Source organism: Sinohyriopsis cumingii, chromosome 6, assembly GCF_028554795.1.
Source record: "Sinohyriopsis cumingii isolate HCF-2022 chromosome 6, ASM2855479v2, whole genome shotgun sequence".
NCBI lineage: Eukaryota > Metazoa > Mollusca > Bivalvia > Unionida > Unionidae > Sinohyriopsis > Sinohyriopsis cumingii.
In genome coordinates this window covers 14,620,686-14,692,774 of record NC_142966.1, presented here as the reverse complement: position 1 = coordinate 14,692,774, position 72,089 = coordinate 14,620,686, and the positions used below count along the sequence as shown (strand labels likewise).

Sequence of the window (72,089 nt, the reverse complement as noted above, 5' to 3'; positions counted from 1 at the left end):
TAAGTATTAGTAATCTGTAAATATGTACGTATTGGTAATCTGTAAATATGTAAGGATTGGTAATCTGTAACTATGTAAGTATTGGTAATCTGTAACTATGTAAGTATTGGTAATCTGTAACTATGTAAGTATTGGTAATCTGTAACTATGTAAGTATTGGTAATCTGTAACTATGTAAGTATTGGTAATCTGTAAATATGTAAGTATTAGTAATCTGTAACTATGTAAGGATTGGTAATCTGTAAATATGTAAGTATTGGTAATCTGTAACTATGTAAGTATTGGTAATCTGTAACTATGTAAGTATTGGTAATCTGTAAATATGTAAGTATTAGTAATCTGTAACTATGTAAGGATTGGTAATCTGTAAATATGTAAGTATTGGTAATCTGTAACTATGTAAGGATTGGTAATCTGTAAATATGTAAGTATTGGTAATCTGTAAATATGTAAGTATTGGTAATCTGTAAATATGTAAGTATTAGTAATCTGTAAATATGTACGTATTGGTAATCTGTAAATATGTAAGGATTGGTAATCTGTAAATATGTAAGTATTGGTAATCTGTAAATATGTAAGTATTGGTAATCTGTAACTATGTAAGGATTGGTAATCTGTAACTATGTAAGTATTGGTAATCTGTAACTATGTAAGTATTGGTAATCTGTAACTATGTAAGTATTGGTAATCTGTAACTATGTAAGTATTGGTAATCTGTAAATATGTAAGTATTAGTAATCTGTAAATATGTAAGTATTGGTAATCTGTAAATATGTACGTATTGGTAATCTGTAAATATGTAAGTATTGGTAATCTGTAACTATGTAAGTATTGGTAATCTGTAAATATGTAAGTATTGGTAATCTGTAACTATGTAAGTATTGGTAATCTGTAACTATGTAAGTATTGGTAATCTGTAACTATGTAAGTATTGGTAATCTGTAAATATATAAGTATTGGTAATCTGTAAATATGCAAGTATTGGTAATCTGTAACTATGTAAGTATTGGTAATCTGTAAATATGTAAGTATTGGTAATCTGTAAATATGCAAGTATTGGTAATCTGTAAATATGTAAGTATTGGTAATCTGTAAATATGTAAGTATTGGTAATCTGTAACTATGTAAGTATTGGTAATCTGTAACTATGTAAGCATTGGTAATCTGTAAATATGTAAGTATTGGTAATCTGTAACTATGTAAGTATTGGTAATCTGTAACTATGTAAGTATTGGTAATCTGTAACTATGTAAGGATTGGTAATCTGTAACTATGTAAGTATTGGTAATCTGTAACTATGTAAGTATTGGTAATCTGTAACTATGTAAGTATTGGTAATCTGTAACTATGTAAGTATTGGTAATCTGTAAATATGTAAGTATTAGTAATCTGTAACTATGTAAGGATTGGTAATCTGTAAATATGCAAGTATTGGTAATCTGTAACTATGTAAGGATTGGTAATCTGTAACTATGTAAGTATTGGTAATCTGTAACTATGTAAGTATTGGTAATCTGTAAATATGTAAGTATTGGTAATCTGTAACTATGTAAGTATTGGTAATCTGTAAATATGTAAGTATTGGTAATCTGTAACTATGTAAGTATTGGTAATCTGTAACTATGTAAGTATTGGTAATCTGTAACTATGTAAGTATTGGTAATCTGTAAATATGGAACTATTGGTAATCTGTAACTATGTAAGGATTGGTAATCTGTAACTATGTAAGTATTGGTAATCTGTAACTATGTAAGTATTGGTAATCTGTAAATATGTAAGTATTGGTAATCTGTAAATATGTAAGTATTGGTAATCTGTAAATATGTACGTATTGGTAATCTGTAAATATGTAAGTATTGGTAATCTGTAACTATGTAAGTATTGGTAATCTGTAAATATGTAAGTATTGGCAATCTGTAAATATGTAAGTATTAGTAATCTGTAACTATGTAAGTATTGGTAATCTGTAAATATGTAAGTATTGGTAATCTGTAAATATGTAAGTATTAGTAATCTGTAACTATGTAAGTATTGGTAATCTGTAACTATGTAAGTATTGGTAATCTGTAAATATGTACGTATTGGTAATCTGTAACTATGTAAGTATTGGTAAACTGTAACTATGTAAGTATTGGTAATCTGTAACTATGTAAGTATTGGTAATCTGTAACTATGTAAGTATTGGTAATCTGTAAATATGTACGTATTGGTAATCTGTAAATATGTAAGTATTGGTAATCTGTAACTATGTAAGTATTGGTAATCTGTAAATATGTAAGTATTGGTAATCTGTAAATATGTAAGTATTAGTAATCTGTAAATATGTAAGTATTGGTAATCTGTAAATATGTAAGTATTGGTAATCTGTAACTATGTAAGTATTGGTAATCTGTAACTATGTAAGTATTGGTAATCTGTAACTATGTACGTATTGGTAATCTGTAAATATGTACGTATTGGTAATCTGTAAATATGTAAGTATTGGTAATCTGTAACTATGTAAGTATTGGTAATCTGTAAATATGTAAGGATTGGTAATCTGTAAATATGTAAGTATTGGTAATCTGTAAATATGTAAGTATTGGTAATCTGTAAATATGTAAGTATTGGTAATCTGTAACTATGTAAGGATTGGTAATCTGTAACTATGTAAGGATTGGTAATCTGTAACTATGTAAGGATTGGTAATCTGTAACTATGTAAGTATTGGTAATCTGTAACTATGTAAGTATTGGTAATCTGTAACTATGTAAGTATTGGTAATCTGTAACTATGTAAGTATTGGTAATCTGTAACTATGTAAGTATTGGTAATCTGTAACTATGTAAGTATTGGTAATCTGTAACTATGTAAGTATTGGTAATCTGTAACTATGTAAGTATTGGTAATCTGTAACTATGTAAGTATTGGTAATCTGTAACTATGTAAGTATTGGTAATCTGTAAATATGTAAGTATTGGTAATCTGTAAATATGTACGTATTGGTAATCTGTAAATATGTAAGTATTGGTAATCTGTAACTATGTAAGTATTGGTATTCTGTAACTATGTAAGGATTGGTAATCTGTAACTATGTAAGTATTGGTAATCTGTAACTATGTAAGTATTGGTAATCTGTAACTATGTAAGTATTGGTAATCTGTAAATATGTAAGTATTAGTAATCTGTAAATATGTAAGTATTAGTAATCTGTAAATATGTACGTATTGGTAATCTGTAAATATGTAAGTTTTGGTAATCTGTAACTATGTAAGTTTTGGTAATCTGTAACTATGTAAGTATTGGTAATCTGTAACTATGTAAGTATTGGTAATCTGTAAATATGTAAGTATTAGTAATCTGTAACTATGTAAGTATTAGTAATCTGTAACTATGTAAGTATTGGTAATCTGTAACTATGTAAGTATTGGTAATCTGTAACTATGTAAGTATTGGTAATCTGTAACTATGTAAGTATTGGTAATCTGTAACTATGTAAGTATTGGTAATCTGTAAATATGTAAGTATTAGTAATCTGTAAATATGTACGTATTGGTAATCTGTAAATATGTAAGGATTGGTAATCTGTAACTATGTAAGTATTGGTAATCTGTAACTATGTAAGTATTGGTAATCTGTAACTATGTAAGTATTGGTAATCTGTAACTATGTAAGTATTGGTAATCTGTAACTATGTAAGTATTGGTAATCTGTAAATATGTAAGTATTAGTAATCTGTAACTATGTAAGGATTGGTAATCTGTAAATATGTAAGTATTGGTAATCTGTAAATATGTAAGTATTGGTAATCTGTAACTATGTAAGTATTGGTAATCTGTAAATATGTAAGTATTAGTAATCTGTAACTATGTAAGGATTGGTAATCTGTAAATATGTAAGGATTGGTAATCTGTAAATATGTAAGTATTGGTAATCTGTAACTATGTAAGTATTGGTAATCTGTAAATATGTAAGTATTAGTAATCTGTAAATATGTACGTATTGGTAATCTGTAAATATGTAAGGATTGGTAATCTGTAAATATGTAAGGATTGGTAATCTGTAAATATGTAAGTATTGGTAATCTGTAACTATGTAAGGATTGGTAATCTGTAACTATGTAAGGATTGGTAATCTGTAACTATGTAAGTATTGGTAATCTGTAACTATGTAAGTATTGGTAATCTGTAACTATGTAAGTATTGGTAATCTGTAAATATGTAAGTATTAGTAATCTGTAAATATGTAAGTATTGGTAATCTGTAAATATGTACGTATTGGTAATCTGTAAATATGTAAGTATTGGTAATCTGTAAATATGTAAGTATTGGTAATCTGTAAATATGTAAGTATTGGTAATCTGTAACTATGTAAGTATTGGTAATCTGTAACTATGTAAGTATTGGTAATCTGTAACTATGTAAGTATTGGTAATCTGTAACTATGTAAGTATTGGTAATCTGTAACTATGTAAGTATTGGTAATCTGTAACTATGTAAGTATTGGTAATCTGTAAATATGTAAGTATTGGTAATCTGTAAATATGCAAGTATTGGTAATCTGTAAATATGTAAGTATTGGTAATCTGTAAATATGTAAGTATTGGTAATCTGTAACTATGTGAGTATTGGTAATCTGTAACTATGTAAGTATTGGTAATCTGTAAATATGTAAGTATTGGTAATCTGTAACTATGTAAGTATTGGTAATCTGTAACTATGTAAGTATTGGTAATCTGTAACTATGTAAGGATTGGTAATCTGTAACTATGTAAGTATTGGTAATCTGTAACTATGTAAGTATTGGTAATCTGTAACTATGTAAGTATTGGTAATCTGTAACTATGTAAGTATTGGTAATCTGTAAATATGTAAGTATTAGTAATCTGTAACTATGTAAGGATTGGTAATCTGTAAATATGTAAGTATTGGTAATCTGTAACTATGTAAGGATTGGTAATCTGTAACTATGTAAGTATTGGTAATCTGTAACTATGTAAGTATTGGTAATCTGTAACTATGTAAGTATTGGTAATCTGTAAATATGTAAGTATTGGTAATCTGTAACTATGTAAGTATTGGTAATCTGTAAATATGTAAGTATTCGTAATCTGTAAATATGTAAGTATTGGTAATCTGTAACTATGTAAGTATTGGTAATCTGTAACTATGTAAGTATTGGTAATCTGTAAATATGTAAGTATTGGTAATCTGTAACTATGTAAGGATTGGTAATCTGTAAATATGTAAGTATTGGTAATCTGTAACTATGTAAGTATTGGTAATCTGTAACTATGTAAGTATTGGTAATCTGTAAATATGTAAGTATTGGTAATCTGTAAATATGTAAGTATTGGTAATCTGTAACTATGTAAGGATTGGTAATCTGTAACTATGTAAGTATTGGTAATCTGTAACTATGTAAGTATTGGTAATCTGTAACTATGTAAGTATTGGTAATCTGTAACTATGTAAGTATTGGTAATCTGTAAATATGTAAGTATTAGTAATCTGTAAATATGTAAGTATTGGTAATCTGTAAATATGTACGTATTGGTAATCTGTAAATATGTAAGTATTGGTAATCTGTAACTATGTAAGTATTGGTAATCTGTAAATATGTAAGTATTGGTAATCTGTAACTATGTAAGTATTGGTAATCTGTAACTATGTAAGTATTGGTAATCTGTAACTATGTAAGTATTAGTAATCTTTAAACACGAAATAAGTTTGGCAATACTGAGAATCCATTTAGCGGTATTGATTTAAACCATAGTAGAAATGTAACATTTTGGATCTGAGTTAGAGCTCTCAAGTTCTGAATTTACAGCTCTGGCACGAATATGTTGTAATTTTATATCACATGTTGTTCATGTCAGAAATGTGGCAATTTACTTGTAGTTAATGAGTCCCACCCATGTCTTTCTTCGAATGGCACTTGTGCTTTCAAAAATCTTGACTTGAGTTTAGGCTGTATAAATGAGGCATGCTTACACTGTGACATCACACGCAATGACGTGATTGGTTTACACATTTTTCTATTTTATCGGTGACTGGTAGACATATTTACTTTACATTCCGTCAAAACTATACTTGCAAAACCTGCATACATGTGAAAAAATGTGCGATCAGGTACAAAATGAGCCAAAATTCACATAGACTGCATATCTTTATCAGATGTCTTTAATCTTGAGAAAATATTATCCAGTATGTTCTATTAAAATTATGTATCTACGTGCTTCATATTAACATGTTTTCTTTTAGAGTTAACATGCCAGGAGAAATCTGATTTAATTTAGTGTGACAAAAATGCTGCTGTAATGAAGACGACTCTTTGAACTGTAATTCCACCTTTGTACAAAGGAAGTGCTTTCATTATAACATTTTTCGAGTGGAATGCAATGGGCTATGAACTTAAGTGTACTAGATTTTAAAATATATAAATTACATATGTTGACCTGTATCTAATGAGTTTATCCAAGGCAAATTCACCAACGCATTTAGCTTGAAATATTGCAGAATTTAGCTTGTAAGCAAACAAAAAACATTTTCTAAACATAAAACTGTAGCGATTTAATCATCGAAAACTAGAAACGATGACAGTTACAACATGAAAATTGTTTTCAACGTCTGTTCTTTTCATTGGATGTTTAAATTTAATATAATCTTTTTTGTGTGAGTTACTGCAGAAAAGGGGAGAAATATGAAGCATCAATGTACATATGAAATAACAGTTGAATACTGAATTGCCTATTTGAGCATAAAAAATATTATCATTGACATCATCGATGGGATAAACCCATCAGGAGTGGTATTGTTCCGTATCCCAATCCAACCCAAAAGTTTGTCAAGAAAAGAACGCAAATATTTATTTATCCGATTATGTGCACTTTATATAAAAAAAAAACGAAGAAGACTATAGTGTGCCGAATTTTCGTAACAGACTAATTAAGGTCCGAGCAAACCGAATGAGTTCACCTATTAGAAATGGTTCTAAGACCGATATGGTAAATTTTGGATTATACTAGAAACGGTTCTAAGACCGATATGGTGCAATTTTGGGTTATGCTAGAAACGGTTCTAAGACCGATATGGTGCAATTTTGGATTATGCTAGAAACGGTTCTAAGACCGATATGGTAAATTTTGGATTATGCTACGGTAGATCTGGGTTAAGCTGAATGCGTGTTTACAACGAGCATGAACGTTATTTGTTCTATTTGATGACTTGATTTGATAAAGTCCGAGCAAACCGAATGAGTTCACCTATTAGAAATGGTTCTAAGACCGATATGGTAAATTTTGGATTATGCTAGAAACTGTTCTAAGACCGATATGGTAAAATTCTGGATTATGCTAGAAACGGTTCAAAGACCGATATGGTAAAATTTTGGATTATGCTAGAAACGGTTCTAAGACCGATATGGTAAATTTTGGATTATGCTACGGTAGATCTGGGTTAAGCTGAATCCGTGTTTACAACGAGCATGAACGTTATTTGTCCTATTTGATGACTTGTCCTATTTATGAATTGTCCTACTGAAGACGAATATTACGTGGAATATACGTATATCAAGAGTACTCAACTTGCCAGGCCCAGCAAAGCATTTTGTAATCCTGAAATCTGGTCATTTTTCATGAAAAAGTGATACATACTTTTTATCAATGGCTTTGTGATTTGTTAGGCGACTCGTGTCATAAGCGAAATTTAAATAAATAAATACTGTTTCATTAGGTAACAGTGTCATGAGCACTCGGGCCATGAAGATCACCTTGAATGAGCATGCCTTGAGATAAGATGGTCACAGCTTACATAGTCCACATTAAGAGATAAACGTTAGTTTTCTTCCCCTTTTGTTCAAGACTACCGTATAATCCGGCTCCCTGTACCAAGGAAATAACGCATTGAGACCCGAGGCGATATATACGGAGATTCGAGATAACATACAACCAATCTGATTAAAATCAGATCTCCACTGTTTTACATGAAAATCTGACAGCGACCGCTTAGGGGTCATATTCTGGTAACCAAAGTTATTACCATTATCGCCAATTTTATCAACCAATTAAATGAAGTCTTATATCGTTGCGTTCGGAGACTGAGCAGTGTGGATGAAGACCATGAATGTGTACCGAATGATTTGATTTACTTTCAGATTTTTGAAAGCTGCATTTCAGTTGGCTTATTCAAAGTTCACCAGAACATGACCCTTAAGCGGTCGTCGTCAGATATTCGCATATGACAGGCTGAGACATGTATATATTCGCATAAATATCAGATCAAACTACAAACATCATGTAATGCGCCGGCAGATCTAGATCTATGCAGCTGGTAAGGACCAATAAGTAGAATGAACTTGTTTACTCTTATCTACTGGTGCATTACAAGACGCCAGTTTTCGGGTCTATTCTCTTTACAGTTAGAACTGAGTTTTCGCGAATATAAATCGTATTATTATAACAGCTAGCGTTGGTCGCTGATTTTCGTTGCAGTCCATTAGGCTGATCTCGATCTTGAAAGAATGAAAAAGGCTCGAAGCACCACGTTTTGATAACACCGAACTATCCTCGATATCAAACCTCTAACCTGTCATCTTCTGCTTAAACTTGTATCCCTGTATTTCCAAAAATGCTATTAACGTATTAACAGAGACGAAGGCTAGACTACCTAATCCTATTCACACACGTGGGGAAGAATCTTTTCTAGTTTTTCATTTAAAATACAGAATGTGAAATGCCTTTGCGTGATTTGAGCATGACATTATACATGTTGATGACGTCAAGTGAATGACATCACAGAAGCGCATAAACTTATCTACCTCATGTGTAAAACAATTTTAATATTTGGAGGAGAGTCCTGATAACAATCTGGTGGTGGGTAAGAAAAACACAAAGCAACCAACATCAGACATAGGCAAGGCTTTGTAAAATCACTTTGCAGTAAAGGCTCCAGTACAAACTGCACGTGTTTCGTGTTACATAAATCTTCTGAGTCAATTACTCATTGTGTTAACAGGGGTGGAGGTTGGCAGTTAAAATAGTCTACATGTCAAAACTGAATAGAGATAAGCTCAAGAAAGCCCACACATTATCGCAACATGTGTTCTTGTTTAGAGCACTTAGCTGACGCAGCTGACATTTTAAATTTGCCAATGATCTGTTTATAAATATGTGCCCATGATAATATTTACGTACAGGCTGAAAACGCCAACACGGCCACTTAGTGAGAGTGAAAAAATACAAAACATTCTGCTGCTAAGTATATAATTACTCGACTGGAGTTATTGGTAAAAACAATTTAGTCACTAGGATATAGAATTTACCAATTTTTGGTTATTTTTTTAAACCTAAAATTTGAACATTCTACGATCTATATAAATGTTCAAGTGTTTTTTTTATTTAAAAAAATTATTTGATAGTTTCATTTTTCATACCATTATTGCCGAGTCACAAATGAAAATCATATTTTGTACACATTACACGTGTAATACTCACAAATTACCTCACAAATGGAAATTTGGTTCTTTGCGTCATCCGATGAACTTGATCTTACATTCCTGCTCGATTCATAAAATAATGATTGAATTTCGTTGAATAATTTGAGACCTTTGCTTATTAAAGTTCTCTATCAGGTAGAAATGATTCAACTAATTTCATAAATTTTAATGTCAATGCTTTAATATACCCTCTCACGAATTACAGACCGCTCCGGTCGCTTAAGTGGTTAGAGCGTCCGCCTCGGATGCGGTACGTCGCGGGTTCGAAACCCCCGGCCAGGTCATGCCAAATACATAAAAATGGTACTAAAAGCTGCTTCACTAGGGGCTCAGCATTAAGAGGTTAGTGTTAGGACTCATCGACCTGGCGTCATGATAATGCGACTGGAGGGACAAGATGCTACATGTATCTGGCATGATGTCCCAGTGCTAGACATCACTACAAACTGCCATACTGCCGATATCGTAGCGATATGACTGAAATATTGTTAAGCTACGTTAAAAATCAAAATCACACACACGCACACACACACACACACACACACACACACACAGAGGAATTACTAGTAGCAAAGTTTTGAAAACCTAATAGCATCTGGATATGTATGTTAACTATAAGTACTGTTCTGTTACATATCGGTATTTAGTACTGTTCTGTTACATATCGGTATTTAGTGCTGTCCGATTACATATAGTTATTTAGTACTGTTCTGTTACATATCGGTATTTAGTGCTGTCCGATTACATATAGTTATTTAGTACTGTTCTGTTACATATCGGTATTTAGTGCTGTCCGATTACATATAGTTATTTAGTACTGTTCTGGTACATATCGTTATTTAATACTGTACTGATACATATCGGTATTTAGTAATGTGCTAGGACATATCGGTATTAAGTAATGTGCTAGGACATGTCGGTATTAAGTAATGTGCTAGGACATGTCGGTATTAAGTAATGTGCTAGGACATATCGGTAATAAGTAATGTGCTAGGACATATCGGTAATAAGTAATGTGCTAGGACATATCAGTATTAAGTAATGTGCTAGGACATGTCGGTATTAAGTAATGTGCTAGGACATATCGGTAATAAGTAATGTGCTAGGTCATATCGGTATTAAGTAATGTGCTAGGACATATCAGTATTAAGTAATGTGCTAGGACATATCAGTATTAAGTAATGTACTAAGACATGTCGGTATTAAGTAATGTGCTAGGACATATCGGTAATAAGTAATGTGCTAGGACATATCGGTAATAAGTAATGTGCTAGGACATATCGGTATTAAGTAATGTGCTAGGACATATCAGTATTAAGTAATGTGCTTGGACATATCGGTATTAAGTAATGTGCTAAGACATATCGGTATTAAGTAATATGCTAGGACATATCGATATTAAGTAATGTGCTAAGACATATCAGTATTAAGTAATGTGCTAAGACATCTCGGTATTAAGTAATGTGTTAAGACATATCGGTAATAAGTAATGTGCTAGGACATATCGGTATTAAGTAATGTGCTAAGACATATCAGGTTTAAGTAATGTGCTAGGACATGTCGGTATTAAGTAATGTGCTAGGACATGTCGGTATTAAGTAATGTGCTAGGACATATCGGTATTAAGTAATGTGCTAGGACATATCAGTATTAAGTAATGTGCTAGAACATGTCGGTATTAATTAATGTGCTAGGACATATCGGTATTAAGTAATGTGCTAAGACATCGGTATTAAAGTAATGTGCTAAGACATATCGGTAATAAGTAATGTGCTAGGACATATCAGTATTAAGTAATGTGCTAGGACATATCGGTATTAAGTAATGTGCTAGGACATGTCGGTATTAAGTAATGCGCTAGGACATGTCGGTATTAAGTAATGTGCTAGGACATGTCGGTATTAAGTAATGTGCTAGGACATATCGGTATTAAGTAATGTGCTAGGACATATCGGTATTAAGTAATGTGCTAGGACATATCAGTATTAAGTAATGTGCTAGGACATATCAGTATTAAGTAATGTGCTAGGACATATCAGTATTAAGTAATGTGCTAGAACATGTCGGTATTAATTAATGTGCTAGGACATATCGGTATTAAGTAATGTGCTAGAACATCAGTATTAAGTAATGTGCTAGGACATATCAGTATTAAGTAATGCGCTAGAACATGTCGGTATTAATTAATGTGCTAGGACATATCGGTATTAAGTAATGTGCTAGAACATCAGTATTAAGTAATGTGCTAGGACATATCAGTATTAAGTAATGTGCTAGGACATATCAGTATTAAGTAATGTGCTAGAACATGTCGGTATTAAGTAATGTGCTAGGACATATCAGTATTAAGTAATGTGCTAGGACATATCAGTATTAAGTAATGTGCTAGGACATATCAGTATTAAGTAATGTGCTAGGACATATCAGTATTAAGTAATGTGCTAGGACATATCAGCATTAAGTAATGTGCTAGAACATGTCGGTATTAATTAATGTGCTAGGACATATCGGTATTAAGTAATGTGCTAGGACATATCAGTATTAATTAATGTGCTAGGACATATCAGTATTAAGTAATGTGCTAGGACATATCAGTATTACGTAATGTGCTAGAACATGTCGGTATTAAGTAATGTGCTAGGACATATCGGTATTAAGTAATGTGCTAGGACATGTCGGTATTAAGTAATGTGCTAGGACATATCGGTATTAAGTAATGTGCTAGGACATATCAGTATTAAGTAATGTGCTAGGACATATCGGTATTAAGTAATGTGCTAGAACATGTCGATATTTAGTACTGTGCTGGTAGGTTCGTTATTTATGAAAATAGATTCACTTCAGTCTAGTGGTTGTGTTCATATGAGTGTCTGAATGCATTTGTCGTTAAACTAAACTGATGAGTTCCATTTATGTCAGGCACTGTCTTGGAACCGCAGAAGGGGGTGTACTTTGCATTGTGACCTAATGAGTTTTATTGGACTATGGTTTTATGACCAGAAACACGTTTGCGAACCAAAAATCTTTTATTCACAAGTAACAGAAACCATTTCTTCCTAAGTTATTGTTTGATTTTATTATTATTTCCTTTGAACTGATACAAGTTTTTTAATAAATGACATCATTCAGTTACTTAAAATTGTGAAATGTCTGTTCAGCAACATGGTTAACTTTTTGGGTCATAACAATGGCGTCATTATATTATAATCCATACAATGACGTAATTATATTATAATCCAGACAATGACGTAATTATATGATAATCCATTCAATAAAGTAATTATATTAGAAGTGATTTGTACTGCTGTGCCAGTGTAGGTCTCTCGAGTATGAACTTGATGCTTTCAGCTTATAATAGCTAGTTCTTGCTCTCTGAAAAGATGGTATCCACATGAAGCAATCTATGGTTTTATTTCGAGAAGACGGGTGTAGACAAAAGTCAATGGAAACATCAAAAGTCAACTTAGATTAGAATCTGCTCCTTGTGTTAGATACATGGCTGAGATCCTCGAGGTTGAATGTTGATGTTGGTACCATGGTCAGGCGAACGTGTTACCATCGGGTCAAACCTGGAAAAAGATTAATTACCAAAGACATAAGGATTTAGGATAAGTTCACTTAAATGAAATACAGTTTATTAGTATTGCAAATACGAAATACAATTTATCAATATTAACTAATGCAAATGTATGGAATGCTGTTTATGATTTTGAAATTGATGACATAGTACAACTTTATCACAAAATTACATTTACAGTCACTTGCTGCATCACTAAGTTTAAGTCTGTAAAATGTTCAGGAAACACGTGTCTGGAAAATATTAGACACGTGTCTGGAAAATATTAGACACTCGAACAAAATTACGAAATGACACACATACCGACGTGTACTAAGTCAACAGACAGTCGTACTTATGTATATAGGAGAGATCAAATGATGTGCAGGCAACAAAGTACATCAAGCTCAATAACAGTTCCTACATTTTGCCCAAATAAGTTCTCCGACAGGCCACATATCTAAATAAACGAAGGATGTATTTTTTTCACTAGAAATTATCCTTCTACATGAAAATAGTTTGGACACATAAGTCACATGACTAAAGCCACCTTAAAGTATTTAAACATATTATTACATCACACCATGGGGCAAAAATAAAAAGCTTTCTTTTGGTGATTCCTGCGTACGCCAAATGTATAATATCTGTGAAATGAGCAATCATCATGTCAATCAGTTTCTAGGTCTGTGGCATTTGTATCAGACTAGATAGAATACCACTGGTTTTCAAACTGTGTCATTTGTATTCGACTAAAAGACCATTGTGTCCCAAACTGTGTCATTTGTATCGGACTAAAAGACCATTGTGTCCCACACTGTGGCATTTCTATCGGACTAAAAGACCATTGCGTCCCAAACTGTGAAATTTGTATTCGACTAAAAAAACCATTGTGTCCCAAACTGTGGCATTTGTATCCGACTAAAAGACCATTGTGTCCCAAACTGTGGCATTTGTATCCGACTAAAGGACCATTGTGTCCCAAACTGTCATTTGTATCCGACTAAAAAAAACCATTGTGTCCCAAGCTGTGGCATTTGTATCAGACTAAAAGACCATTGTTTTTCAAACTGTCATTTGTATTCGACTAAAAAACCATTGTGTCCCGGACTGTGGCATTTGTATCGGACTAAAAGACCATTGTGTCCCAAACTGTGTCATTTGTATCGAACTAAAGGACCACTGTGTCCCAAACTGTCATTTGTATCAGACTAAAGGACCATTGTGTCCCAAACTGTGGCATTTCTATCGGACTAAAAGACCATTGTGTCCCAAACTGTGGCATTTGTATTCGACTAAAAGACCATTGTGTCCCAAACTGTGACATTTGTATTCGACTAAAAGACCATTGTGTCCCAAACTGTGTCATTTGTATCAAACTAAAAGACCATTGTGTCCCAAACTCTCATTTGTATCGGACTAAAAGACCATTGTGTCCCAAACTGTAGCATTTGTATCAGACTAAAAGACCATTGTGTCCCAAACTGTGGCATTTGTATCAGACTAAAAGACCATTGTGTCCCAAACTGTGGCATTTGTATTCGACTAAAAGACCATTGTGTCCCAAACTGTGGCATTTGTATTCGATTAAACGACCATTGTGTCCCAAACTGTGGCATTTGTATCGGACTAAAAGACCATTGTGTCCCAAACTGTGGCATTTGTTATAGACTAAAAGACCATTGTGTCGCAAACTGCTAACTTTTTACGAAGCTATAAACATGTATTACGGTGAACTTAGCGCTGTAAAATATGTTAATGAATTTGAATAAAATCCGAACTTACCACTTCTCGAAGTACTGCGTGGATTCATGGAATCTCGAATAACTGCATCACTACATTCTCTTCCGCAGTCACTCCTGAAACCTACAATCTCAGCACGCTTTTGTCCGGACCAACTGTGTGAACCATACATACGAATAAAGTCTCAGATTAATTAGGATTTTTCGTGAAAACCTTCCTTTAATATTTGAAATGTGTTATCGTTGCAAATGGAAATTGTATTTGGATACATTTTAGGTAATTCATAGACAAATTACATTCACACTTTATGACATACAGGTACACTGCATAAAATCAGTTGATACTATTCTTGAGAAGGAATAATAAATTAAAATATAAATTAAAATATCAATTAAAATATCATCATAAAAGATTAATTGGCCACTCTTTTGTTATTTTCAAAATTTGAACAAAATCTGAGTACAAAGTTTTCGTTCTGATTTGAAATTTGAGCAAGTCAATCATCCACAAAACAAAGCATTCAGACCAATATTCGCAGTGTCTCATGCGAGGTTTTAGACGTTTGAATCTTGTACGTAAATCTTGTCCTCATATCACTACTTATAATATTTAATTTCCTATCAAATTGTTCTCCACGTTTACCGAAAGTTACACTACTGAAAATACGTCTATGAAATGATCTGGTTTCAGTAATTAAAATACAACCAGCATCAGGTCTTTGCGTCGACTCTTTTCTGTCAATTAATCGTCCTTTCTCTTTAATTTTCGTGACAGGGGATGGATGGGTTACTCAGCGATGATTCATAAATCTGTGAGTAGCAGAAAATGTATTCTAAAAGGTCAATGTGTCCAAAGTAGTGAACTCCCATCAAAGGGTTCCTAACTTCACCATTGGTCTCCATATCAATGAATAATTTGATTGATTTTCTTCGAATTGCAAATATTGGCATAAAATCAAAGTGTGACACATCACAATACATGTGATGATCCAATGTAATATAATACAGTTTTTTCATGAGTTGCTTTTAAACCTATTGCCATTAAGTCCCCTTGTTAATTGTTCCATCTGAATCACCTTTCCATTGGAACTACCCGTATAATGGGATTTGACGACGTCACACAACAACATCTTTTGATACAGCTTCATGGCAATCACTTCCATCTGAGTTGCAGTCACTATGGACACCAGAGTCTTTTTGTAGAAGACCTATTTTATTTGGAAGTTTCGCCTCCTCGAATAGGTAACCAGGTGTATTTAAATTTCTTTTGAATGAGAATGGTATTATTTCTTGCCGTATCCTGACAGAATCCCCTGAAAGGAGAAATGATACAAGCTGAATCACTGGCATAAAACACGCTGAATCACTGGCATAAAATAAAATAAAAAAATAAGAATTACATTTTAAGAGTGCGACTGGAAGACAACGACTTAAAACTGCAATCAAGTGTAAGACGGAAAAATAAAATTTACAAAACACGACTTAAAAAATATTAACAATATACTTAATTTTATGTACTATGTTTTTAACGTATGGTATAATTAAGATAAAATTTCCAAACCAGTATTATTCTAAAACTTGTATTAGCCATTAATTAACCACGTGTTAATTTTAGTCATAGTGATATACACACTGTTGAGGCAGGTTTATCAATATGTTGTCCATGTGCAACAGGTATGAAGGTATACTTCCCATTTCTATTCACGAAGCTCTTTATATATTTTCTGAAAGAAGATCAACAAACATTACCCAAGGTTCAGAAAGTTCATGTGGGTCGGAATGAATGTATATCACACCAAATTCATTGAGTGGATTTGGGTCGGCATGAACAACTTTACCCCAAATTCAGAAAGCACGCGCGAGTCGACATATGGGTGTACATTTCCATTGTTTATTCAAGAAGAATCCATATATTACTAGTCAAATTTCTCATGTACTGGACTCAATAATTTGCAAATGTTAATTTTCACAATAAAATGTCGATGACGTATGTTTTAAAAACTGCATATATGAAGTTGTTGCACAGTACCTCTATATTTGTCTCTGGGAGATAAAACATTTGAAAAGCTGTGTAGGTGAATGTCTTCGTCACTTCCTCCACGACCGCTGTCATTGGTCCCTGTGTCTGCTGACGTCTCACTGTGGTTGTCATCTGTTTTCTTGATTGGAGTTAGGTACAGGGCCGGCTGAAAATAGAATTAGAATTGTTTCCATTCATGCTTTATAAAGAGTGATGCAGAGGAAACTAATGATACGTTTTGGGAGAATAAAGTATAGTGTTATACATGTATAAATCTATAGATTGTACTTCAAGATAATGGCCATTTGTAAATCGAATGTTTCATGACTATTCTTCGTGACTGCAAGTTATAAATAACATTCTGACAATTCTTTAGTTCAGAACATTCTAGAAACAGACTTGTTTACGTATCAAGAGTTCAAGGTCAGTCTTGTTTATAGTTAGACTATGTTTTTTTCCGCTACAAAATATAACAACAACTATTATATGCCATTTAGACAAATTTTCTCAGCATATTCACAATTGCTGCGGACCCAAGTTTATGTAATGTCCAACAAAATCGCTATTTAGGAAACTCAGTTACACAGCAAATAAAGGTAGCTGTCAACATCACTACACAAAAATATTCAACGGGAAAATACGTACTTTATTTTTGGGGTGTCCCCCCCCCCCCAACATGCGTACTCCGCTTATGTGGGTGTCCTCCCCCCCCCCCCCCAAGCCACTTAAGATCTCACTTAATTAAATCTGCAACCATTTTGAAATTCTCTGATTTAAAAGTTGTTTACAATAATTCCAACTTTCTTCTCGCTTGTTAGAGACGAGAAAATATTATTTGTGGCAAATTAAACCGCGAAAGCTGCTTTTCTGTAATCATATATTCTATTCAGCAGAATTCAAAGTCAGTTATTTTTTGGCAGGTGTCATTCAATGAATAATTTATGTACAAACAATCCCACAGCGTTCACACTCGGCGCATATAGAAAATGTCGTCTTTTATCATCCAGTGGTTCAGACAATATAAATAATTGAAATATAATGACACTATACATTATGGGGTGTGGGTGTGGGAGCATAAGTCATAAGAAAACAAAGAAACTGACAGTCGTACAATAACAAGGTTACTAGTTGGACACCCACCCATCCGACCCTGGCCCCACCTACGATGCTTCTATGCTTCATGTTAAAAGGTATACTTAAACACAAATCAGATATATAACTCTTAATGAAAGTGTAGCTATGGAAACTGCCTAATAGTCCTTAAATCTTGAATTCCTAAGTAATTAGGATAAATTTTTAAAAGGATAGTTGGAAATGGAAAGTCATCACTTGCACGCATTGCATGTGCGGGCTGACCCATATTTACATTTATCGGCTTGTTTTCAACTCATAATGCCTTCAAATTATGCAGCAAAGTTTTCGTGCTTCAAATGTTTTCATGCTTTTTCAGTGCGGAGTACATTCAGCACAAAGTGTTCATGCTTTTCAAAGCAGAGTACGATCAACAAATGCAGCAAAAAGAAAACAAAATGACCAGAAAGGTAATATAAGAACAAACCACACATTCTAAGCAATAAATGACACAAAACTATATACCATCTAAATACCAGATACAATTATTCAATTACTTAATTGGTGAATAAAAATAATATAGTTCTTGCAGATCCATAATTGGTTAATAACTGAACCAATATGGTTGGTCAATTACAAATCCAATATACGTAATCTGTGAAAATCTATGATCGGTCAATAACGAAAAGAAAAATAAGTATCCAAATTTTAGCACTTCCGGTCTAACTTCAAACAGAGAGGAACACGCCCTTACTTTAGATTAGATCTAAATGTTCAGCATAACTCGCGTGCCACTAAAAACTAAAATAGGCAATTTGACTGGAATTTAAACCAGGAAGCATGTTATTCAAATTGTTCAAGTGAATTTGATCAATCATATCAGCCATAGCTGACTCATTGTAACTACAATCTTCTGATGGTACTTATTGCATGGTTTTGAACAAAAGTAATCTCTGTATTTACATGGTACTTATTGCATAGTTTAAAATAAAGTCATCTCTGTATGTACATGGTACCTGTTGCATGGTTTAAATAAAGTCATCTCTGCATTTACATGGTACCTGTCGCATGGTTTAAATAAAGTCATCTCTGTATTTACATGGTAACTATTGCATGGATTAAAAAAGTCATCTCTGTATTTACATGGTGCCTATTGCATGGTTTAAATAAAGTCATCTCTGTATTTACATGGTACCTGTTGCGTGGTTTAAATAAAGTAATCTCTGTATTTACATGGTACCTGTCGCATGGTTTAAATAAAGTCATCTCTGTATTTACATGGTAACTATTGCATGGATTAAATAAAGTCATCTTTGTATTTACATGGTGTCTATTGCATGGTTTAAATAAAGTCATCTCTGTATTTACATGGCAACTATTGCATGGATTAAATAAAGTCATCTCTGTATTTACATGGTACCTGTCGCATGGTTTAAATAAAGTCATCTCTGTATATACATGGTAACTATTGCATGGGATAAATAAAGTCATCTCTGTATTTACATGGTGCCTATTGCATTGTTTAAATAAAGTCATCTCTGTATTTACATGACACCTGTTGCATGGTTTAAATAAAGTCATCTCTGTATTTACATGGTGCCTATTGCATGGTTTAAATAAAGTCGTCTCTGTGTTTACATAGTACCTGTTGCATGGTTTAAATAAAGTCATCTCTGCATTTAGATGGTACCTATTGCATGGTTTAAATAAAATCGTCTCTGTATTTAAGATTTAAAAATGTAGTCATCAGATTTATGGCTCAGCGGTGAATATCTCATCAAATATTTAGGGTGAATATGTCATCAAATATTTAGGGTAAATATTTGTTTCCTGGTCGGTCTTGAAAATAAATCATCCACCATCAGATTGTATTTTTACAATAAAATAACTTCATCCAATTTCAAGGGAAAATTTCCATTTTCTGTATAGTAGTTTTATTTTTAATCTCCAGTCTCAAACAAATTTATAAATGTACCAGTAAATTCACTTCTCTTGTTTGCAAAAAACCAATTTATTGCTTTTTCAAGTTGCTCTACCATCCAGAAAGCACCGTGTAGTTTCAGAGTTAAGGTCCTCGGAAAAACTGTCACTTTCGACATCCACGAATTTCATTTGTTAATTATCCAGTGGCAGCACGGGAACATTTTTTTTTTTTTTATATATAAGTTGCTGTGTCGACCGATGAAAACCCCATGAACGTTCATATTCAATTCCCAGTTTGATGTCAATCTCTAATTTACATTTAATTATGCCGAGTGGTCTAAAGCGCTCACCGTTACGGATCACTGCCATCTCACCTCTGTCTGCGTAGGTTCGAGTCTCTGATTCGGCTAATGTGGTTATGTGAGAAAGCTTGCCAGTAGCTTCTCGTGGGTCGGTGGTTCTTTCCGGGGGTTTTCCGGGTTCTTCCTCGACCATTAATACTGGCCGCCATGTATAGCCTATCTTGTGCTGAAAAATGGCGTTAAGCCCTACAACAACAACAACAACAACAACAACATTTAATTATTTCTTTCTATTTCTCTCCGCTGCATGTTCACTGTAATAGTCCATAGCATCTGTCTGGTATCGAACACCACATACAAGTCTCTTTCAAGCTAATGTTCATACTATCTGTCTGGGGACCCATCCTGTATATAGGCCTTGTTGAAACTTTTGTTAATATCAACCGTCTGAGATCCCATACTGTCTATAAGCCTTGTTTAAGCTTCTATTAATGTTAACCGTCTGTGATTCAATCATGCATATAGGCCTTGTTTAACAACCGTCTTGTAGCCCATCATGCATATAGGTCGTGTTTTAGATAATGTTATTGCCAATCGTCTTGCAGCCCATCATGCATAGAGGCCTTGTTTCAGCTATTGTTCATGTCAATCGTCTTGTAGCCGATCATGCATATAGGCCTTGTTTCAGCTATTGTTCACGTCAATCGTCTTGTAGCCCATCATGCATATTGACCTTGTTTCAGCTATTGTTCATGTCAATCGTCTTGTAGCCCATCATGCATAGAGGCATTGTTTAACAACCGTCTTGTAGCCCATCATGCAAATAGGCCTTGTTTCAGTTATTGTTCATGTCAATCGTCTTGTAGCCCATCATTCATATAGACCTTGTTTCAGCTATTGTTCATGTCAATCGTCTTGTAGCCCATCATGCATATAGGCCTTGTTTAACAACCGTCTTGTAGCCCATCATGCAAATAGGCCTTGTTTCAGCAATTGTTCATGTCAATCGTCTTGTAGCCCATCATGCATATAGACCTTGTTTCAGCTATTGTTCATGTCAATCGTCTTGTAGCCCATCATGCATAGAGGCATTGTTTCACTTATTAGTAATTTAGCAGCACAAAGAGTTTGATAATTAATTGGCTGATGTCATGAAGCTGAATTTAAATCAATTTCCGTAAATTTATTTATTGACCTGAAAATTAATGGATTTATGTTTGATCTACACAAAAATGGTTCGAAGTTTGCCATGTAAGATTAAGTAACCAGGATTATATTTTAGCAGGACAAAAGGGTTTAAAAAACACTTCAATAATGCAGTTCTACTCCACATTCCATTTATCAATTATTCAACCAAATGAGTCCTTATTTCCGTATATAAAAGATAATAACTTTTTTAAGAAAGTGTTTGGCATATTATTATACTGTCCGTTAAAAAGCATTAAGTATATTGCGATACTGTCCGTTTATTCGTCTGTCCATATCTTTATCCCCTAGCAAACAGTTTAGTGGAACTTCACCAAGTACAAAGGTTTTCAAAATGGTAATTATCTTCAAAACGGTCCAAATTTGGTATTTATTCTCATATAGAGCAAAAGATGTCACAGTATCATAACAATTCTATATATAACAAGAGATGCCATAGAGTCATAACAACCCTATATATAACAAGAGATGCCATGGAATCATAACAACCCTGTATATAACAAGAGATGCCATGGAATCATAATAACCCTGTATATAACAAGAGATGCCATGGAATCACAATAACCCTGTATATAACAAGAGATGCCATAGAATCATAACAACCCTATATATAACAAGAGATGCCATGGAATCGTAACAACTCTATATGTAACAAGAGATGCCATGGAATCATAACATCTCTATATATAACAAGAGATGCCATGGAATCATAACAACCCTATATATAACAAGAGATGCCATGGAATCATAACAACCCTATATATAACAAGAGATGCCATGGAATCATAATAACCCTGTATATAACAAGAGATGCCATGGAATCATAACAACCCTATATATAACAAGAGATGCCATGGAATCATAACAACCCTGTATATAACAAGAAACGCCATGGAATCATAACAACCCTATATATAACAAGAGAAGCCATGGAATCATAACAACTCTATATGTAACAAGAGATGCCATGGAATCATAACAACCCTGTATATAATAAGAGATGCCATGGAATCATAATAACCCTGTATATAACAAGAGATGCCATGGAATCATAACAACCCTGTATATAACAAGAGATGCCATGGAATCATAATAACCCTGTATATAACAAGAGACGCCATGGAATCATAACAACCCTATATATAACAAGAGAAGCCATGGAATCATAACAACCCTATATATAACAAGAGAAGCCATGGAATCATAACAACCCTGTATATAACAAGAGATGCCATGGAATCATAATAACCCTGTATATAACAAGAGATGCCATGGAATCATAACAACCCTGTATATAACAAGAGAAGCCATGGAATCATAACAACTCTATATGTAACAAGAGATGCCATGGAATCATAATAACCCTGTATATAACAAGAGATGCCATGGAATCATAATAACCCTGTATATAACAAGAGACGCCATGGAATCATAACAACCCTATATATAACAAGAGAAGCCATGGAATCATAACAACCCTGTATATAACAAGAGATGCCATGGAATCATAATAACCCTGTATATAACAAGAGATGCCATGGAATCATAACAACCCTGTATATAACAAGAAACGCCATGGAATCATAACAACCCTATATATAACAAGAGAAGCCATGGAATCATAACAACTCTATATGTAACAAGAGATGCCATGGAATCATAATAACCCTGTATATAACAAGAGATGCCATGGAATCATAATAACCCTGTATATAACAAGAGACGCCATGGAATAATAACAACCCTATATATAACAAGAGAAGCCATGGAATCATAACAACTCTATATGTAACAAGAGATGCCATGGAATCATAATAACCCTGTATATAACAAGAGATGCCATGGAATCATAACAACCCTGTATATAACAAGAGATGCCATGGAATCATAATAACCCTGTATATAACAAGAGACGCCATGGAATCATAACAACCCTATATATAACAAGAGAAGCCATGGAATCATAACAACCCTGTATATAACAAGAGAAGCCATGGAATCATAACAACTCTGTATATAAGAAGAGATGCCATGGAATCATAACAACCCTATATGTAACAAGAGATGCCATGGAATCATAATAACCCTGTATATAACAAGAGATGCCATGGAATCATAATAACCCTGTATATAACAAGAGATGCCATGGAATCATAATAACCCTGTATATAACAAGAGATGCCATGGAATCATAATAACCCTGTATATAACAAGAGATGCCATGGAATCATAACAACTCTATATGTAACAAGAGAAGCCATGGAATCATAACAACTCTATATATAACAAGAGATGCCATGGAATCATAACAACTCTATATGTAACAAGAGAAGCCATGGAATCATAACAACTCTATATATAACAAGAGATGCCGTGGAATCATAACAACCCGATATATATCAAGAAATGTCAGGGAATCTTAAGAAGAAATGGCACGTTACCTTAAAAACTATATATATATATATATATATATATATATATATATATATATATATATATATATATATATATATATATATATATATATATATATATATATATATAATTGTTGTTGTTCATTTTTCAGCACAAGATAGGCATACATGGCGGCCAGTATAACTGGTGGAGGAGGAACCTGGGAAATCCTCGGAAAGATCCACTGACCTAATGAAACCTACTGGCAAGCTTTCTCACATACCTACACTGGCCGAGCCTCGAGACTTGAACCCACGCAGAAAGAGGTGAGATGTCAGTGATCCGTAACAGAGCGCTTGAGACCACTATGCCACATGTTTATGAAGAAATAGCAAGGAATCATAACAACCCCATTCGAAATAAATTGTTTTGCGATGTTTATATAAGAAAACGGTTTCGATGGTTGGCAAAAGTACTAGATCTTTAATTCACGTGACTTGGACATTTAACATTTCAACCTTTTGTTAACAAGACTCACCCATATGGGAAGAAAACTCTGTAAAGAACTTATGGTAGAAACTGTGAGGAGTGCTGAAAGATCGGCCAGTTTAAAATGATAGCTGTTGTTGTTGTAGGGTTTAACGCCATTTTTCAGCACACGATAGGCTATACATGGCGGCCAGTATTAATGGTGGAGGAAGAACCCAGGAAAACCCCGGAAAGAACCACCGACCCACGGGAAGCTACTGGCAAGCTTTCTCACATATCCACATTAGCCGAATCCGAGACTCGAACCCCCGCAGACAGAGGTGAGATGGCAGTGATCCGTAACGAAGAGCGCTTTAGACCACTCGGCCACTCGGCCCCCCCCCCCCCTTAAAATGATAGAATCTTCTAAAAGTGAAGACAAAACAAAATCCCATACATCTGAAACTATTAAAAGAAACCGGCAATCCATACACCCAATTAAGGTACATAAGTAACATACCTAACCGTTCTGTCTGCTGTATTTCGATATGACAAAATTTTTAAATTGTATTTACAGTCCTTGTCTGATTACACGCATCTGATAAAAGTGTCATTTGTGTGTAAGATGGTTTTGCATGATTCATGACGAAAACTCGGCCAGCATGTACCTTCTGTTTCATCTCACATTTTCCTTTGTCTCTCAGCTTTTTCATTCTACAGACATACTGTGCGACAAATTGAAATGTTACAGGATAAGGGTGTTATTAGACACATTATAGGTCCATGACGCATATTTTTGAAGACGCCAAGACAACGAAAAATAGTCCTGACAAGAAATCAACGCGGGCAATTTCAACTCGACTTTACATTAAACAATGTAAAAGAGGCGTACATAAAGAACACAGAATTAACGCCGAGTATGCCACTGTCAGAAAATATGCCAGACATTTCAATAGGACATGATTGCATTCGGTCTTTGAATAATTCGAATATTTTAAAGAGAAAACGTCACAACTATTATCTCCATGCCCTGCTGTGAAAGTCGATTGCATGATTTAAAAAATGCAAAGCCGAAATTTGAAAACGGCCAACCTCTTGACACAACAATCCCATTTTCAAGATGAATCGATGAATTTATGGCGAGCTGAGTCAGCGATAGTAATAACTAAATTATCGCTGGACCATGGTATAAATGCACCATCCTGAGATTATGCAAATTCTAAACAATAATTATAGGCATGATCCGTTGCATTTTAAGATTTATCTTTTTGAGAGAATAGAACCAATTACTACTGGGGTGAAGGCAGACGAAATAAATCTGAGCAAGTTATTTGGCATGTTACAAATGGCGAAAACACTGTCTCCCCATGTTCCATAAAGATTGTAAGGGCCAATATCAGTTGTTCTGAAAATGTATCAGTCATTTCCAGTGAAATCAATACAAAAAAACCTATTCTTATATTTTTCAGTCCTAATAACATTAACTGTCGATAATTGGCAAACAGCTTGAAAGTGGGAAGGTCTTCTTCTATTAGGGTTTCATCATGTCCAGATGTCGCCAGACAAAATCAACGAGGACTGCCATAACCTTGCCTTAGTTGCTGACTAATCCAATAAAAATGAAAATATTCACTAGTAAAAGTAGTAGATTAAACATTTTACTCACAAGTGTTACGGGTTATAACAAAAAGTGAACTTTTATTAACTAAATAAATTTCCAGATTCTCTGAGAAGTTGAATCCAGTAGTTAATTTAAATTGTGTACTTTTGTAATTGCGATATATATTGTCCACGAATATGAATCACGCGTTGATTTCTGTGATACAGACAAACGCAAACAGCACTGTCGTGATCATCTGAAATACTCTTAGACGCGCAGGTAGACGCGTAGGTTATCTGTTGTGCACGATACAAATTAGCTTCATCGTGTCTTTTTCAAAGACAGTGAAAACGAAAAATATTTAATATAAGCAAAATAAATTGGAGGATCCTAATAGAGAATACGGCCGATTCGCCGGAGAAAAAATTAAGGTGCTTTATATAACTAAAAATCTATCAATTTAAAACCAAGACTATTCTAATAACTTGTATACATACAAAATACGTGCTTACAATTTTGTCAAAAACGGATAATATAAAGGCATACAATAAATAATACAAAGGCATATAATAAATAATACAAAGGCATATAATAAATAATACAAAGGCGCAAAACAACATAAATATTTTACATACAACATGGAAACATGCGTAAAAAATAAACCTTATTTCCATGTTGTTTAAAATGTTTTATTCCTCTTTAAATAGCATATAACGTGTACGCTTTTGATAATAACCAGTCAAAATACAGTTAGCTCACGACAAGGTTTAATGTTTCCAAAAGAAACTTAAAAGTGAAAATATAGATTTATGACAGCTTACTGGGAAAGTGAACGAGGAGTGTTAGCTTAATGCAAATTTCTTTACCTTTCTTGATTTATTTGTATGACAATCTTTAACAATTTTTAATTTGTAAATCTCAAATACAACATAAATAAAATATTTGTCTAAATTATTTAAATAATTGAATAAATATTCTCTGAACCCAAAGACCTTCATGAAGGCTTTACCTGTCCAGATGAAGATTCTATGAATGCTGGTCGTCGGAAAGGTTACAAGCGGGATCTAATGTACGAATAAATAATTGAAATGATTTGACCACAAAGTGGACAACATCCCAATAAATCTCCCATTATGTGCAATAAAAATGATGTTTTATCGCCTTTAATTACAATGTAGTGGACAGGCTGAGGAACAGCGGATAATATTTTATCCAGCATTCTATCCAGGAATGACACTCGGACAAAACAGACACAAACCCCCCAGTTTATTTATATATACACTATCCTGAGAGCAGGGTTATACGAACTTCGCCATTTAGGAATTAGGAAGCTTGCAGGAGCGAAGGAGTGGACTTCATTTGAATAATCTCTAAATATATAAATCAAAGGTTTCATTCCTTTGATACTCCACCATGAATGTTAAAGCTGAAGATACATGGATGATAGCATTCAAAGGTATGGTCCAAATGTTTTCCATCTGCTGTAGAAATGCAGAACAGTGCATAAAGAACCACAATGTCACTTTTCAGACAACTTGCATTGATAGTAAAAGAAAATTTATGTTTGACTCGGGGACAGGTGTAACTTTTGTCTAGTCCAGATACATTATTAAAGAGAGATGGTGGCTCTTGATTACAGGATGTGTGAAGCTCGTCTTGAAATATCATTAGATTAGTATAGGAAGGCATTTTCCACGTCGTAAAGCATTACATTTGTAATTATAACATAAAGCGAGCAACAGAAACAATACGATGGTTCTGATTATTAATTGCTCTGAGAGTCAGAAAGTAATAAACTTGGATCCGAAAATGCGATAGATGGATGAAAAGTGCTGGAGATATTTCCAGTCATAGATTGGTTTTAACATTGAGTACTGTCCTCCATTACATCAATATTAGGCTTCCAATCACAATGACGTAAAACTTGTTTGTGATCATGCCATGCAAAATGTAGCTTATTTGAAACAAATTTAGAATGTCTTATGATGGGTGGAGAATAAATTGAAAAATGGGAATGTATTAAGGTGGGTGGGGGAGTAAGCTGTGAAATATTTGACTGTTTTAAGGTGGATGGTGCAGTAATCTGCGAACAACTGAAATGTAACAAGGTGGTTTGTGATGCGTACCGAGAAGAATTGAACTCATGGGATGGAGGATTAAACTATTACGTATTATAGTGTATCATGATGGGGGGGGGTGGGGGTGGGGTGCGGTGGAGTAACATATGACGCAATGTAATATATTAAGGTGGGTTGGAAAGAGAATAAAACCCCAATACAATGAAGAGATAACAACGGAGGGCGTTGCAATAGATAGTACGTTTCTTCTTTTCAAAAGAAATGTTTAAAGGTCAAGCGTCAGAAAAAAAAAGGGGTGGGGAATATATTTAATTCTTAGACTCTGCGTTGATGTAAATCAATACATGTCTCAGCAAATGGGAAATCCGTTGAATTTCATTGCTTTTGGTAGCAGATCATTCTGTTGTCATGATCAGCTCCTTCTCTTTACTAAGTCGGTATTCAACCTGGTTGAGTTGTATTGTTTATTTATTTTGTACTGTGATTATTTATACAAATCCTGGTATTGTAATTAGTGAGGTCAAAGAGATTATGGCTGTCCATCAAGGCAACTTGATCATCAGTCCATTTTCACCTATCCATTTTAATGGTCACTCGACTTGTGTAGTTATAATGTGACCGTCGTAAATCGTACCATTAAGTTCCCGTTCGGAAGTTACATAGACGGACTCGATGGCAAAATGCAGCAATTATTGCCAGTACAACATTATGATTGCCTTAACAACTGTGGGAAGACTGGTTTTGCCCTGTGCCAAATCCAACTGGGAATTGAATTATGTAAGCGAAATTTGTGTTGTCAGGAGAAATGGCAACACATTCTGGTGTCTGAATAAGATGGAAAATGCTGCCAGAAGCTCCATCTACGCTCTCTGTACACGGAGACTCACCGTCAATACGTACCAAAATGCTCCATGTACGCTCTCTGTACACGGAGACTCACCGTCAATAAGTACCAAACTGCTCCATCTACGCTCTCTGTACACGGAGACTGACTGTCAATACGTATCAAAAAGCTCTCTAGAGTCTAGACGAAGACAAAAAGTATTCATTTATTTTATTCCAGGATCAGTGACATCTATGATTTTTTTTTTGTCTTTTTGAAATATTGCACTGAAAGTTAGGGATACACACTGAAAGTTAGGGATACGAGCAGTTCAAATTATCGCTTTCTTTACCCTTATAATTCTTTCGAAATTACCGTCCAACGTCTTCCAAGTATGTATTCAACTTCTAATTATGTATTCAACATCTAATTATTTATTCAACATATAATTATGTATTGAATGTCTAATTATGTAATCAAAATTAGACATATCGAAATTTAAGAATATAAAATGTAAAAATGGAATAGCAGTATGGTCAAGAAGTTGTTACATTTTATACTAAATCGCAATACGTAAAATGAAGTTTACAGAGAGAGAGAGAGAGAGAGAGAGAGAGAGAGAAACAGAATAAAGCTAAAATAGGGGGGAATCGGAACGAGAGAGAGCAACAAAATAAAGCTAAAATAAGGAGGAATGGGAACTTCAAACCAGACCTCCCTGACCTATGATTTTGTTGTTGTTGTTGTAGATGTTGTTGTAGGGTTTAACGCCATTTTTCAGCACACGATAGGCTATATATGGCGGCCAGTATTAATGGTGGAGGAAGAACCCGGGAAATCCCCCGGAAAGAACCACCGACCCACGAGAAGCTACTGGCAAGCTTTCTCACATACCCCCAGTGGCCGAATCCGAGACTCGAACCCACGCAGACAGAGGTGAGATAGCATTGATCCGTAACGAAGAGCGCTTTAGACCACTCGGCCACTCGCCCCGCCCCCCCCCCCCACATATGAAAGAGTCCATATACAACGTCTATGCAACGCTATATCTAGCCCCTCCATAGTTAATAATGACTGCCTGAACGTAAGCGAGAGCCCCGTTTTAACAGCAGTACGAGTGGCCGAGAATCGGAGAGTTAAAAATGGGCAAAAACGTAATTTATTGGGAGAATATTATGAAAGGTCTCTAAATTCATGTCAACCTGGAAGCATTTGCCGATCAGTTAACACTTAAGTGCTTTAGAGAAAAAAGGAAGCGATAACCTTTGGCTATTAAGAACAAATAATTGTATTCCCAATTATGACTAAAGGCACAAAAATTAATAAACTAATAAAGTTAAGTCTCCTTGGTCCTTTTACTTATCTCCCGTATACGTCCATCAAAACCGCTTAGAATCCCTATCATGACTGGATAGTTAATGTGTTGACTGTGTACACAGAAAATATAACATCCATCAAACCGGCTTCCAGCCTTTCCATGGGATGAGCCAGTTTTTCCCTGACTGTGAACACATAAAATATTATTACATCCATCAACCCAGCCTCCAGCCTCTGCAAGGGATCGGATATTCTTTTGTGTTGACTGCGAACGCAGCATCACATTGGTTTTATGCAAAAAATAGGATGAAGACAAATAAACACCTTGAATTTATTCTTGAGAAATGTTACCACCCAAAAATGGTCTGATTTTAAAAGTGTTGCAAGAGTGATTTTCTTGTATGTTTTAATGCCTACATGACCCAATTACGCAAAGAAGTGAAACAGCATACTGAAGAAATTCTTTAAAACAGACTGTATTGACGGGGGAAAAAAAATCGAAAACAGTTTCAGTCTAAAAGCAACGGAAAGGACAAGGCAGAATTGTGAAAAGAAATGACAGTTTAATCTCGCTGTTGGCAGTCAAGAAAGACTATATTGAAATTTGCATAATTCCACTTGAATTTGCATTGAAAATATGTACTCTAAAAGCATTAGTAAATATAAATGATGTAATTTTAAAAGAAATATCCCATTGAACTTAAAATTCAATTTTAACTCCATTTAATTTAAAACGAAATTGAAGAGGACCAATAAACTTGTAGATTTTGATTCTTTGATTGCTATTTTAATTTTGCAAATAACTAATACCATGGCACACGAGCAAATTTGCAGTGGCTTGATTATTTATTAAAATTCATTGCGAACAATAAAAGTTGAATGAATCACTGAAGACCAATCAGAGGCCATTCATTGGTTATGATTCCATTTTAACGCCTCCCTGGCATTGACATATCTCCTATACAATTCTACATTGTTGACTATATTTCAGATGAAATTACTTTTTGCAAAAAGAGGCTATACAATTTTCTCTGTCAAATAAATAGCTGGTGTGAAATGTACACAGAGGATCAAAATAAAATTTTACGCTCTTTTCAAGTTAGCAGAGAATCAACTGTGTGCGAAGCCTGTAATTATTGAGTGGATAAATCTCAAAAGACACGGTAACTCCCATTAAACATACCTATTTGCTGCCAGCAGGTCTCTGTTATATTCGCTTCTCTGCTTGATAGAGAAGTGGGTGTATCATAGAGGTAATGGGTTCTAGGCACTTACTAAAGGGCGTTATAATGTACTACTTCAAATTATAAGTAATCTGTACACTTCTAAAGATGACCATCTTAAGTAGCCAAAGGTTTGTATACCTACTTCATAGGAAGGATTATTAGTTTGTCCTTTCCAACAATCCGCTGATGCTCTGAAGATTAAAATCCAGGCCCAATTTTTCCTTGAATTTAATTTCGTCTATCTATCTATCTATCTATCTTTATCTGTATATCTATCTATCTGCAAGCTAGCAAACTGTATGATTAATCAGAGCAAAATGGCACCCGATATTGTGTGACCAATCACGCGCTTGCTGGGAATGTTTTTTTTAAATTTAAAAATGGATATTAATTGCAAGAAAGAGATGAACAAGTCTTCAGGATGACTAAAGGCACATTTTCAGTTGAAGCACTTGCTCCCTTATTCCTTCCCAGTCGGTAGACAAAGGAGTCGTTCTCAATTTTTAGCGGGATCTCTGGTTGTTGGTAGGACTGTTATAATAAATCAATGTCTTTAATGTTAAAAACATTTTGTCAAAAATAAATGGAGAAAATGTAGATCAATTTTATTTAAAGTAAAATAATCATGAATCAGGGACGGGACTGGAAATTTTAGATAAAATAATCGTTAATTGTAAAGATTGCTTGAAGAATGATCATATGAATTGGCAGTTATGGCTTATTTTCATTACAATTCAATGCTGTGTGTGTGTGTGTGTGTGTGTCTGTGTGTGTGTGTGTGTGTGTGTGTGTGTGTGTGTGTGATTAAGATTTTTAACGTACCTTTAACAATCTTTCAGTCATATCGCTACGATGTTTGCAGTGTTGCAGTTTATAGTGATGTCTAGCATTGGGGCATCATGCCACAGACATGTAGCATGATGTCCCACCCAGTCACATTATCCTGACACCAGGCCGACCAGTCCTAACACTAACCTGTTAATGCTGAGCGCCTAGCGAGGTAGCTGTTAGTACGATTTTTGTAAGTTTTTGGTATGACTCGGCCGTGGTTCGAACCCACGAACTCTCGCTTCCGAGACGGACGCTCTAACCACTGCCATGTAATTAGGAGAATAGACTTAGATATTCATTAATATCGTATCTTTTCATCCCATGTTTTGATTCCTCTCGTGCTTTCGAGGGAACAGAATATTAATTAGTCATAGAAATACATCAATATATAAATATAAATGTATATAGATAGGCTGGTGCGTAGTCAGTAATGCTGACAGACAGACAGAAAGACCGATAGATAGATATATAGATAGATAGATAGATAGATAGATAGACTGGACACACATAATAAATAGTACAGTGATTCCAAATGACCTCTAATAAATATGCTAACTTTGTACGCCAGGAACATGCTGCCTTAGGTGTGTTCGAAAAGAAAGGTGAAATATTCTCCAAATCCTTGTATTTGGTTAGTTAATACTGTGAGAGTCCCTAACAGTCAAAATTCTGTTATTAGTTAATACTGTGAGACTCCCTAACAGTCCAAATTATTTACAAAGTTATTACTGTGACAGTCCTTAAAACTCCAAATCTGTTTACCAAGCGAGTTAATACTGTGAGAGTCCCCAACAGTCCAAATTCTTTTATTAGTCAATACTGTGAGAGTCCCTAACAGTCCAATTTCTCTTATTAGTTAATACTGTGAGTCCCTAACAGTCCAAATTCTCTTATTAGTTAATACTGTGAGAGTCCATAACAATCCGAATTATTTTATTAGTTAATACTGTAAGCGTCACTGACAGTCCCAAAAAATTATTAGCTAATAATGTGAGAGTCCCTAACAATCCAAATTATTTACAAAGTTATTACTGTGACAGTCCTTAAAATTCCAAATATGTTTACTAAGCGAGTTAATACTGTGAAAGTCCCTAACAGTCCAAATTCTTGTATTAGTTAATACTGTGAGAGTCCATAATACATGGTAATATATATTGACAAAATTATTCCAAATTAGAAATCAAATTCAAATAGAAGTTCGTCATGTTGGCCACACAGTACATTCAGCATTGGTCACAAATTCCAATTCATCTAGAGGAAAGGTACCCTCACTAATTCAGCATGGCTCTTGGAGATAGTGGAAATTTTTAGGAAATATATTTATAGTTGTTTTTTCGTACTGACTAAATGCCACCTAATGTGTAGAGATTGTAAGTAATGAATAGATTACGAGAGGCATGTACATCTCAAAATAATCAGACAAGTTTCTATTATATGCTGTATATGCTTTTACATTGGGTAGTACGGTATTAGAAATGATACGGCAGAGCATGCATTTATATTGGGCAGTACGGTATAGGAAATGATAATTTCGTTGGCAAGAGCGACCTAACCGTATGGAAAGAAAACCTCGTGATCTTTCATGGCTGAGCAAAGCGTATCGAGTATACGTAATTTGATAGAGTAGATAGTAGACAGCTCAGTGAAATAATAATGGGTTTTGAATAAAAGACAGTTGCATGAAATAACAATGTGCTTGCATAAAAGACTGTTTCGATATTCCATATTCTGTTACAAAAAAAGACAACTGGATATATATTTGTCGTAAAACGTCTGTTGCTGACGTGCTTTCATCTGTCGACAGCTGCTACAGTAAGGTTACCTTTAAAATAGCAACATATACATATAATCGACGTTAAGGGTGCCCCGGATGGCCGACTGGCCTTGAGCGACAACAACAACAATCGACGTTAAATCCATTTCCCTGATTTAATAAAACATACAATATATAGCAGATGACAATAATTTTACAGCTTCATTAATTTACATTTTGGAAATATTCATATTTGACCACTAATGAAAACATCAACACGTTGAAGGTTTAATTAAAACTTATAGCTATATCTAGTATAAAACAACAACTGCCATTCAAATGAGAAAGTTGGATATTACTGGGAACATTTTTTGCTCCTATTCATAATCTTAATGTATCACTCACACTCTTAATGCATCACTCATGCTCTTGATGCATCACTCATACTATTGATGTAACACTCATATTTGTGATGCATCACTCATACTCTTAATGTATCACTCATACTGTTGATGTGTCCCTCATAGGCTTGATGTATCACTCATACTCTTAATGTGTCACTCATAGACTTGATGTATCACTCATTATCATCGAGGAAATACTTAACAGAAAATATTATATTATATTAACATAACTGACCAGCTAAGAGTAAATTAAGCATGTATTAAAACTGACCAGGTAAGAGAAAATTAAGCATGTATTAAAACTGACCAGTTAAGAGTAAATTAAGCATGTATTAAACCTGACCGTCAAAGAGTAAATTAAGTATGTATTCAAACTGACCAGCTAAGATTAACTAAGCATGTATTAAAACTGTCCAGGTAAGAGTAAATTAAGCATGTATTAAAATTGACCAGTTAAGAGTAAATTAAGCATGTATTAAAACTGACCAGCTAAGAGTAAATTAAGCATGTATTAAAACTGACCAGCAAAGAGTAAATTAAGCATGTATTAAAACTGACCAGCTAAGAGTAAATTAAGCATGTATTAAAATTGACCAGCTAAGATTAAATTAAGCATGTATTAAAACTGACCAGCTTAGAGTAAATTAAGCATGTATTAAAACTGACCAGCAAAGAGTAAATTAAGCATGTATTAAAACTGACCAGCTAAGAGTAAATTAAGCATGTATTAAAATTGACCAGCTAAGATTAAATTAAGCATGTATTAAAACTGACCAGCTAAGAGTAAATTAAGCATGTATTAAAATTGACCAGCAAAGAGTAAATTAAGCATGTATTAAAACTGACCAGCTAAGAGTAAATTAAGCATGTATTAAAACTGACCAGCTTAGAGTAAATTAAGCATGTATTAAAACTGACCAGCTAAGAGTAAATTAAGCATGTATTAAAATTGACCAGCTAAGAGTAAATTAAGCATGTATTAAAACTGACCAGCTAAGAGTAAATTAAGCATGTATTAAAACTGACCAGCTAAGAGTAAATTAAGCATGAATTAAAATTGACCAGCTAAGAGTAAATTAAGCATGTATTAAAATTGACCAGCTAAGAGTAAATTAAGCATGTATTAAAACTGACCAGCTAAGAGTAAATTAAGCATGAATTAAAATTGACCAGCTAAGAGTAAATTAAGCATGTATTAAAATTGACCAGCTAAGAGTAAATTAAGCATGTATTAAAACTGACCAGCTAAGAGTAAATTAAGCATGAATTAAAATTGACCAGCTAAGAGTAAATTAAGCATGTATTAAAATTGACCAGCTAAGAGTAAATTAAGCATGTATTAAAATTGACCAGCTAAGAGTAAATTAAGCATGTATTAAAACTGACCAGCTAAGAGTAAATTAAGCATGTATTAAAACTGACCAGCAAAGAGTAAATTAAGCATGTATTAAAACTGACCAGCTAAGAGTAAATTAAGCATGTATTAAAATTGACCAGCTGAGAGTAAATTAAGCATGTATTAAAATTGACCAGCTAAGATTAAATTAAGCATTATTAAAACTGACCAGCTAAGAGTAAATTAAGCATGTATTAAAACTGACCAGCTAAGAGTAAATTAAGCATGTATTAAAACTGACCAGCTTAGAGTAAATTAAGCATGTATTAAAACTGACCAGCAAAGAGTAAATTAAGCATGTATTAAAACTGACCAGCTAAGATTAAATTAAGCATGTATTAAAACTGACCAGCTAGGAGTAAATTAAGCATGTCCTTACAGTCTCTGACGTAGTAAATTTTTTCGTAGGGTTAAAATGTTGTTTAACAATTCATTGTGAAAATTAAAAAAGTCCACAATACGATTAATACAAATAAAACGAACACTGCCTTAATGTCGTATACTAACTTATTAAGAACTTTAATTGTCCAGCATAAAAAGACACTTTGGTCATTGGTTTTACTTACAATGACCTAATCACTTTGGTCATTGGTTTTACTTACAATGACCTAATCACTTTGGTCATTGGTTTTACTTACAATGACCTAATCACTTTGGTCATTGGTTTTACTTACAATGACCTAAATCCTTTTCTGCTCAAACATGGAATGTTGAATAATCTTGATCAAGCCCTCTCACTTTATTACAAATTATACGTACCTGCTGCAATTCAAAATTGTAAGACCATACAAAATACTGGGTCCTATGTAAGACCATATAAAATAATGGGTCTTGTGTAGACCATGAGATGATTACCTCACTTTGTATGGTCCTTATCATACACGTCATACAAAGCTTGTCAAACCGTGATGGGGACCATAAAGAAAAACAAATACTGAATATCATTAACTTCGACAGTGAACGACGTATTACATCGCAGTATTGAACTTAACTATACGTGGACATCAGTCATGAACTATGAAATGATATATTAACAATCAGCTTTTTCATTTGAATGATAACCAAAATGATTGATTTCAGCCCATAAAAATTGACAATCATTACATCTTACGACTTGTTTGTGTATCCATTTGTTTATGCGTTGGTTTATTAATCGATCTATTTATTTATGAAAGCATAACAAAAATGGTTGAAATTTAAATGTTTTACTTGAAGAAAACAAGTAGAAAAGCCACGCATTCGGTCTCGTGCGGTTGACACGCACAACATAATTATTATATTCTTACGCACAAAACGAGACGTGCCTTCGTAATTATGAGGGAAGAACAATGTTATTAGGTGCCTGTTTGCGGGGCTAGGGGCTCTAAATGGCGGATATGGAAGTACACACGTTTTGTGACGTCATGTGAACGATGATTAACGATGATTGCACGTGGTCTAAATTATTTATTAGAATCTTTAACCAGCATTCGTCAACATTTTAAAATGATTAATATTCTCAGAATATCAAACAGATGTTACTTACTGGTTGCTTATGTTGGTCCTTGCGTATAGAATCAGCAGTTTCTGGTTTAGAAAGGTGGATGGATGGTTGCAAGTAGCATAATGAAATCTTTCTATCCGTTTTAAAAGACCATTGATATATATGTATGAACCAAACAACTGTTTGTTATTTACTTTTGGGGTCAAGTATACGCTAGTACGCTACTGCATTCTAACACACACACACACACACACACACACACATTGCCAATTAGATGCAAATGACAAAATGACAACAGCAGTAATTTAACTGCCAGTGTCATGACTGCCAAAGTTTGGTCACAACAGAGCGCCCCCCTCTCTCTATATATAGTGATTTCAGAAAACGAAGACCCCACAATAGCCCGATTCTACACGAAATCAACGCGAAACTCGCCAACCAATGCAAACTATATTAGGCATTCGGTCGCGAGTACGACCTGCACGTATTATTTTTGGACATACTAATATACGTTTCCAAAAGTGAAGAAAATTCAACAATGTATCCCGGAAACAAAAGAAAATGATGAAAACGTGAATAAAAATACCTTTGCATAAATTTGATATGACTGTGACCTTGACAACAAGACCAAATGGATTAGTGCATGACCTATGAGACGAAGTGTCCTTGTTGCATAATGACCAAGTACGGAAAGGTCCATTAAGGGGTTTAGGAAATATATGTAAAAACAATTTTTTTTTAAAAAACCCACAACGAAACAAACAAAATTACAACCCCTCCCTTCTAACCCCTCCCTCAAACCCCACCCCAAAACTGTAACCAAAACCTTGAAGCCGAATTTTCTATGACTTTAACCTTGAATTCAGATCAAAGGGAAAGAGCGCATTACACAGAAAGAATTGCAATATTTCCAAGTAGAAAGAAAATCCATTCAGGGGTTTAGGAAATATAAGCATGTGACTCTGTGAGAAAAACCAAAACCTTAACGCAGATTGTCTATGACCGAGATCTTAGGGGACTGGGTTGAGTGGGAGGAAGCGGGGCGAAGGTTTTGTAGAATAAATTGCCGTACCGTCATAACTATTCCTGCCGTGTATGATGAAAATGTAGCAAGGAGTAGAGGAAACATATGCTAATGAAAACCATTTATCAAAAGCTTAGGAAGCTGTCGACAACACCATGGTCGCCAGAATGGTCACTACTTTGTCTCGTTTCCGACGATCGTGCCACGATAAAATAATAAAGCATACAATTTTTTTTAAAAATGAAATTTCCCCAGCGAATGTAAATAAATGACAAGGAAAGGGATTAAAAGGGTGACGATATCGAAAAACAAAAACTTGAAACAGCTATTTTCTAATGCATACTAGCTGAGGAACGAAAAGAAATAAAACAAAATGAAAGTATTCTTGGTATTGTCTACTTACCATAAACGTTTTGTGCTCTGTGCTACGGTTCTTCTGTACCAGTTCTTCATCCGAAAATACATCCTCCTCTATGGAGAAGCTGACCTCTTTCTTCTTTTTCTCACCCAATAAACTATCCTCTGACGGTAGCGAAAATACTGTAATACTTCCATCAAACACTTTATCTTCGTGTACAGAGTCACTTTGTCGTCGGTGTTGCTGCTTCTGCCTGTCAAGTTTCCGAATGACACAGATTATAACCACAATCCCTGCCGACAGTACCGCTGTTACGATTCCAACGGCAATAGCAATTACAAAGTACGACTGTCCTTCCTCTTTGGATTGCATTGAAATGCCTGTCACATTTTCGGCATGCAAGTCAATACTAAGTGTGGCTGTCGAAGATAAAGATTTTGGAGTTCCATAATCCGATACCACAATCTGAAGTTCAAATATTTTCGAATTATAATCCTGTTCTGTGATATAATTTGTAACCTGGATATCACCTGTATCGGAATAAACCCTAAACAGCTGCGTGTTATTTGTTATCATGTATTTAATTCTGCTATTTTCATTACCAGGTTCATCTGCATCCGATGCCCTGATACGGGTGATGATTGACCACGGAAGAATGGTAAGAGGAACCCGCACTGTATTATTTTTCGGGGTAGGAAAATCTATTTTTGGAAAATTGTCATTTTCATCTTTCACGATGACCTTTACGTCAACGCTATTGTTCAAAGATGGAGACCCCTCATCTCTGGCTATGACCTGGAAATCATAGCTGCTAATGATCTCTCTGTCTAATTCTGTGTTAGTTTTTATTCGTCCATCAGAAAACACAACAAACGGGACCCTTTGATAGTAAAATGGATGTATAACAAACGCAATTCTTGCATTCGCTCCAGTGTCTCCATCTCTGGCTGATACCATTCCAACGTCTGTATCCGATGGTCTATTTTCTGAGATAATAAATTCATATGAAACTTTATTAAAGACTGGTTTCTCATCATTTACATCCAAAATCTGTATTCTAACAGATGCAGAACTGGTCCTCTGTGGTGAACCTCCATCGACAGCGTAAACCAGAAAATTTAAGGACGATATTTCCTCTCTGTCAAGTATCGTTTTAGCACGTATTAGTCCCGACCGTTCAATGTATAAATAGTCTGCTACGCTTGGTGACAGTCTGTACAGTATTTCTGCGTTAGCACCATCATCAATGTCATTCGCCTGGATTGTTAGAACTGATTTTCCAATTTCATTATTTTCCGATATGCTAGTTTCATAGAATGGCTGGGTGAATCGAGGAGTGTTGTCATTTTCATCCAAAATCTGTACTATAAACGTGGACGATGATTGCAGGGGAGGGTCGCCAAAATCTTGACAGTACACGGTTACGTTTGTTAAGTTCTGTCTCTCATGGTCCAGCTGTCGTGTTACAACCACTTTGTACTCATTCACCGAGGGAAGTGTCTCTATATCAAAGTAATCTCTCTGTATTGTACAGACCACTTCACCCTCGTTACCAGCATCATGATCCACGACAGAAACATGTGCCACTACAGTCCCTGGTTTTGCCAGTTCAGACACCACTGCAACACCTAAATTAGTTAAAACATTAATATAGATTTCTGGCGGATTGTTTCCACTGTCTTCAACATTCACATATACGAATGTCTGTGATGCAAGTGGTTGGTCACCTAAATCAAAGGCTTCCACGATGATTTTATATACTTTTCCTGGTGTGAAAACAAGTTTTCCAATAACTGTGATATTTCCAGTAACTTCATTGATATTAAAAACTTCAAATATTTCATTTATTTGGTGTGGGCTTAACCTGTAGTTTACCAGTCCATTGTTACCCTTGTCTAAGTCGGTAGCAAGAACTGTTAAAATCACGGAACCATTTGATACATCTTCATTTACAGTGATGTTGTAGGAAGGAGCAGTGAACCGGGGAGGGTTATCATTTACATCAATCACTGTTACGTTAATAAACAAACTCCCGGTTAGAGGAGGGTCGTCACCATCTTTAGCAATTAGGTCCATGTAGTAAATTTCTTCAGTCTCTCTATCCAAAGGTTCCGTGACTTTTAATCTCACCAATGAACTACCATCCAAATTTTTTATAAACTGAACAGAAAATGGCACATCTTTTGGCCGGAGTTCATACGTTTGGAGCGAGAAATTTTGACTATTATCCAAGTCCGTTGCTCCCTCTATTGAATATTGAGTCCCTACTAATACATCCTCTGAGATGGGTAGTGACAATACACTTTTTGAAAATGCTGGTGAATGATCATTAATATCTTCCAGATAAATATTGACTTTCAAAATTCTAAAAAAGCTACCGATCGATGCTGCAACTTCTAATGGCAGCATGCAAATTGTAACAAACTTGCACAACTGTTCTCTATCTAATCTAGTTTTTGTGAAAATGGCACTGCTCTTGTCATCGATATAAAAATATTTGGAATAATCATCTCCTCTGGTGAGAAACCTAAATGTCATTGTATTCAAATCAGCTTCACTAACTACTGATCTAAGATTGGAATCGTTGGCCAGGTTACCTATATATGTATTGTTTGGTTGTTCCTCGGGAATGTGATATACAATATCCTCTCCCCAACATATTCCACATACAGTCAGGAAAGACACCATCCATAACCAAATACTTTCCATCTTTAATAGTCCACGAATGGCCTTGGCTAATTCAACCTGTTTCTCCCCAAAACAGCCTAACTACCTAACTAGTTTAACAGTTTCAATTTTATGTTGAGGAGATGCAGCCGAATACAATGTCTTCCTTCAACACAAGCACAGCTGTATACATGTTTTCAGCTTTCCTTCTGCAAACAGATGTAATTCACTTATTTTTTCACCTGCTGAATTATATAGTTAGAGTCACTACTATCATTTTGCAATTAGCCGATTGGTTTTCTTCCACACAGTATACAAGCTCATTCCACTCACAAAATAACTATTTTATTTCAGTTCTTTTTTGAGCTCTTAATCTCCGTGTTCCACTTGAGTAATGGTCCGTAATAATAAAAGACAGCACCCTGCTCTATCGTGGATGAGCAATGATATGTCGTTCTCGATTGGAGTTTACTCTAAGGTGACACTGAAAGCACTATTTGAGTTTATAAAGGGTTCTACTTCATCGAGCCAATCTTTACTGGTCTAACAACACCGCCTCGTTATTATGTCTTTTTAATAATCTCCCATGGGCCGACAGTACTGATTCTAACTTAAGGCGTGTAAATGCGCCATTGTTTGATTGTCATCTGTGTTTCACTCTTAAATGAATTTTATTTTCACCTTGTCACGCCATTGCCATTTCTCCGTTTAACTCATTTTTCCAGAACGAGCCACAAGAAATAAATATGCCTGTTTTACTTATCACGCATTCCACTACAAAACAGTCGAGGATTTTCCTGCAAAATCAAACACCAGTTAATCCTCTGAATAATTAAAATGCCTCCTACTTTTGATGCTTGTGTGTGACAGCTCCATGAAGTGTTACGTTTATGACACGATAAGCCACTCTTCCACCGTCTCTGGTGTCAAAAACAGAGACAACATCAGCTAGCTGTTTCACTGTTAGTTACAACGACTGTACTTTTAAAGGCTTTGCATTAATAGTTCCTGTTAGTTATATCGTTTTGAAAGATGGGCTTTACTTTATTTCTTGCTATGATGCAGACAATATATACCTCCTCTCTTGGTAAAACGGAACCTGAAAAAAATATTTCGGTAGGAATAAAGATAATAAAAACAATGTCCAATAACAGCATGCATTCTGTACATTTTAAATAGCTGAATAATTAAATCGGATAATTATTCTGAAACCCGAAAAAGGTCAAATAATTTTTATGACACTTTAAAGTACATCTTAATATAACTCTGGACAAGTTGCATATAATCTGCAAATAACAAAATAGAAAGAAACTTAAAGAAATATCTCATTACGGGAAAACTTAAATTATCGGTCATATAGTCGTTATGGAAAAACTTAAATTACCGGTCATATTGTCAGTAGGGAAAAACTTAAATTACCGGTCACATAGTCATTACGGAAAAACTTAAATTACCGGTCACATAGTCAGTATAGAAAAATATAAATTACCAGTCACATAGTCAAAATGGAAAAACTTAAATTACCGGTCCCTTAGTCAGTAAAAAAGGTGGATTCAAATAACGCGACATTATCCTTTATTAAATATTTAATTTCTAGTAGTAGTACTAGGTTTAACTATAGTAGTATATCATAATGAAAACATCATTTCTTGCCTCGTTTCTCAAGCAAAACATCACGCAATTAAGCTGTAATCTCATATGGCAGTAATTGTGCCCGTCCTAGTTTTGTGTTTACCCAATCTGTTGCCACTTTACTCAGACCAGATTTTGACAAATCAAAACATTTAAAATTAACCAGGCTTAAAGCAAATACTGCGAAGAGTATATAAAAAGGAGCCATAAAGAATTTGAATAACGTAAGCACATTCCTCAATGAAAAGGATTAGTAATTTAATTTAAACAAAAATAGAGATGTAAATATTTGGGAAAAGAAAAGAAAACAACATCGTTACAAACATATTCAGATAGTATATACTTAATTGACCCAATGTGTCGAAAATTCAACAATTAAGTGTTAATCTTTTAATCCATCTGTCCCAAATGAAACAATTAAGTGTTATTCGTTTAATCCATCCTGTCCCAAATTAAATAATTAGGTGTTACTCTTTTAATCCATCATGTCCCAAATGAAACAATTAATTGTTATTCTTTTAATCCATTCTGTCCCAAATTAAACAATTAAGTGTTAATCTTTTAATCCATCATGTCCCAAATGAAACAATTAAGTGTTATTCTTTTAATCCATCCTGTCCCAAATTAAACAATTAAGTTTAATGTTTTAATCATCCTATTTTAATATGTTATATCACTGATCAATAGATAAAAAAGTCCAATGAGGGACTGACGCTCTACTGAGCGAAACAAATTTCCAGAAATTCAACATAAGATCATTTTTTCCGTTTAATGTTTAAACCATCTCCGATATTCTTAAGATTTTCAAATTAGCAGCTGTGGCGGACATATTGAATGTCAGATTGGCATCATTTTCATGTAGGACAAAGTAGAATTAGACTGGTCATAAAGATAATCCATTCGATGGAAATAGTTATAACAAGATGGCATCCATATTGTTTTTATTTAAGACCAACTAGACAACATAAGAACTCCTCTGATGAAAACTCCATGTCAAAATGACATGCCTTTTAAGAGAAGGAGTGGAAACAAGGCTTTCAAGATGGTCTTATATTGAGCGTCAGATCGACACCATTTTGACAAAGATCAACAAAACATCATAAGAAATCTTTTAGTAAACGCCCATGATGATACAACCATTGGTTTAGAAATCTTTTAGTAAACGCCCATGATGATACAACCATTGGTTTAGAAATCTTTTAGTAAACGCCCATGATGATACAACCATTGGTTTAGAAATCTTTTAGTAAACGCCCATGATGATACAACCATTGGTTTAGAAATCTTTTAGTAAACGCCCATGATGATACAACCATTGGTTTAGAAATCTTTTAGTAAACGCCCATGATGATACAACCATTGGTTTAGAAGAAGTAGCGCTAACAAGTTTTTCAAGCTGGTCACTGCAGCAACCATAATTTGTCTCAGATCAGCACTATTTTCCTTATAGGACCAAACAGTCGTCTCAAGAAGACTTTTGGTGAAAACCCAAGTCAATAAGACTTTCTGTTGGGTGGGGTATCAATAGAAAGATTTTGCATATGGCTGCTGTGGCGGACATATTGGACGTCAAAATTGGTATCAATTTCATTTAGAACCAAACAGACACCATGCGAACTCTTTTAGTGAAACTCTTATCTTGATACGAACATACATTCAGGAGTAGCTATAACACGATTTTCAAGATGGCCGTTATGTGAAGCCATATTGGGTGTCAAATCGGCAATCATTCATTGAGGAACAAATGGGCATTAGAAGAATTCTTCTGTTGAAAACCACACATTGACATAACTTTCTGTTCAGGAACAGTCGCAAAAACATTTTCAAGTAGCTGGAGTGATGACCATATTTGATGTTAGATCGGCTCAGGCGGACACCACATACAGTCTTTAGTGACATCACCATGGATATAGGAGAAGTAATCAAATTAAACTTATAAGATGGCTGCCGTGGCGGCCATATTCGACATAAGATCGGAACCATTTACTTCTAAGTAGATATCATATGGAGTGTTTTAGCAAAACTCCATGTTGATATAACATCCCTTTTTATTTCGATTCACTCAAAATAGCAACAGAAGAAATAAAACAATACGAAAGTCAGAGCATTATATTAAAGTAACACTGAAGTTTTGAAATAAAAAGGGAATCTTGGCACCAACAAAAGTGAAAATTTGATCAAAATCGGTCGTACACTTTTAGCTAAAAGTATCGAGAAAAAAAAGTCATGGGAGATAACTCATAGCAAACTTCTTGTACAATTCCTGAATTTGATGTCATCACAGATGAGGAATAATGACATCTTAAATAATTTACATATTTTAAACAGCATTCAAGTAGTTTTCGTTTCTTTTATCATTAATTAAATTTACTTACATCATCATTAATCATCAGATACATATATATGTAAATGAGAAGGATAAAAATATTTATATTACCAGCCAAAAACAACGACTAAATTTAGTTTCTAGAAACGAATTAAATTTCAGGTTACTGGGAAATGAATGAGAAAAATCCAGTTTTTATTGTTTCGATAATATTTAATGAGACAATTGACATAAATTGTCTCCATTTTGTACAACTCAGATTGAAAGAAATTTAACAATTTAAATAAATCATATAAACTGGAATTTTCAGTGCTGCAAAATTTATCTAAATAATTATCTGAGTGTTTAGAATTGTCTTCTACATCATTTAATTAAAATCCCTCCCCCCATCAAATCATTCAAATTGTAATCAAGTTTGACCAGCGTTACCTCCCCTGTAAACTTTAAAAACATAAATGGCTCGTGAAGTTCTTGAACGATTTTGATGGATTTTTGTTGTAGCTGTTCTTTATCTTAAAATGTCCTCTTACTTTGTTATCTTAATTATAAAATTTAGTGTCTCTTTAAATAGTGTTCACAATGGTTTTACACATGGACCAACTTTCACCTGACAATTCGGTTCCATCTTCGTCATAAGATAATCTATATGATGTCATAAGATAATCTATATGATGTCATAAGATAATCTATATGATGTCTTTTCAGCCCTGAATAAATGGGATTTAACATTTCGCTTGATAAGCAGGATTATGGGTAAAGCTGTGCATATGAAAATATCGCAACAATTAAAACTCCTAATAAAGATTATGTCGAATTATTTTGTTCCCCAAAAAATGGAAAATCTGTTAAACGGCAATAAATTATAGGGATGTATCGATGACAGTGATATAGACATGGAATGAGTCCCTTTGTATGCAACAATACATGTAATATATATATATATATATATATATATATATATATATATATATATATATATATATATATATATATATATATATATATATATATTGTTGTTGTTGTTGTTGTAGGGCTTAACGCCATTTTTCAGCACAAGAAAGGCTATACATGGCGGCCAGTATTAATGGTGGAGAAAGAACCCAGGAAAAGCCAGGAAGAACCACCGACCGACGAGAAGCTACTGGCAAGCTTTCTCACACGCCCACATAGTCCTAACCCGAGATTCGAAAACATATAATACATATAATGATGCAGTTTTACAAATCTTTGAGATAGGAAAAAAATTCCGACATTTTGACTTTCGAGAGAAATTAAGAAATTACATTTTATAGGTAATACTATTAGATATCTGTAGTAACGGCACCAATGTCTGTTTGTCTCCAGGAGAATCACATCGCCTTTACTTAGTGTATTAACAACTTATGTTTACTTTTGTCAGTCGATTATTTGCTTTAGTATGGTTGTTGTGGTTGTTGTGGTTGTTGTTGTTGTTGTGGTTGTTGTGGTTGTTGTGGTTGTTGTTGTTGTTGTGGTTGTTGTGGTTGTTGTTGTTGTTTTGGTTGTTGTGGTTGTTGTGGTTGTTGTAATATCGTGCATATAAAACTACTGGAGGAACTTAGAATTTTTACACCGACTGACCCTGGAAATGGTTAGATGTGCACCAGAGTCTCTAAATCTGTTTTGTTGCCTTGATCAGGCGAATTTGATACATAGTTATTTCCTCCCCACCGATATCACACAACAACCCCCGAATAAGATGAGATGACTGTGAATTTACATTTGATAAAGAATTATTTGATCTTCACTTTTATCAGTAGTATATAATTATCGTTTTAAAGAACATATTCGTTAGGAAAATAAAATAAATAAAACCATATGCATTAACTAAAAATAGCTCTATGAATTACCTCTTTTAATGAGCAAGGGTTTTAAAGCAAAAAGTAAATCATACGTATCACATAGTATGGAATGAAATTCGAGACATCTACTTACAAAATCGGATCTGATCCAACACGTGTAACACGCATTACACTGACGTCATGCAGGTCTTTGTATGCATCTAAGAGCCAGTTAATATGAGTCACGACCACTCTTTCTCCAAGTAGTTAGTAATTTACTGTGACATCCTCATCAGTACTACAATGAACTATTCTGCTTGAAGGTATTCTAAGATGCTTTCAGACATACAGACAAACCCCCACTGTGAGGTTAAAGCAGATTCCCCATCAACTAACTACATGTAAAGCCCCATCATCTGTATCATCAGCACCAGCATCAGGTTGTTTGTGTTTATAGGGTCCTTCCCACCAGTGTCTGTCTCAACCAATCAGATATAATTTGGATAAGGGTGATTGGCAGCTGCCCCGCCCCACTCCAGGTGAAGCATATTGATTTGTTACATGCAGATGGTGGAAAGAGCAGTGTGTGCACACAGCGCGGCAATAGATAAACTGCTGATTACTTGTTAAAAATTATGGCTTTGGTCAATTGGATTATTTACCAGACTTAAATAAATTGGCATGACACATTTACCACGATAACAATAGCAGGACTATCAACTTTCATAATGGCTACGTTCGCAGGAAAACACGGAGTAGCAATTCCTACTCAGTTTTAATCAGACAGGATAGCACGACTACTATATATATATATATATATATATATATATATATATATATATATATATATATATATATATATATACATATACATATATATATATACATACAGCAACGTGCTGTTATGAAGTGAACACCCAACAGTCTATACCCACCAGATTGGGTAAACGTTTTCAATGCTAGTATTTCATAATTCATTTTTAAAACAACAACAACAACAACCAAGCAGCAAACTTTTGACATCAATTGTGCTTTTTATTTAGTAACATACATTTTAAACACAATGCCCCCTTGAATTTCTGCTTATTTCCTTTCACGGCAATTATTATTGTAGATGCAAATTTATTCTGTGAACTGTATGACTCAAGTGCATCGAAAACAGTTATAATGTTGAAGATACACTAAATAACACGATATTATCACTATATCAAGTAACACGATATCGGCAATATATGACAAACTGGCCATAAAAGTGCAGATAATTTTTTAAAATCAAACTTGCTTCTAATAAAATGTGGCCTATCGAAGATAGATGTATGAAATAGATAAGTAACATCAAAATACACTGTGCAGAAAAGCACTCTCGTAACCCAATTATTCCGCTGCTTTAAAATTGGAGTTAAACGTCCTTGTCTGATAAAAAACATTTAAAAAGTGATTACATATTCCATATTGGTTGGTAATAAAATGGCACGTGAAATATGATCTTAATGAATACAACTAAGGGTAAGAGAATAAGACCCGTTTTGTCTGTCAGTATACACCCCTATTGTCTGTCAGTATACACCCCCTATTGTCTGTCAGTATACACCCCCTATTGTCTGTCAGTATACACCCCTATTGTATTGACCATTGATGATACATATCATTTTCACTGATTTGTCTTAAATTTGCATATTTTATCCATTTCATTATAAGAATACACTATGTCACGGTTACTGGCACACCATTAGGAATAAAAGATTACACTCTGTCACGGTTACTGGCACACCGTTTGGAATTAAAGAATACACTCTGTCATGGTTACTAGCACATCATTCGATTAAAAGAATACACACGGTCACGGTTACTGGCACACCGTTCGTTTTGCATTATACATAATTTTTTGTCACAGCTGCTGACATACGGACGGATAATAACGAACTGAATATATTTCCTTGAACGAAATTTATAATATGCAAATGTACATTTCTGTAAAATATCTGCATGTAGTGTATGAGTTTCGCTTGAAAATGTTTCTCATATTTGACAATATTGCAAGCGGAAGAGCTGGATTACAGAAAAATAACATATCAATCATATTTGATAGATATATCGAGTAATACACGATGTGTGCCGATATCCGTAATAATTTCCTTTGAATGAGAACTTTACTCTCTAACAATGGATCAAATAAGATATATATATATATATATATATATATATATATATATATATAGAGAGAGAGAGAGAGAGAGAGAGAGAGAGAGAGAGAGAGTGAGAAAGAAAGAAAGAAAGAAAGAAAGAGAGTGTGTGTGTGTGTGGTGTGTGTCTGTGTCAGTGCAAACTAATGCGTGTTTTGACAATGCTTACGAGATAGATCCAATGAACCGCTTACTATCAAGTGAATTATTTAGTCAATCATTTTTAACAGATTTCCCGATTTGAAACAAACCATGAACCTGTTATAGCTTCCACATTAGTCCTATTAAGGCATGCTTTAACAATGTGCAATTTAAATATTGTCTGTATGATAAGTTTAAAGAGATATTTTCACACAAATACAATTATTGTAATTCTTTGTAGACATTTACCCCCCCCCCCCCCCCAGAATAGCACTCATCCATTTTTGAAAAGTATATTATTACAGTCAACTCTGCTTATATGCATAGCCTCGGGACCTGACCCAAACAATGCATGTAAATGGAGTATGCATTTAAGCGGAATCCCTGTATATTTACAATGCAAAACGGGACCATACTTTTGCTATGCACTTAAACGATGTATGCAATTAAGCGATGCGCATTTAAGTGGAGCCGACTGTATGTATGTATGTATACATAAATATGCATACATAGATATGTATATATATATATATATATATATATATATATATATATATATATATATATATATATATATATATATATATATATATATATATATATATATATATATATATATATATAATTAAACACAACATTATGAGAGAGAGAGAGAAGAAGAAGAAAAATAAGACGAAAAATAGAAAAGATACTCACAATGTAATGTGATTGTAATTCCGGTTTTGTCACCGACACAAATCCAATGGAACTGCAGCAACGTAGCATCTCAACCCGACAGCTTACAGTGAAATAACATTTCATCATCTATACTTGGGTTTTCTTTAATATTAATACTGACACTAAACGACACTCTTCATAGCATGCCCAATCCTGCCCCTGTGATCATCCTTTATCCTAGGAATCAATTTGAGAAGTCATTATATCATTGACTGAAGTGAATATCGAATTGCATGCCTCTTGCAAGGGCCATTATCATATTCAACCAAACCTATCACTAAAATCACATTCATATTTTCAATAAATTAATTCAACACCTCCAATTTTCTGTGCTGTTTACATTAACATCCAACTGTTGAACAAAGTGCTATTCCAGTGTTTTTCGCTGAATCGTCGTAAAACTTGGCAGCGTCATATGTTAACAAATTCAAGCCGGGGTTTGAATTATTTAGTATATCTATTTAACCAGAATTAACGTTCTCAATTTCATACTCAGCTACAAGTACAATGTTTATGGGCGCCATGCCTGAAGACGGGATCACAAATAATGGACCTATAAGCAAGTGATATGTCAATACACAGATAAGGCTAATTTAACACAAAAAATTCACCTGCTTCAATTTTTGTTGTATAGTACATAGAGGTTGCCGATTTAAGATCCGTGTATACAGTGAAAAACTCCCAAGCTTCCTTTGGAGTATGACGACCCACCAATGAAATGAATTTTAGTACCAAGATTCGTCTCTCTTTTTCGTTCGTATCACAAGTCTCTTCGTGTCAGTGAAAATATAGCAATATGACCAGGCCGGCCCAAGGGATTTTGAAATATGACTCAACCCCACCCCCTTCCGAAGAATATCATTTCTGTCTACTTTGGCGCCCCTGTACGACTGCCTAGTTGGCCTATTTGTTTGAGTCGGTCTTATGGCATGTATGTTTGGCCCGGCCTTATGGCCTATATGGTTCGGCCGGCCTTATGGTCTATATGGTTGGGCCCACCTTATGGTCTATATGGTTGGGCCGGCCTTAAATATGGCATATCTTGAGAGCAGTGAAAGCGATTCAACATGATCTCATTTGAGTCGAGAGCGTGCTGTGCCCCTTAGATGATGTGCGGCCGGTAGGTGAGTAGAGCCACAGATCTCCAGTTCATAATGCGATAAGCGTTCTGCTAATTGTTCAGGGGATGAGACGGATAACTCCATGATCCCAAACAGATTTCATTCTAATCAGCGTCTGATATAAGGCTATCTTGGATTATCAAAGGCAAATGGTCGGAGGATAAAGTGGTGAAAGCGTGTTCATCCCTGGATTCGTTTTTATAACTATTGCTACTCGCTTCTATTCAGGAGTCTATGAATTAAAATGATTTTCTGGATGAGATAACCCTAAAGGGAAATAACCAGCCAGGTGGCTGATGATGAACGCATTTCTTGGTTTTAATACTGAATCAGCTGAATCTGGAATCAGCGTATCTTTACAGTCAATCCAGTCGTTCAGTTAGTCATTAGTCCAGACTAACAATGGACCAAAGATGGCGAAGAAAACTGATTTAAAAAAAGAAGACGGTCTGATATAATGCTAGCCCATAGAACACCCTGAGATAAAGACAGCCCAGTGTTATGTATATTTAATTTGTATTGTTAGCATTTTTTCTTCATTATGTGTTATGTATGATTGTAATTTGCAACTGACCTTGTCCAAAATCAAGTTCATTGTTTACCTGACTAGATTCAATGATTTTTGTAAACAATATAATGTTCATATTAATCTGAGTCAAGGACATTGGTATTCACCATGGATAAGCCAGGCCTACCTGATGCGGTAGTAGTGAATGGGGGCACTTTACCGTCAAGGGGAATTAGCATTACAAGACCCCTTGGGCAAGATTACCGTCAAGGGAAATTTAACATGGAGAAAAATCGTGGGTTAGATTACCGTCAAGGGAAATTAACATGGAGAAAGAAAAAATCGTGGGGCACTTTAGCGTCAAAGGAAATTAAACAGGGTGGGTCTTTATAGTGTCAAGGGTTTTCACTAAAGTGGGTCTTTATAGCGTCAAGGGGAATGGAACATGGGATTTTTTTAAAAAAAAGGGGTAGGCAATTCAAAGACTATCTCTTTTCGAGAAATATGGCTGGCCCTGAAAAGGGCCTTTGGGTTTTCTTCTTCTTCTTCTTCTTCTAATTTCTTCTTTTCCTCCACCAACTTCTTATTTTCTCACCTACACTCTTCTTCTCTTTCTTCTTTTTTTTCTCCTCCTCTTCTTTCTTCTCTTCCTCCTCTTCTTCTTTCTTCCTCTTCTCATTTTCTTCTTCTTTTTCAATTTTTTCATTCCATGCTCTCATCCTTGTCCTTTCCTCTTCATCCTCCTTCTCCTCCTTTATTTCCTTCATTACACCACTTATCATATCCTTTGCTTTTCTTAAATTATTAATTTCCATTTTTACTCTATGCGGACTATAAGAATAGTGATCTTCAACTAGTCGTACGAGCATTTGTTCTATCATTCCCAAATTGTCAAAGACGTCTTGCAATGACTGAAATTTATCCAGGTGGTTTGAAGCCATCTTCTATGAAGAATGGTTTGAACGACGAATACTGTGGGTTATTATAGTGAAAGCGCGGACGTGATGGAAAACATCCCCTAAAAAACATAAAATTCATCTTACCTAGATCATGACCCAACAACGCGCGGACGTGAAGGAAAACATCCCCTACTTTTTCATTTCATATAATATAACCCCAACTATACTCTCCACATACGCTAAGAAACAATAAACAAATCCATAATCTACTATCCACACAATCGTACGTGAGCGCTTACAAAACCCAAACTATACTCTCCACATACGCTAAGAAACAATAAAGAAACCCATAATCTACTATTCACAGAAACATACCTGAGCTCTTACAAACACAAACACACAAACACACAAACACATACCCTCACATTTTTAAAAAAGAGTTAGTGTTTATATTCACACTACTCTACTTACTCACATTGGCAAATGGATCGTTATTTCTTTTCTAGAGTATTGGGTAGCCCTGAAAAGGGCTGTTTTTTTCAACTCCAGATGCACCTATCTAATGGTTGCACCTTCCAGGTCTGGCGCCACACACACATCTTCTTCCCCAGTCTTCTTTCACCTTTCTTCTGGGGAGTGCAGAGGCGGGATGATTTGCTTCAGCACCCCAATCCTCTGTCTCTTGTATCTTATAAGTCATCCTCTCTCCTATTTTCTTTTCCTCTTCTTCCCTCTCTCTTCTCTCCTCCTCTTCCTTCTTTATTTTTGCTTCTTCTACGATAGCCTCCGCGGACAGTTCGTTTACTATGCGCCTGGCATATTCCAGGTGCATCTGGAGTTCTAGCAGCTTCACAATCCTTGTATTCATTGTCTTGCTGTTAACAGGTCGACGATGGGCCCAACTGACGATTAGTTTTTAATTTATACTGAAAGCGCGGACGTGATGGAAAACATCCCCCTAATAACATAAAATTCATCTTACCTAGATCATGACCAAAATCAACAACGCGGACCTAAAAGAAACACTCACTCACTTTTTATGCTACCCATCACTATTGTAAAAAATTTTTATAAATCACTTCAATAGACTATCCACATACTGAAATCAATCCAATCTAACCCCTAATATACACCCCAAACACTAAGAAAAGATATCATTTTAATCTACTATCTCCACCAACTTACTTGAGCTCTTACCAACACAAACACACCAACACATACACTTCCACTAGTAATAAAGAGTTAGTGTTTATTTTCACACTACTCTACCTATACGCATTGGCAAATCAATCGTTATTTCTTTTCTAGAGTATTGGGTAGCCCTGAAAAGGGCTGTTTTTTTTGTTTGCTATGGCATTCTTTCTTTAGTTTCTAAGAATGCGATGTCCTCTGATTATAGACTTTCTGGCAATAGGTCTGCTTCTTCGGAAAGAGAAGAAGAACTCTTTGGTGTCGATACGGCAATCGACAAAGCCTCTGTCAGCTTCAGGTTGCTGCTGCTGTTGTTGTTCTTGTTGCTGTTGTTGCTGCTGTTGCTGCTGTCTCTGAAGTCTGTACTTCTCTGTCCATTCTTCTTTTTCCCTGTTCACTTCTTCTCTGAAGAGCTCTTCTATTAGGTCTTCAGTGATTTTTAACATTCTCACATTTTCTATTTCTTCTGGCTTCGGTATCAGACTGTGTCTGACCCTATGCAAATTCACGTAGGCTTCGTTGAGCTTAGCTAGTTTGGAGCACATCTTCGTAGGAGGATGAGTCGACAATGGATGGTTAGACTGGGAACAAACCGGTTCTTAAAGTGAAAGCGCGGACGTGAAGGAAAACATCCCCCACACGGTTTTCGAGCCGCAACGTTCATGAGAGGGATAGTAAGAAATGAAAGAGGATCAATCCAACATTCTTATAGCTAAACAAAAGACAAAGGCATTTTTTTCAAAACACAACATTTTTTATTCAAAAATCACTTAACACTAAACAACAACATTTTAAACAATAATCCAACACTATAACATCAAACAAATTTTTTATTCAAATCACAAACTTTTTTTTCTCAATGGACAATCTTCTTTAAACAGGGCTGACAACGTTGTGAATGAAATTGTGATTTCCACTGTTGGAAATCATTAGGCCATTGATGGACACTACGTTTCCTAGCTTGAGACAAAAGATAAGCATAATGGTCACAAAACCATCGATCTACTTTCACATCGTTTCTAGCAGAAGAACGAGGATCGAAATGAGTCACTAAATGTTCTAAGGAATAGCCCAGGCTGCGATGATGCAGAAAATACACACAATATTGTCCACACACCAAGGAATCTGTGCCTTGTAATTTCACATTATTGAATCGGGTGGTTTGAGCATTTCTTCTCATAAAGTCAATGATATCGTCTTCCAAAGGGGGCAATCCGTACGAATCGAAATATTCCACACATCCTTCTTGAGGAAAGTAGACGGCTACCCAGTGGGTTCCTGGAAGATGACTGTCGTCCGTGTTGATCACGTAAGCTTGATGGTCTTTAGGTTTGCGATGAGGGAGTTCATCTTTAGCACAGACGACAGGATTCCAAGAAGCTGTATACGAACTGTGGTTCAAAAGGTAATAAAGTTCCCAGGTATCCATTGTTTTCTGTGTGTGTGTGTTTTTTTCTTCTTCTTCTTCACAGGTAATAATAAGTCGTCAATTCGATCCTGACTTTTTGCTTGAAAATGTCTGACGAATAAACGGTTATTCGTTCTGTTTCTTCACTCTGATTCAGGAGAGCTTCGATACGATGGATCTCTTGAGTGGTTAATGGTGGACAAGAATGTTCACGCAAGTCTTTATACCACTGGTACAACACGTCTTTGTTCGAGATGAGACTCCAAGCTTCGTCCAGATACTCGTCCAATTTTTCTTCTTGACTTAACATCAGGCATTTATCGTGTTGAATTTGACTGGGATGATCGTTTTGACATCCATAGCAATTTTTCTTGATCAATTCCGTCATTTTGTCGGCCAAGTGTTTGGCAAAACAGGAGACTAAATGGGCTTCTTGCTCTGGCCATCTTGACTTCATCATGACAACTTCTTCGTCTTTGTCTTGGGATTCTTCTTTTTCCACGGTCTCCTCACATTCCATCTCCAAACTTTCTCCACTAGGCAAAGAGGGATAACAGTCTTCCATAGCTTCTAGTAATCTAGAATAACTTCTCTCAAACTGTTGATTTCTATGGTATTGTCAAATTCTGCATACAGGAGGACGTTCACCGTGTGATCTGGAGGTGGATTTGCAAACTGAAGTTCCACACGAATCTGGCCTGATTTTATAGGGTGGAAATGTCCCTCGTCGCTGCCTTGGTCTGGAGTGAAATCAAAACCCCACAAAGCATAGCCTCCTGCATAATCGTCGTACGAAATACCGTGACTGGTGTTGGTTCCTAACTGCCCCGTGGCTTCGTACAGGGACAAGTACGATCTCAAATAATTCTTTGCGACACCAAAGTTGGGCTCAAAGGGTCGGGTACACAAGGTCTTGCCGTCGCGACTGACTTCGATCTTGGACACATTGTAATGTTGAAACTCAAAAGGATTTTGATCGTGGGTTCCGTTGAAGGCTGAATTCCTGACGATACCAACAATCAAACGTTTGGGTAACTGTCCTTGGAACAGATGATCTTCGATCATAGATCGCTGTCCAGCAGGAATGGTGAACGTTTTCACTTCTACGCGTCGTATCGGATACTTGGCAGTCGTTCTGCTCAACGTCTGACTGACGTCGTTTCCCACTTTAGGTAACACTTCCACACGACGCACGTAAAGTCGGGCTTCTTGAATGATAGTTTTGTATTCGTTGGCATGGGCCATCAAATGGAAAGTGGCACTGCTACGATTCAGTCTCAGACGGATATCCACCCCGTTGAGCAAATACTTTTCTTGTAACCACATGTCCAAATGCAAACGATCCATCAGTTCTAAACTTCGCCCTTGCAGAATTTTCTTACGACGGTCGTTAAACCCCACATTGTGAGGATTGTCATCTTCTGTCAGGACTGTGTCGCTAAACGTGCCTACACCTGCTGTGTCAGGTTTCCATACCACGCAAGCATCCAGATGAGTATTCTTGGCTTCTTTTCCGTACGTCAAGAGATTTTCCAAGTAGGCACGATATGGGTAAGTATCCATGCTGCTGCTGACCAGTTTGTTATTCAAGTACAAGTCCACTTCGCTAAATAAGGAATGCATGAAATTGTTGACAGGAGCTACTCTAGCATCGCCTCCTGGATTGGTGTTGTCCGTTTTGATCACTTTCACTTTCAAATACAGGTAACTGCTATTCAGATCGATGTAATCTTCGGGCTGTCCTTTGATTTCAAACTCGATGGGAGCTGATTCCGTCAAAGAGGAGACGGGATGAAATTCCACCCACTGGGATTCTTGCATGGTCATCATGGTGGGGGGCATGGCAAACAGGTCCAGTTCCGTCTTGGAACAAGCGCAAGACTCTCGGTGCATCATTTTTTTCTCTTTCTCAATAATCGAAAACGTCTAAGTCTCGAACGGTTCTTCTTTTCTTGGCCTTTCTCGCTTGAAGTCTGGTGAAAGGGTGTTTTCTTCGTCGTCTCTTTCTGCCTTGTCCTTGCTGAATGCCTGACTCGGTAGCGTGCAGGGCATTCATAGGTGTGTCTCGTCGGCCCAAAATGTCTTTACCCGTTTGCAGCAAGACATTTTTGCCTGCCCTCATGAAGGCTTCTTTAGGGTTTTGTTTGTCGATGATGACATTTTGGAGAAATTCTTTGCCTTGCGTCAGTGCCGCATCTTTCAAGGCGTGCAATCCGCGTGTCACCATCGGTTTCAACACCGGAGCCACCGAACGAAAGGCCGATTTCAGCATGTCTCCTAAACCGTGTCCTCGCTGTCGAGCAACCCCTCGGTACACTGGATACATGACTTACTTACAAATCGTGAGAGAACCGTTTTCGAAAATGGAGTTTCACCGTGACTTTTCCTTTGGTGAATGGAATATTTTGTCCCAAATCTCCTTTTATAGTAATGTTGACCGTGTCCAAATACGACTTGCTGACAGGCAAATAGTGAGGATGGACAAATTCGCGGTGGACGTGATAAGTGTTTCCACCTTCCTCGTCAGCGTTCGTGGCAGAATCCACTTTGAAAGGAATGACACGCAGTAACGGTACAGAGGTGTGTCCCACCACGTTATACTCCACCACATCGGAGTACACAAACATCAAATTCAGTCCTTGGTTCAGTTCTACCGGGGCACGAAATAACTTGTTAAAAGACTCGTTGTCGTAAACGATGGGTAATTCGTTGTTCTTGAGTATGGTCATTCTCAGGTCCATGTCTCCGCCCAACATGTCAAACAATTCAGAACAAAATAAAATGGACAGGATTTTACCCCCGTCAAATTTCATCAAGAAGCGACGAGCTGTTTTGTGGTATTCCATGGTGACACTTTTTTTGATACTTTCCAAAGCTTTCAGAAACACGACATTAAACCTGGAGGTAATGGTGCTCACCAAATGTTGACCACTAAAATAATACCCTGGGGGAATGAACAAGTGATAGGTGGTGTACTTTTGATTTTTTGTGCCAGGGGTTTTCTTGTCATATTTGCTATGGGTATCCAAGTACTGTTGCAATTGTTCGTCATGAACTTCCACATCAAAAACATTTTGATTGGGAAGGACATTGAGGACTTGGGTCGGGTGAATCATTTCCACTAAAGCCACTTCCCAATGGGCTTCGTGATCTAAGGGGATGGTCTGAGGTAATTTGGCCGTGTAACAGCACAACGTGTTGTGGGGAAACACCTCCATGGAACTGTCACTGGGTAAGGTTAAGTAAAATTGGTTTTGGTGACTCATAATTCCAGAGTTCTGTGGCTGTCCGAGGGGTTATTAATGGATGTCAGAGGCGTGTCTCCGCCCAAAATGGGGTTCTGATTGTGGTTGGAGTGGTGACTGGCACTGGCACTGGACACAACGTTCCCGTTCGAGGAGAATTTCAGGGAGGGATTAGGAAGCAGGTAACCGATGCAACTGCTCAATAAAATGGTCCACAATTGTTTGTCTCCTTGTTGCAAACTCAAATTGGCGATGGCTGCCCCGATGACACAATACACCACGAAGATTTGGCAGAAAAAGACGATTTGCGTTTTAGGCACACGTTCTCCACACCACACCCACAAGGGTTGTTTTTGTAAATCTTGCACAGAAGAACTAGGGGAAGAAGGAGTGGTCGACGTAGCTGCGTCTGATGTGTGAAAGGGCATGATGGTCACTTCTTCTTTTTATAGTCGATGACTTGCGAAGCGTCGATCCAAGAATCGAAACTGGGTGGATATCCTTTCCAACGTACTTTGACTTCTTTGACACGTCGTTTGCCCACTTTACGGGTTCTGCGTTCGAGAATGCTTTCGATGTCGTACACGTCGTCTTCTTTTTTGGTGACACGTTGTAACTCGGGCAAATAAAACGTTCCTTTGAGTACTTCTCCGTTCATGTCTTCCAATTTATAGACGGCAGGATGACGGCCATGCACTCGTCCAGTGACGCGAAACAATTCGGTCGTCCAGTTAGGTAAGTAACCTTTGTCGAAAGTGCGTTTGGTTTTGCCAATGCGCACCCAATCTCCTACGGTCAACTCTCCACTTTTCTCGGGGACAGCCCTCGTCGGGGACGTACCGAACAGGCGCTCGAACACCAGCACTTCGTTGTCGGGAGTCACGTCTTGCGGGGCACGTCCGATGCTTCGATGGTAAGATTGGTTGTACGCTTGCACCAGGTGCGGTAAGATGTCGATGTACTTCAGAGTGTGGTGATGCGTAAAATATTTCCACATGCGTTCTTTCAAAGTACGTTGAAAACGTTCCACGATGCTGGCTTTGGTTTCGGGATTCTCGGTGGTAAAAAAATGAATGTCACGTTTCTTTAATTCTTTTTGGAAAGCTTGGTTCAGAAATTCGGTGCCTTTGTCCGTTTGCCATCGAAGAGGGCGACGACCGCTTTGTTTCAACACCCGTTGCAGGGCTCGCACTAACTCGCTGCTCGATTTGGAAGTCAAAGGCACGACCCAGGCAAATTTGGAAAAGACGTCGATGACACAAAACAAATATTTGTAGCCGCGATTGTAGCTGGCCAAATGAGAGACATCGGCTAAATCGGCTTGCCATTGATGATCGATGCCTTCCACTCGGGTGCGACTTCTGGCAAACTTGCGTCGAATGGGTTTGTGTAAAGTGTAGGTAGCTTGTTCTTGTAACCATCGTTGCACTTGAGGTAAACGGAGACTTTTCAGTCGAGTTTTGGCAGCACGATACAATTTTTGAACTCCTGCGTAACCTGCAGGATGGGAGGGATCGTAGTAAATGCTGGCTAAGACTTTTTCCATTTTTTATTTTGTGTTGGCGTGTTAATAAGTCACCCACTCTTCGGTGATGCTACTTTGGGTGGGTCGAAAGGGTGGTTTGGAAACGGATTTACGTGTCCGATGGGCTACGGGAGTAGAAGTCGAAGGTAGTGGTGGTGGTGGTGGCAATGGAATGGCTTTGGTCTTCTTTTCTTTTTTCGCTTCTGGTTTCCCTTCTTTCTTTTTCACTTCTGTCGAAGGAGGCGTGGACATCATCTTTTTAACCCAAGCTTTCATTTCTTCTCGTTGGGGTGTTGGGGACGGGGTCAACAAGGATGCTGCAATCTTACTCGAAATGGGAGCTGCTGACGGTGTTTGAAACACTTCGCGCATCTCTTCTTCCTCAGGTCTTTGTGGGGTAGCATCTCTGGTGACCCTTGGGGATGGTAGTGGTGGTAATGATGATGATGGTGCTGGACTTTTCATCAAGGTCTTAAAATCTTTTAGAGTGGGTAAAGCTGTTTCGTCTAAAGCTTTCTGGTGAAAGAGTTGCAGTCGTTGCAAGAGTTGACCGTACCTTTGCGATTTTTCTGTTTCGGACAAATCTTGGCGATCCATCAAGGACTGCAATTCGTGTTGTAACTGGGACATCTCGCTCAAATTGGGATTGGGAGGTAAATGCGGGGTGCGTTGTTCTTGCCACCGATGGTATTCCATCCATCGTTTGTAAGGCACTAAAGCTAGTTTTCGTCCTTCCATGGGGTTGTCAGGGGTCGATTCTGAGATCTTGGGACTTTCGAAGGCCTTTTTATCTTGCTCCCATCAGTCCTCCCAACATGGTTCCCAAGACTCCTTTCAGTATGGGGCCTAACAAGAGAGGCAAAATACCTCCACGTTGAACCAACATCTTCTTTTTTTGACGAATGGGAATTTTCTTTTGAACCATTTGGCGAAGAACGTGACGATGTTTGCCTAAGCATTGTTTCTGGTGTTTGGACAAAGGGATCGTGCCTTTCAAAACGTTCAAACAACATTCGCACACGGTATCGATGACCTCTTTGGAGGCCGTTTGAATGAGTTTTTTTCGTAGGGGTGGAGAAGCTTTGGACAGGACAGATAACAGGTCCCCATGTTTGGCTAAACGTGGTGGCAGTCCTTTCCTTTTCTTTCCTTGGGGTTTTCTGGAGGGTGACATCTTTGAGTCTTTAGGAGCACCAAAAGAACACTGATACCCTACTCGGTCACAGGCCTTTTTTATACTGGAACGCGTCGCCACTGATTGTCTTTACGTTTTATCAGTTTGAGGACAGGCATGACACGTCGTGCAGGGGTACGTAACGGACTAAATCGAGTCAGTTCTTGCTTGGACAAATCCAGTAAACTTTGTAACATGCCCGATCTTTCTTGGACTTTGATTTTGGGAGAAGGTACTTTGTGAGCAGCAGCCACTGCCACTAAATTGGAGGGTCCTGCCACTGGGGAAGTTCTTTTGGGGGTCATCAACGGAGATGTTCTTGGTGTGATCAACGTCTCCAAGTACTCTTCAGTTCTGGGTGACATTAACGGAGAAGTGGATGAACGTGAGGATGCCGGAGACGCAGTCACTGCTGTGGCAGGTCGTGGTTTGCGAGTGTAAGGTTGCGTCCTGGCCGCAGTGCCTCTCTTGCGACTAGTTTTCTTCTGTGGACTTTTCTTTTTCTGGGGACTTTTTCTCTGTTTCTTTTTCTGGGGGCTTCTTTTCTTTTTTCGGGGTGGTGTCTGGTAAGAGGAGGGTCCCGCCACTGGAGAAGTTCTTCTCTTTGGGGACCTGGTCTTTTTCTTCTTGGGGCTTCGTTGGACTTTTGTCTTGGGGATAACTTTGGGGGCATTAGGATCCCATCTTAAGAGTGAGCGAATGATGACCCCTCCTAGAGTACCGCTCCCTCCAGGTTTCAAAATGATTTGTTTTTTGGTTTGAGTGTCGATGCGGGGATCGGCCAGTTGGACCAAAGCGACCTTGTTTCGATCGAAAAAGCGTTGGGTTTGATGAGGAATCTGAATGATTCCTTGGAGTAATTGACGTGCCGTCACCGTGAACCATCGTAAGACTTCTTTGAGACTAGCTTCCAAGACACGAGCTCGTGTTTGTGGATCTTTTTCTCGACTGATGCCATACAAGGCACGAATCAATTTGACGGGAAGATGCGACTGAAGGGACGTCATGTTCGCACTGAGTGTGAGACAGACGAAAAAGGGTCTGAGGTTTTTATAGATTTTTTGATGGGGAGTGAAATGAAGTCGAGGACGGAGACGTGTACAGGACAGGCCCTCCGTCTTGGCACCAGTGGTGAAACAAGTGGGTACGAAATCGCAAATCCTCGGGAGTGGTAGGTTTCAAATCGACGAGTAAATAGGCGTGTGGTGTTTGAGTGGCATCGTCGTACGCCTGAGTCAGCCAAGGCGTTCCTAACTGTTTGGCTAAGACTTGCACTTGCGATTTATCTCGAGGGCTTTTAAACAAGACCACGTAATGTGCATTGAGACTGATGGTGCGATGGGCTTTACTTTGTTGAAACAAATTTTGGGTGATGTAAATGACACTGGCATTACGGTGATGCCCTTTGCGCGTGAACCACAATTTAATTTCTTCTTCGTCTTCTCCTAACATGTCGTCGAAAATGACCAAATGGGTTTGACGGGAGTCAGAGACGATGCCGTCGTCTTCTTTAGGAATGCCTTCCACAAACACGATGGAATCGCCTTGACTTTCTCGCAAGAGGCTGTACGCCGATTGCCACTCTTTGTAACACCACACGATCCGTTGAGGGGGCCGATCGATCAAATGATGTTTATGTTCGATCAAACGTTTGACGAATTCGGTTTTGCCAGAACCGCTAGGTCCAGCAATGAGCATGTTAAAGGGATGGCGAAGATACAAAGCCTCCCAACTGGCACGATCTAAGTGTTCGTCGATGACTTTGACAGTAGAGGAAGAGGGAGCAGAGACAGCAGAGGTAGCCATGGTGTGAGAAATGTCACTTGTGACACGAAAAACAAACAAGACAAGAGTTTATATACTTTTTTCAGAACACGTTTATTGAATGTTTCAAATATGAACACGAAAGACAAAAATACATACAACCCAAATAGTGATGTACAGGAATATAAAACACAGCAAAGCGATCAAAGTGGAATATAAACAAGTGTCTGTACAACATGTTTTGGTTAACCAAGATGTCCTAGGGACAGTGTGTAATGTTCTTACAGTCTCTACATGAGGTATTGTCACACAAGTGTCCTCCCGGAATGACCTTTCAGGAATGTCCATGACAGTCCTGTCCTGAAGCGAGTGGTTGTTCTCGGTGACGGGTTCTTCTGGCACCGTCACTAACACAGGTTGAAAAGTAACTTTTTTCCTTGAACAACTCTTGTGCATACTGGGCCACTTCTTGGGTCCAAGCCTCAAAACCCCCCTTTTTCCAGTCACGAACATCTGTCCAATGAGGGTGTAAGTCACAAGCTACACACACATCGTCATACACGTCTTCGGTAGCTAAAAGTTGACGAATCTTTTTTTCCTGTTGAGGTCGAGAAGTATCCAGATGAAACCGCAAGGCTTTGAGCAAAAGGAGTTTTTCGTGACCATTTAAGGCCATGGAGGTGGTAAGTACTGATCGTAAAGAGTCCACAAAGAATCGGCTGGTAAACGAAATCCCAGAAAACAAGTCACTAAGACACACACCACTTGTCGTCCCAAATTGAATGGATACAGTTCTTGCAATAATCGATGGTAATGATCCACGGTTTGAATATGGTCATTGAGTTCCTTCCACGGAATCTGTTGGATGACATACGACATAAGTCGTGGCATAGCTGCCTGTTTTTATAGTCTCTTTGTTTCGAAAAGAATACACGTACTTTCTAGCCAGTGATCTTCGTTTTCCAGTGGGTAATGTAAATCTTGCATACTGTAACCGAAACGTCAGAGTTCGATTAGAAGTTTCCTCTTCCGCTAAGTAGATTCCACGTAAAATATGTTGGTAATCCTTTACCTCGTCTTCCTCAATGGGTTGCTCTAGGTGAATCTCGAAGTAACCAAAATAATCAACACGTGAATCATCGGGGGCCTGGAAGTATTGAACAAGGTCTGACCACTGAAACAATTTCTGACGAATCAGTTCTCTTATACCCTTCAGGTACCAGTGGTTAAAGATCTGGTGACGTAACGGATGCAATTGTTCTTTACGTTTCACTTGTATTTTGACCAGTTCTCGATAAATGCGTTCTCTCAACTCCACAGGCAAAGCACGAATGTTCTCTAGCAAAGTATCCATGAATAGGTCATACTAAATTCTCTTTGGTCTGACACAAGAAATGTACTCTTTGCACAAACATGGTTTTACTTCAGTGTCGAATTTAAATCGTTGAGTCACTAATCTACACATTACAATTCGTTCAGAAGTTTCCTCTTTCACTAAGTTGACATTGTGTTCAAGATGTTGGTAATTTGTTAACTCTTCCTCTGGAATTCGATGCAGTACGTTTACAATGATGTAACTGCAATCGTCCATACCAAACCAATCCTTTTTAAAACTAGAGGATCGTTGATCAATGTCTGTCCGATGGAACACTTTCAATTGAATCAATCCTTGTATAGCTTTCAGGTACCAGTGGTTCAAACACCGGTGACGTAACGGATGCAATTGTTCTTTACGTTTCACTTGTATTTTGACCAGTTCTCGATAAATGCGTTCTCTCAACTCCACAGGCAAAGCACAAATGTTCTCTTGTAAAGTATCCATGAACAGATTATTATGGTAAGAAGTTACTTCAATGTCTCGGTCCCACTAAAGGTAAGTAATGACAATTCGGTGACCATCGAGCATGTTCTACGTAGGCCGAATCTTGCGGTTCCCAGTGGTGAAGTGTCACATCGCAACTGAAGCACCTGACTTTATCTCCTTCGCCCAAGTAGAAAAATCCGGCTCTGGCTAATTCTTCGGGGGTCGGTCCTCCCAGATACTTAGGCCATTTTCCTTTGAACGATTGAAGACGATTTTCAAAGTCGCAGTATTCCGACAAACGCACAGGAAACGAATATTCGTCTTTCACAGGTTCGTTTCGATGAGGGTTGAGTGACATGGGTAGGAGTTTGCTCAGGGCTGGATGACATCCGTAGGGAGGCAAACGTGAAGGTCGACATTCCCCTTTAAAACGAAACCCGGTAAAATGTCTAAGAGGACGAGCGGCATCGCTTTCGCATCCCTCAGGTTTGACACGCACAGCATCACTTTCCATGATAGGGGCAGTGAGAACAAAGTTCCCATGATGCTTTACGGCATCGCTCAGGTCACAAGGTACAGCATCGTATCCATCGCAAGGCTCACAATCGCACTCGTCTGCAAACTCCGTTACGCAATTACAATGGTAACCACATGGACAATCGCAGTTTCCTTCCGGACATTTTCCGTCGCAATGCCTGGGTCTTATCCATCCAATATTAGTCACACTAGAGGAAGATACAACTTTTTTACAATCCCCAAACTGGAACGATGCCTCTTTCAAAGTATTCATCTTGTTCGCTCGGTCTTGGTAGTCACGATGAACTATCGATCTTGCCTAGGGTTCCTTTTTTATATACAGGCCAATACCGACGTGACCGTACGGTAAGGTGAAATGATTGGGAAGTCGAACTCGCTTCTGGTACACGATTTGATAGACTTTTTCCAAGGGTCGACTGACGATGTGGTGAGTGGGTAAACGTACAATCTTGTTCGGTTGATAGGTGGTCACTTTAAAGTGTTCATCCTCTCCCGATTGCAAGGCTTCTTTCAATACCCCAAAGTTGACCACTCGACTGGTACGATAATTCAGAGTCAGTCCTTTCACTTTGCACGTCGTGTGCACTTCTCCTTGTTTGTCACGGTATTCGTAGCCGTAATTTTTGGGACCGCCACTGACGAAACTTAGAATCTTGTCGTCGGGATGCTCGTCTGTCCAGGCTCCTAAACGGTCTCCTTCGATGTTAGGGTGATGTTGAATCGGGTGATGGATGTAAATGCAACTGTCCGTGTCAAAGTACAGGACGCGTTCTTCTAACAGTTCTAAAGCTTCGTACAATTTTAAGCGAGCATGGGCTGTCACGTAAGCCGCAATGATGACATTTCCAAAAGGGTCGTCTTGTACAAAGTCCAGATCTTCTTCGTAATTGACCAAGATTAAATTCTCTCGAACGACGTCCACGTGTTTCATGTATTTGGTTTTGTCGTGAATCATCTGGAAGTAGCGGGAAGGTTCTGTCAAATATTCCGTCTTGGGTAAACACGGCCGTTGTGCCATTTTACCCCACAAGCAATTTAACATCACTTTGGCAAACGATCGCCTGCCTTCGTTTTTCTCGATGTGGTCTAAAGTGATGCCTTCTTGTTCCCGGTATTTCTCTTTGAATTTTATTTGGTCTTCGGGAGTGTGACACCAGGAAGGATAGCCGCTGGCTTCTTGCTTCAGTTTCAGAAAGGCATCCACGTAGTCTGCGAAAATGCCTTTCTGAGTAGGGTCACCCTTGTGGTATTGTTGTGTCTTGGGAAAGTGGCAAATTTCGTACACTTCTAACAGTTCGTATCCCATGTCCATAGCTTTGAACAATTCTACGCTGACCCAGGTTCCCGTCAAGGCCCGTTCTTCCTGGCTGTGCTGACAAGGTTGGTCTTGGTTGCACGTTTCGGCACAAGTACGGCACAAGGGAAACATCAGTTTGCCTTGACAATGGTGAGGTAAGACGGGATGGTATAGGTTCGTGGGAGGCAAAACTTTACACTTGATCAAGCCTTCGTATTGTCGAATGTTTTTCAGGTCGATGTGCTCCGTCAGCAATTGCGGGTGCCCTACAGGAAAGCGACAATATTTGCACACGTAGGGATACAGCGAACACACGTCCAAGTATTTGATTTCTTCTCCTTTCTCTTCGTCGGCTTGGTACAGCAAACAGGTGGCATTGGTCCTTCCTCCGTACAAACTATCCCTCGGGTTCAGCGGGTCCATGAACTGGTAACTTTCCACGAGGCGTTTAAACTCGGGATCGGTTTTCATACGGTGATCGTACTCGTGTTCCCACATTTCCACCACTTGGTATCCTTGCTGTTCTAACTTTAGGCGTCGCTGACAAGTGTCCTGGTACAAGTCTTCCATGGTTCGTTGTAAAAACTGATTTTTAGTGCCACGGTCAGGGTAACAGACGGGACATCCGTGAAATAAGCAACCGTTAAACTCGTACACGATCTTGGGGTTTTCTAAGTCCCAGCCATCGACCGAATACGTTCCGATGGTCTTTTCGCCCCCTCCGTTGCGGGCATGCTGAATCCACTTGTCTTCCTTGTCGCACAAGTAATGTAACCAGCGTAGGGCTTTCACCGAGTATTGACGTTTGACATAGTGGGTCGTTTGAGGGCTGATGACAGCCACGGTGTTTTCAGGCATGAATCGTTGTCGATACACTAAGGAACACGCTTTGGCAATGGTGCAAGCTTCTTTCAAAGGATCGACCCCTCCGTGTTCCATGAACAGTTCTCGAAATTTTCCACAGCAACGTCGTAAAATGTCCACGTCGGAACGACAATACTTTAGCATTTCTTCCTGAAAGTCGAAAGGGTCCGAGGCGTGAGCCTGGTACCAAGCGTAGAAAGCTTCTCGTTGTTCGGTACGCATGTTGTCGGGGTCGTAATAGTGAGCCTCGGGCAAATGGGGTAGAACGGCATGTTGATTGGCTTCCGTATTGAAAAAGTGTGGAAAGTACCCTTTAGCCATTTCTGTCATTCCAAACGTTTTAGGCATTCGACTCAAAGGCATGGCCAAGTAACTCATCGAATCTTTAAACTGCACTTGTCCCACTTGCATGAAAATGATTTTGGCTCCGTTCAAAGTCACTTTAGGACGTTCGGTGCCATGTTCCGTATAGTATCTGAGAAGAAACTGTCCATCGTATCCGGAGAAATTGTGAGCCATCACCGTGGCATGACGATGACAATCTCGGTAACGTTCGATGTCCTCTTGGCTCCACGTCTTGTCGATGGGGTCTAAGACCCATCGAGCGAAATCGGCTAACGTGTTCGGTCCCCGAAAGATTTTTTCACGTCCTCCAGGAATCTTGCTGCAGTGAGGGCAATGACTGAAGATAGGTTCTTGAATGCACTTCTCGCACGCTCGATGAGCCACGCAGAAATTAGGAATGTGAATGCCAGTCTCTTGCATGCATTCGAAATCGAAAAAGATGAAATTGCTTTTCTTCTTGTGACCGTCCTCTTTCTCTGGTGGGGGTTGGTATTTTTGCACGTAGCATTGGTGTTTCAAGTCCACGATGTGATGACAAATGTGACATTTCTTTTTTCCTGAACATACGTGTGCCTTGGTACTATTGGTACGTATGCCTTGTCCACACGTAGGGCACAATCTCAGGAGTTGACAAGCACATTTCTTCTGTGAACCTTGCGTCTTCAAATGTTGTTGGTAACAGGTAGGGCTGACAAACGTGCGCAGACAAGTGGAACAAGGCACTGGTTCTTCGCTCAGACAGGGTTGAGAGGCCAAACATCCTGTGCATTTCGATCCGCAATGCTTGTGTTGCTCTCGATTGTTATAACCATGGTCACATTTCTCACAGTAATAACTGTATCCCAGGAATCCAGTGATGGTGGTAATCGTATCGAAATGGTCATCGTGATAATAGACGTGAATGTATTTTCCGTCCTTAAAGTCTTGCCCTCGAAACAATAGAGGTCCGCGCACTTCTTGAGGGTGCACTTTCAAGGTGTATCGTGGAGCTAGGACATCTTGCAATTTTTGCATTTCAGGAATGCCACAGGGTGTGTCTTTGGACAGTCCGGCTTGTTGCAACAGGAGTTCTGCTTCGTTTCGTTGTTTGGCTCGGTCGGATTGTTGAAGAGTTTTCCAGGTTCTTTTCCATTCTACCGTGTCGTTCTTGTTGGCATAGGTTCGTCCCACCACGATGGCACGGGCTAAACACATCTGGTCATGAGGGTTGCGAATTCGGACGAGACTCTTTTTGGTGTTGCGAAGGTCGTCCACCAATAACATCTTTTTGCGTCCAGTCCCTTGAGGAGGAGAGACGTGGGTCATATCCAGTGTGGCTTTACCATCGGTGATGTCAAACTGGTCATTAGATTGTTGCACGTGTTGAATCTTGTCCATGACTTTGGAAGCAGTCAATTCTGCCGGGGTGCTAAACTCGATCCAAACAGGGGATTTCAAACCGTCGTGTTGTATGGAAAGTCTCAAGCGATCGTCTTCTTTGGGTTGACATTGTTGCTTGAGTGAAGTGAGCAAAGAATCCCACACCCCAGTGATGAACACTTCTGCTTTCTCCAACGGTACGTCGGACTTGAAATCTTTAAACTTCACCGTGTATTTGTAAGCCGTGGTTCTAAATTTTCTAGAGGAGCGCTTTTCCGTCTCTCGAATGGAATAGTATTTTTCAGGATTGACTAAGGGTGGTGAACTTAGTTTAGAGGTTTCAAATTCTGGTTCACTCATGTCCTCTTCAAAATCACTGGCATGAATTTGTGCCAAGATTTCAGCCTTGGTACGAGGCGATAGATCACGTTTCTGCCTCTTACTTTCTTTTTCTTCTTTCTTCTCGAATGAATTAGATCGTTTCATCTTGAAAGCAAAAAGTCAAATGACTCAAGTTCAAACACCATGAGCTTCTTTATAGTCATAGCAGACCAGCGTATATAAAAGGGTGCGTGTCTTGTCCTTTCACTATTCATTTCACTCTCAAGCCGAGTACAACAATGGAAGAGACTAACCAGATGGAACGTTTCGTCAGAGCTTTGCGAGGGGTCATTAGAAAATTCTCTTCAGACCAGCCTACGGACTACTCTCCTTCCTTTAGAGATAAAAGTCAAGATACTTGCTATATCTGTCAGAAGAAAGGGCATTGGTCTTCAGAGTGTCCAGACCGTCAAACAAGAACAAAAACAGGGACTAAAAGAGACAAAAGTCAAGATACCTGTTATTATTGTAAAGAAAAAGGACATTGGTCTCCAGATTGTCCAAAAAAGAAACAAGAGGAGTCAGAAGAAAAGAAGGATTCTTCAGAAGAAGAGAGGGATTCTTTGGAAGAAGAGAGGGATTCTTCAGAGAAAGAAGAGGAAGAAAAAAGACAATTCTATTTACAAGAGGCAAAGAAACAGGAGAAGAAGAAAAGAAGAAGGGAAGAAAATGAGGAAAAGACGGTGAAGAAATTTAAAAAACAGAGAGAGTAAACAAGGAGAAAGAAAGAGTCAATGAACTTTCTATTAAAGTGTTGTGTTGTGAATTGTGAATTGGATTGTAAAAATGAAGAAAAGAATAAATGAATGATAAAAGGTAAGTGTCTTTGAGTTATGATTTTAAAATAAGAAGCTACACTCACGCACTTATACACAGACACGTACTATAAGGGTAAAATGGGTGGGGTTTATTTTTTATTTGGAGTTATTGGCAAATTGAAATTGTATTTCTTTTCGAGAAATGTGGGTGGCCCTGAAAAGGGCCTTTTTTCTTTATGGTGTAGGAGTGAGTTTAAGCAATCAACTTTAACTGCCTTATGCCTTTGCCACGGCCAAGGCCTACTTCTGGACTGCGTAATGTTGATGATGATTGGGTTGAAATCACTAAGGGTGGTACGGTAGGCTTAGTCACAGAGTTGACGTGTTTAGCTCGGGAAGGTCGTATTCTCTTAGGTCGTGATAAAGAAGTCTGATACATTTGTTTCAGACTTCTTAACTCCGCTAAAATGTCCAACAGTACCGTGGCCGTTTGATTTTCACCCTCTTGTTTCTTTGCTGCTACTTCTTCTTGCTGTTGCTGCTGTTGTTTTTTTCTTACCTCTTCTTCTTGTTGCTGTTGCTGTAGGAGAAAAGCTTGTTCCGCTTCCTTTTGTCGTTGCATAAATTTCTCCAATTCTTCTTTCTGTCTCTGTCTAAAATTCTCCACTTGCGGTAATGAAGAAGGTAACGAAGGTTCCGGAACAAATTCTTGCGAGGAGAGAAAATCCACAAAATCCCAATTCACTTCTTCTGAAAGTAAGTCCGAGTTCCCTTGGGCAGTCTCCCCTGCTGGTGCACCCCAATGGATCGTTTTCTGAGTTTCCGTCATGTTGAATCACTGTCGCATAGATTGACTGCACACAAGCGTTAGCGAATCTATATTGACTACGTGACGTCACAGACTGCTCTCTTCGGATTGGATGCGGGCTGACTGAATTCTGTAACGCGTGTTCGGATTGGTGAATGAACTCAATCCGTTTCAATCCCTCCTGTCCCTATAAATAAGCGCCGTTCACTGCATTGATTCACCTATTCTCGTCGCTTCAAGATGTGGACTACAGTTGAGTCATCCACCCTTGTGTCTTCCATGATGTTTCGGACAGACTTGCTTATGTATGTCCGATCGAAGTGGACCGTTGTCCACAGGACAAACACCAGCCTGTGGATACGTAGGATCTACGTCGAAAGACAAGGATGCCTGAAAAGAGTGCTGATGTACGGACCAACAGTAAGACGCAGCCTAAGGACAAGAAGAAGACCAATGCGGTGCCATTTATGTTTATGAATACATTAACATAAACCCAAAGGCCCTTTTCAGGGCCAGCCATATTTCTCGAAAAGAGATAGTCTTTGAATTGCCTACCCCTTTTTTAAAAAAAATCCCATGTTCCATTCCCCTTGACGCTATAAAGGCCTACTTTAGTGAAAACCCTTGACACTATAAAGACCCACCCTGTTTAATTTCCTTTGACGCTAAAGTGCCCCACGATTTTTTCTTTCTCCATGTTAATTTCCCTTGACGGTAATCTAACCCACGATTTTTCTCCATGTTAAATTTCCCTTGACGGTAATCTTGCCCAAGGGGTCTTGTAATGCTAATTCCCCTTGACGGTAAAGTGCCCCCATTCACTACTTGCGGTATTCACCATGGATAAGCCAGGCCTACCTGATGTTGGTATTCGCCATGGATAAGCCAGGCCAACCTGATGTTGGTGTCCCCCATGGAAAAGCCAGGCCTACTTGATGTTGGTATTCGCCATGGATAAGCCAGGCCTACCTGATGATGGTATCCCCCATGGAAAGCCAGGTCTACTTGATATTGATATTCACCATGGATAAGTTAGGCCTACTTGATGCGGTATTCACCATGGATAAGCCAGGCCTACCTGCTGTCGGTTTTCCCCATGGATAAACCAGGACTACCTGATGTTGGTATTCTCCATCGATAAGCCAGATCTACCTGATGTTTATTAGATTCTTTATTATAATTTTTAGCAG

General features: G+C 37.1%; 1 protein-coding gene across 3 annotated transcripts; it reads right to left on the bottom strand.

The window, feature by feature from the left end:
- Window positions 1–12,487: 12,487 nt before the first annotated feature.
- LOC149796394 (protocadherin-9-like) lies at window positions 12,488–50,236 on the bottom strand. 3 transcript variants are annotated; one of them, XR_016421675.1, is made up of 6 exons: window positions 47,025–47,287; window positions 38,492–42,212; window positions 16,799–16,955; window positions 15,476–16,082; window positions 14,813–14,925; window positions 12,488–13,043 (listed from the first exon to the last, which is right to left on the bottom strand). XR_016421675.1 is itself a non-coding variant. In XM_089961076.1 (4 exons), the coding sequence occupies exons 2-4, from the start codon at window positions 41,153–41,155 to the stop codon at window positions 15,886–15,888; spliced, it is 3,018 nt and encodes a 1,005-aa protein (XP_089817202.1). In that variant the 5' UTR covers window positions 41,156–42,212; window positions 49,891–50,236; the 3' UTR covers window positions 14,960–15,885. The 3 variants fall into 3 exon arrangements, 2 of the variants coding, with proteins under 2 accessions (XP_089817202.1, XP_089817201.1); XM_089961076.1 differs by lacking the exons at window positions 12,488–13,043; window positions 14,813–14,925; window positions 47,025–47,287 and adding an exon at window positions 49,891–50,236 and having other exon boundaries at window positions 14,960–16,082; XM_089961075.1 differs by lacking the exons at window positions 12,488–13,043; window positions 14,813–14,925 and having other exon boundaries at window positions 14,960–16,082.
- Window positions 50,237–72,089: the final 21,853 nt, after the last annotated feature.

Bases quoted from the DNA above. Each gene is read 5' to 3' on its own strand.
- LOC149796394 (XM_089961076.1), bottom strand. From the start codon at position 41,155: ATGGAAAGTATTTGGTTATGGATGGTGTCTTTCCTGACTGTATGTGGA. The intron at 16,956-38,491 runs GTAAGTAGACAA...TTCTATTTTCAG, and splicing joins CAGAGCACAAAACGTTTATG to CCGGCCCTGTACCTAACTCC. The intron at 16,083-16,798 runs GTACTGTGCAAC...TTCTCCTTTCAG, and splicing joins TCCCAGAGACAAATATAGAG to GGGATTCTGTCAGGATACGG.